The sequence below is a fragment of the Oncorhynchus mykiss genome, chromosome 16 (assembly GCF_057628025.1).
Source record: "Oncorhynchus mykiss isolate SJ-2025 chromosome 16, ASM5762802v1, whole genome shotgun sequence".
Taxonomy (NCBI): Eukaryota; Metazoa; Chordata; class Actinopteri; order Salmoniformes; family Salmonidae; genus Oncorhynchus; species Oncorhynchus mykiss.
The window spans coordinates 70,218,117-70,279,619 of record NC_143037.1 but is presented as its reverse complement, the minus strand read 5'-3'; the positions used below and the strand labels follow the sequence as shown (position 1 = coordinate 70,279,619).

At 44.3% G+C, this 61,503-nt stretch overlaps 2 protein-coding genes and 1 long non-coding RNA gene across 4 annotated transcripts; all 3 read left to right on the top strand.

Moving 5' to 3' along the window:
• Positions 1–1,740: 1,740 nt before the first annotated feature.
• Positions 1,741–5,088, top strand: LOC149976974 (short transient receptor potential channel 4-associated protein-like). The gene is made up of 5 exons (XM_090203828.1): positions 1,741–1,902; positions 2,437–2,565; positions 2,727–2,843; positions 2,948–3,289; positions 4,139–5,088. The coding sequence occupies exons 1-4, from the start codon at positions 1,786–1,788 to the stop codon at positions 3,059–3,061; spliced, it is 477 nt and encodes a 158-aa protein (XP_090059954.1). The 5' UTR covers positions 1,741–1,785; the 3' UTR covers positions 3,062–3,289; positions 4,139–5,088.
• A 1,013-nt stretch (positions 5,089–6,101) lies between these two features.
• Positions 6,102–6,468, top strand: LOC149976973 (uncharacterized). Its single transcript, XR_016487507.1, has 2 exons — positions 6,102–6,197; positions 6,300–6,468. It is a non-coding gene; the product is annotated as an uncharacterized LOC149976973 (long non-coding RNA).
• Positions 6,469–13,520: 7,052 nt separating this feature from the next.
• LOC110492592 (short transient receptor potential channel 4-associated protein) lies at positions 13,521–34,049 on the top strand. Of its 2 annotated transcripts, XM_036947601.2 has the most exons (19): positions 13,521–13,678; positions 14,213–14,341; positions 14,503–14,619; positions 14,724–14,781; positions 14,883–14,938; positions 15,231–15,359; positions 15,605–15,806; positions 17,048–17,236; positions 25,784–25,926; positions 26,303–26,431; positions 26,539–26,597; positions 26,735–26,836; positions 26,943–27,026; positions 27,118–27,208; positions 27,319–27,459; positions 27,603–27,714; positions 29,911–30,023; positions 30,240–30,446; positions 32,367–34,049. In XM_036947601.2, the coding sequence occupies exons 1-19, from the start codon at positions 13,562–13,564 to the stop codon at positions 32,502–32,504; spliced, it is 2,316 nt and encodes a 771-aa protein (XP_036803496.2). In that variant the 5' UTR covers positions 13,521–13,561; the 3' UTR covers positions 32,505–34,049. The 2 variants fall into 2 exon arrangements, with proteins under 2 accessions (XP_036803496.2, XP_036803497.2); XM_036947602.2 differs by lacking the exon at positions 17,048–17,236.
• Positions 34,050–61,503: the final 27,454 nt, after the last annotated feature.

The following is a 61,503-nucleotide window of genomic DNA, read 5'->3' as shown; positions in this document are numbered from 1 at the left end:
TTCTGGTGGTTGAGGATGAAGCCTTCTTTGGTGCTTTAGGATTAGCACCTGGCTCTTTTATCTGTTACAAATCAAATCCAATTTTATTTGTTACATACACATGGTTAGCAGATGTTAATGCGAGTGTAGCGAAATGCTTGTGCTTCTAGTTCTGACAATGCAGTACAAACCAACGAGTGCTTCTACACCTGCATTGCTTGCTGTTTGGGGTTTTAGGCTGGGTTTCTGTACAGCACTATGAGATATCAGCTGATGTACGAATACATTTGATTTGATTTGATTTGAGTAATCTAACCTAACAATTCACAACAACTACCTTATACACACAAGCGTAAAGGGATGAAGAATATGTACATAAAGATATATGAATGAGTGATGGTAACTCTACAACATTGCGTTACCGTTAACGCTCCATTACTGCAGTCATTATTAATAAAGTTAGATGGTTTTGAAGAAATCTAAAAGTCTCTCCTTTGATTAGAATAATTACCACGACAATTGACAGCATTTCTGGTATTGTTACAAAACGGATTTGTCCCAAATGGTTCAGTTGGTAGCGCTTGCAATGCCAGTGTTATAGGTTCGATTCCCTCCGGGACCAGTAGGGGAAAGTTATCAAATGTATGTGCTCAACTGTAAGTCGCTCTGGATAAGAGCACGTATTAAATTACTAACATTTTAAAAAATGTAGCTAGCCTGTTAATGTTGATATGCTCGCTATGTTTACCACTACTATTGATAAAATGGGTTAACATACAAAAACACTTCAGTGTTTGAAATAGCTTTTGTCCAGTTACATTAAATAATATATTCTACCAATCTCCTGCTTACTTTTTACTACAAGTTGGGGATTGAAAAATGTGTGTTCAATAATGTAGCTACGTGTGGTTAATGTTGAAGCATGTCCATGGGGGCTCGCTCACAAGTGGCGCAGGGGTCTAGCACTACATCTCAGTGCTGGAGGCGTCACTACAGACCCTGGTTCGATTCCAGGCTGTATCACAACAAGCCATGATTAGGAGTACCATAGGGAGGCGCACAATTGGCCCAGCGCCATCCAGGTTAGGGTTTGGCCAGGGTAGGCCTTCATAGTAGTGGGCAGAGAGGACAGGATGCGCAAAGCAGTGAAACATTTGTATTGTGTATTGTGAGACTATGTAGCCAGGGATAAAAACGCAAACAAAGCGTTCACTGCCCACCCGCCCTGCTTCGGTGGGTCATTGTCTTTCAAAACATTACATGCGTTCTAAAATAAATCACATGCAGGTCTCGCACTCAATGCCTTTGTTGAGTTTAGGCCACTCACACAGCTCACTAAACTTACCCAGTATCACACTCACTAACCACACATCATAAACTAACCCAAATTATTACTTCACTATAGGTGTACTTATTCATAACAATAACTTTTGCAATAACTAGCTGCTACCACTACTAAACTACCACTGGGCTACAGTCATTTGGCTATTTCACTGCCACTGCATTCACTATTTACTTCCACTGTAACTATTCCACTAACGGCCACTATCCCACTACAACAAATAATACTAGTACTTGTACTACTACATTAGTCTCCATTTTTCAACACTAGACTCTAGCAATTTACAAAGTTTCAACTTCTTCCACCTACCATAAAAATACGCCACCCACAACCTTTTTTATTGAATAATTACGATTTCTTGTTAGACAATTATTGTAGTTGCTATTGCGCACCATTAGGTTGTCTGTGAGAACTCTGCCGTCGACGATCCGTAACTTCCTGTTTAGACAAGCGAAAGAGGAAGTATGGCGACAACAGAGCGACTCGGGCCCTCTCGGACCCGAAGAAATAGTAATAAAAACATACTTACAAGGATCAGACATGGACAAATTAGTGGCGGGGGACTTAGTCGAGGCACAGAGGTAAAATACACATTTATAAATCCTTCCTAAAAGCTGAGATTGTAAGGGTTTGGGACGGAGAAAACCTAGCTAGCTAGGTTGATAGCTAGCTACGTCTACGCGGAACGGAGCGCTGTGCAAACGGCTAGCTAATGTAGTGGAAGTGTATGTAGGTAGTTTTTTTTATTAGCTAGCTAACAAGTTAATATGCTAGCTATTACGTTATCTACTTCACTAAGATGGATGGGTTTCTTGTAGCGGACTAAACTCCACTCCATGGTGAATGAAGAAAAATAAACTTCCTTCCCCATGTCCGCTAGCTTCCTTGCTGATCACTGGAAAAGTTGTCACAGCAACCCCTCCAGGCTACAGCTATCACATTTTAAACATCAACTGCTATAGCCCCTCAAATTAGGGCAATGACGTGTGTTTCTGTGTGTGTGTGTGTATCTTGTCTGTTTAATATACACTCAGAGGGAGATCACTTATTTATGTACTGCATTTCCCTATCCTTGACATTTTCTTGTTCCTATGGTGTTCCCTCCTTGTCCTCAGATGTCTGAGGCCCTACTTCAAGAGAGGGACCATCAGGCCAAGTGGCATGGGATTCCAGTGATGCTGCAGAGACTGTATGACAGCAGTCACCTCAACAGTGACCTCTCCCAGATCCACTCCATTATCAAGGTGCAATAATTACTCTTCCCTGACCTCGTTGGCGTTGTAATGCCCCTCTTTACAGGCGACTGTTTCAGGTTTGTTTTCCTCGTGGTAGCTGTGATGGTGATTGTTGCTGAGCTGACAGATGTTGTTCATGACGTGTTTGTGTTCTCTGTATGGTGTGGTAGGAAGTGGCATCTTTTCTCTCCATGGAGGCAATGTCTTTTGTGACAGAGGAGAGGAGAACAGCACAGGAGTCCACCTCTCCCAACACATACACCTTTGACCTCTTTGGCGGCGTTGACGTGAGTCTCCAACATGTTGGAACAAAGGCATATAGAGCTGACGGTCTTGTCAGTGACCATATTTGCTATGTCAGTCAGGGTTTTAATTTCTCCTTTGTCCTCAGTTACTAGTGGAGATTCTGATGAGACTGAAAATACTGAAGGCTGTAGTTACATCTTGTCAAGCCCTTTTGAGTCCAGCCCACACATTTGAACCTTTTGCACAAGTGGCAGTGTGATAAAAGCTGGGGACACTTGAAGCATCTTCAGTCATTAAATTGTAGTATTCATGTTAAGGCTGAGTTGTAACAGACTGATTGACATCTCCTTCCAGAGGTCCGTGATGGGCTGTGCTGTCTGCTAGGGGAGCCCTGCTTCATCCAGGGGTCCAACAACGTTCCTGTGGTTACTGGGCCACTCCCCATGGCTGTCAGGAAGCCCACCCTCAACTGGAAAGATATGGACAGGTGAGGTAATTTACTGTTGTGGTACAGTAATAGGTTGCCAGTCTCTGTGTATCCATGTCTGTCAATAAATCTTATACTGAACAAAAATATAAATGCAACATGTGACAATTTCAATGATTTTACTGAGTTACAGTTCATATAAGGAAATCAGTCAATTGAAATCAATTCATTAGGCCATAATCTATGGATTTCACATGAGTGGGCAGGAGCACAGCCATTTGGGAGCCAGGCTCAGCCAATCAGAATCAGACAGAAATACTCCTCAGTTGGCTGGTCTCAGACAATCCCGCAGGTGTGGAGGTCCTGGGCTGGCGGCGTGTTTACACATGGTCTGCAGTTGTGAGGCCGGTTGGACATACTGCCAAATTCTCTACAATGATGTTGGAGGCGGCTTATGGTAGAGAAATTAGCATTCAATTATCTGGCAACAGCTCTGGTGGAAATGTCTGCAGTCCGCATGTCAATTGCATGCTCCCTCAATACTTGAGACATCTGTGGCATTGTGCTGTGTGACAAAGCTGCACATTTTAGATTGGCCTTATTGTCCCCAGCACAAAGTGCACCTGTGTAATGATCATGCTGTTTATTCAGCTTCTTGATATGCCACACCTGTCAGGTGGATATATTATCTTGGCAAATGAGAAATGCTCACTAACAGGGATGTAAACAAATTTGTGCACAACATTTTTAAGAAAAAAGCTCTTTGTGCGTATGGAACATTTCAGAGATATTTTATTTCAGCTCATGAAACACGGACCCAACACTTTACATGTTGCGTTTATATTTTTGTTCCGTACATATTCTTTGTCACCATTTCCTCACTAATGGGGTTTCTCTGTCTGTCTGCAGCTCCATGATCTTTGGCAAGGATAAAGGCAAGGACAATGAGGATTCCCTGGTGAGCGAGGGATTAAAGGAGGCCATCAAATCCTACCGCTTCATGACAGAGGACTGCAAAGGCTCCAGCCACAAATGGGACAGCTGAGCATGGATCTGGCATCATAACGACAGAGAGATACTCAGACTAAAACAGACCATAAGATGGAGAGCTTTGCATCAAGCTACCCATTTAAGCTGAGGCAATCCTGAGGACCAGACATTCTGGCCATAAACCCAATGGATCTCATTAAAGGAATGTTGTTAGGGGAACTGGAAATCACAACTCAACCACTGCAGAGAACCGTGGTTCTCAAAGCTATGGTTGTAGAGTGCTCAACATTACATTGCCAGCTGAGGCCCATCTTTGCTTGGATTCATGAACAGAATATATGTTTAGATCCTGGAGGCAGACTTTGCTAGACTTAACAGAAAGTAGTTTGAACGTGAGATATACAGCCTTATGAAAGTGATCCCGTATCATCAATAAACAGACTATATGGTTGGTTTTGTTGAAGTACGCTACCTTGAAAACAATTAAGGAACTGTGAGGTATAAGAGTTAGTCTGTTTGATTTATGTGTTTCCTGTCCTGAACATGAACACCTTTTAGCTGTTGCTTGTTCTCTTCCGCACCACAGTCTTGACTTTGGCACAGGAAATGGTCAAGGTGCAGTGGAAAGCACAATGGTGTGGCAGAGACAAAAAGTTGAGGTTGTGGTAAAGAGCATCTCAAAGTTATGTCAAATATTATGGTATGAAACACTGACATGTTCTTCTGAGGTTTCATCAACTGAAACAATGCACTGTAGTGTGTGTATGTATATAATGTTAATATCGAGTTTCGTGATGTTTTTGGGTGGGTGGAAATTTATTTTTTATTTTGTTTAACTATTCTACATTAAAATGTTGCATTTAGTGAAATATGGGGAAATTATTTTGTTGATATGCTGGTTTTTCACAAATCAGAGAATGAATAACTAAACGCATAAATAACCAAATACATTTCACACATGAAGTGACAAGTATTTGGCGTACCTTTATTTACGACTGTATCTTGTCTTGTATCGCCACCTGCTGGGGAAAATGCGTAGGTCGTTAGGTTGGCGGAGACGTCAGTGACACACACGCGCCAAGCCCATTCAATTTACTTCCCCGTTAACCGTTTGTGTTGTTGTTGTTGCTCTTGTTAAGAATTGAATCAGTGTATTTAGCTGTTATCCAATACCCCGGTTCTTAATGTTTAGGTTGCTGTGCACTATTCGTTTGTGCGTAATTCATGTCTTTACATTTGATCAACAATGCAAAAGGAAAACAGTTTTACAGAGCTGGAGATGCCTTCAGGTGCCTTCAGAAAGTATTCACGCCGCTTGACTTTTACACGCCGCTTGACTTTCCACGTTTGTTGTGTTACAGCCTGAATTTAATATTTATTACATTGAGATTGTGTCACTGGCCTACACACAATACCCCATAATGTCAAAGTGGAATTATGTTTTTAGACATTTTTTACAAATGAATTACATATGACAAACTGAAATGTCTTGAGACAATAAGTACTAAACCTCTTTGTTGTGGAAAGCCTAAATAAGTAAAGGAGTAAATATTTTATTAAGTCAAATAATGCCTTGATCACACCTATAGTATATTTGCGCAAAATGTGTGGAACAAAAAGTTCAACATTCACCTTCTGCTACCATTCCGTTCAAGCCATCTATGCATACAATTCGGTGCATACGTTGGACGATAAAAAGAAACGGAATAGACCTAAGCAGAAGGAATAGACCTAAGCAGAATGTCACGAATCCCGTTTCCTGAGTCTGTTTTTTTGCCTATGTTCTGTCCTGGAGTGTTTTTTCCGGCGTCCTGGAACGCACCCTGTCTCGTTGCCGGGCAATGTAGCCAGTTGGGGTTTCTGATTACCCGCACCTGTATCCCATCAGCTATCTGCACACCTGGTCCTGATCATCATCTCTCCTCTTCATAAGCCCGGACCTGACATCCATTCCCTGCCGGATCGTTAGCCATGAACAGTATGTTGTGCCAGAGTATCAGCCTCAAGTTTGATATAATTTGTTTTGTTGTTTGTTACGTATTGCTTGCCTTGAACTTACCTCCGTTTGTTCTGTCTTCAGTTACTCACCCGGATCATTTACCCCATTCCCGCCTGGTCGTCGGAGGATTCCGCTTCCCCATTGGATCCACCTATTTACTCCCATCAACTCACCACCGCTACCCGCTACGCCACCTGGATATATCTACCCATTCACATTCACTTGTAAATAAATACTCACCTTCTTCCTACTCTCCTTGTCCTGGTCTGCTTCTGGGTTCGATTTTGAAGAAACGTGACACAGAAGGAATAGACCTAAGCAGAAGGAATAGACCTAAGCAGAAGGAATAGACCTAAGCAGAAGGAATGGACCTAAGCAGAAGGAATGGACCTAAGCAGAAGGAATGGACCTAAGCAGAAGGAATGGACCTAAGCAGAAGGAATGGACCTAAGCAGAAGGAATGGACCTAAGCAGAAGGAATGGACCTAAGCAGAAGGAATGGACCTAAGCAGAAGGAATGGACCTAAGCAGAAGGAATGGACCTAAGCATAGGCAAAATCCTAGAGGAAAATCTGGTTCCGTCTGCTTTCCAACAGACACTGGGAGACAAATTCACCTTTCAGCAGGACATTAACCTAAAACATAAATACACAAGTTGCTTACCAAGACTGCATTAAATGTTCTTGAGTGGCTTAGTTACAGTTTTGACTTAAATCAGCTTCTAAATCTATGGCAAAGCTTGAAAATGGCTATCTAGCAATAGCCAACAAACAACTTGACAGAGCATGAAGACTTTTTTTAAAGAATAATGTGCTAATATTGTACAATCCAGGTGTTCAAAGCTCTTAGAGACTTACCCAGAAAGACTCACAGCTGTCATCGCTGCCAAATGTGATTTCTAAAATGTATTGACTAAGGGTGTGAATAATTATGTAAATCAAATATTTCTGTATTTCATTTTCAATAAATTGCAAACATTTCTATACACATAATTCCACTTTGACATGGGGTATTGTTTGTAGGCCAGTGACAAAATCTAAATTTGATACATTTTAAATTCAGGCTGTAACACAAATGTAGAAAAAGTCTAGAGGTGTGAATCCTTTCTGAAGGCCACTGTATATTACTAATCTACCTCTTTGTTTCCTCATATCTTTCAGGACATGAAAGTTGTTAAACCCTTTCCATCTTGCATGGATTTTTCTGTGCCTGATGTTGGACTTAACTTTTCAAGTGCCTCTGTTGGAAAAAAAACGATAATGTGTGGGTGTGTGCACACCAATCAGCGTGCTGAATTTACCATCATGTTGTAAAGAGCCTGGCCACTCTGATGGAACTCAATTCTGCCACTGAGTCATCACTTAACAACTACACGTGGATCACGTAAATCAAGTGCTGTTTGCGTGTGAAAATGTCACAGGATGCATTTGCTCCATTGTCAACATGTTTTGTTGGTGGCCCTGTCTTTGAGGGTATTCACAAACTAAGGAGTATGGCTCATCACAAGCTCCACAAACCCTACTGGTTGCTTGCCCACTTCAACATGCCATCACCACGCTTCCTCCATTCCTGAAACGTTTGGCTTTAAAGTGGCATACCAGTCTGATTTTCACCTCAATTAACACCAGATGTACTTAACAAACGGCACATCTCAATGGGTGGTCCAGGTAAGTCATGACATAGAAAAAGTGTGTGTGTAAATTACTATTATCAGCCAAAGAGATGATTTCAATGGCATTGTCTTCAACTAGCTAACTAATCATTTTAAGATGCTGAAAAGCTGCTGCATACCGTTTTGTTTGAACGATAGTAGGAGAAAAGACCAGCAAATTAAGTTTTACCAACTGCCCAAGGACCAGGTTAGACAAACTTTATGGTTTCAGGCCATTACGCCGCTATGATGATGGAAAGCTGTGGGCTCCAGTTACTTGATACATTAATGTGTGTTCAAATCGCCGGCAAGTGACTTGTTTGTATCTAACTAGCTACGTGTATTGCATAAAGCTTGCTTGTTAGCTTGTAGTAAGGACTAGTGAGCTGTATCCGTCCAAATAACAGCTATTATATTCTCCTGCATTTGTATAAAAAAAACTTTAATTCAATAGAATCAAATAGGAAGAGTATAGTACAGAAATGAACGCGTATCAGAATAAAAACGTCAATAATAAAAAATAAGTAGGTTTTGATATCGCCATAGGCTACTTTATTTGGTAGGGTTGTCTCCCCAGCTAGATCTCCGGAAAGTTGAAAGGACATGTAGGCAAGCCGGCAAGAATATACTTTTCTACATACAGTGCCTTGCGAAAGTATTCAGCCCCCTTGAACTTTGCGACCTTTTGCCACATTTCAGGCTTCAAACATAAAGATATAAAACTGTATTTTTTTGTGAAGAATCAACAACAAGTGGGACACAATCATGAAGTGGAACGACATTTATTGGATATTTCAAACTTTTTTAACAAATCAAAAACTGAAAAATTGGGCGTGCAAAATTATTCAGCCCCTTTACTTTCAGTGCAGCAAACTCTCTCCAGAAGTACAGTGAGGATCTCTGAATGATCCAATGTTGACCTAAATGACTAATGATGATAAATACAATCCACCTGTGTGTAATCAAGTCTCCGTATAAATGCACCTGCACTGTGATAGTCTCAGAGGTCCGTTAAAAGCGCAGAGAGCATCATGAAGAACAAGGAACACACCAGGCAGGTCCGAGATACTGTTGTGAAGAAGTTTAAAGCCGGATTTGGATACAAAAAGATTTCCCAAGCTTTAAACATCCCAAGGAGCACTGTGCAAGCGATAATATTGAAATGGAAGGAGTATCAGACCACTGCAAATCTACCAAGACCTGGCCATCCCTCTAAACTTTCAGCTCATACAAGGAGAAGACTGATCAGAGATGCAGACAAGAGGCCCATGATCACTCTGGATGAACTGCAGAGATCTACAGCTGAGGTGGGAGACTCTGTCCATAGGACAACAATCAGTCGTATATTGCACAAATCTGGCCTTTATGGAAGAGTGGCAAGAAGAAAGCCATTTCTTAAAGATATCCATAAAAAGTGTTGTTTAAAGTTTGCCACAAGCCACCTGGGAGACACACCAAACATGTGGAAGAAGGTGCTCTGGTCAGATGAAACCAAAATTGAACTTTTTGGCAACAATGCAAAACGTTATGTTTGGCGTAAAAGCAACACAGCTCAACACTCTGAACACACCATCCCCACTGTCAAACATGGTGGTGGCAGCATCATGGTTTGGGCCTGCTTTTCTTCAGCAGGGACAGGGAAGATGGTTAGAATTGATGGGAAGATGGATGGAGCCAAATACAGGACCATTCTGGAAGAAAACCTGATGGAGTCTGCAAAAGACCTGAGACTGGGACGGAGATTTGTCTTCCAACAAGACAATGATCCAAAACATAAAGCAAAATCTACAATGGAATGGTTCAAAAATAAACATATCCAGGTGTTAGAATGGCCAAGTCAAAGTCCAGACCTGAATCCAATCGAGAATCTGTGGAAAGAACTGAAAACTGCTGTTCACAAATGCTCTCCATCCAACCTCACTGAGCTCGAGCTGTTTTGCAAGGAGGAATGGGAAAAAATGTCAGTCTCTCGATGTGCAAAACTGATAGAGACATACCCCAAGCGACTTACAGCTGTAATCGCAGCAAAAGGTGGCACTACAAAGTATTAACTTAAGGGGGCTGAATAATTTTGCACACCCAATTTCAGTTTTTGATTTGTTAAAAAAGTTTGAAATAAATAAATATAAATAAATAAATGTCGTTCCACTTCATGATTGTGCCCCACTTGTTGTTGATTCTTCACAAAAAAATACAGTTTTATATCTTTATGTTTTGAAGCCTGAAACGTGGCAAAAGGTCGCAAAGTTCAAGGGGGCCGAATACTTTCGCAAGGCACTGTACCTGGACCTTTCAAGGGCAAGCAAAGACGAAATAGTTACGTGACATATCAAAGTCAAGCGAATTAGTGCTTTTGCGGCACAGTCGATAGCGCGCCGGACCTCGGGCTCGAAGGTCGTGAGTTCGAGACCTGCTCCCTGCTGTTTCATTACAGTATATTCTATCAAATAGGCCTCACATAGCAAATTAGCAGTTAAATTCAACACACACACAAAAAAACACTTCCACTACAAACTGCAGTTGCTACATACATTTTTGGACTTATAAATTCATGATAATCAATCAATAAAATTGTATTCATCACATGCAGCGATTAAATGCTTTACCGGGAAATGCTTACGAGTCCTTTCCCAACAATGCAGAGTAAAAAAGTAAGAGAACTTAGCTAAATAAAAAAAATGAAATATTAACATAATAAAACAGCAATAACAAGGCTAAATACAAGGAGTACCAGTACCGAGGCATGGATTCTACAAGGTGTCCGAAAGCGTTCCACAGGGATGCTGGCCCATGTTGACTCCAATGCTTCACACAGTTGTGTCAAGTTGGCTGGATGTCCTTTGGGTGGTGGACCATTCTTGATACACACTGGAAACTGTTGAGCGTAAAAAACCCAGCAGCGTTGCAGTTTTTGACACAACCCGGTGTGCCTGGCACCTACGACCAAACCCCGTTCAAAAGCACTTAAATATTTTGTCTTGCCCATTCACCCTCTGAATGGCACAAAAAACACAATCCATGTTTCAATTGTCTCAAGGCTTAAAAATCATTCTTAAACCTGTCTCCCCATCATCTACACTGATTGAAGTGGATTTGTCACATGCGCCGAATACAACAAGTGTAGACCTTACCGTGAAATGCTTACATACAAGCCCTTAACCAACAGTGTAGTTTTAAGAAGAGTTTAGTGTTCAAATGGCACGTTGTGTTAGCTAATCCAAGTTTATCATTTTAAAAGGCTAATTGATCATTAGAAAACCGTGTTGCAGTTATGTTAGCACAGTTGAAAACTGTTGTCCTGATTAAAGAAGCAATAAAACTGGCCTTCTTTAGACTAGTTGAGTATCTGGAGCATCAGCATTTGTGGGTTCGATTACAGGCTCAAAATGGCCAGAAACAAATAACTTGTGGAAGACTACCCGTAACGTTTGACCCAAATTAAACATTTTAAAGGCAATGCTACAAAATACTAATTGAGTGTATGTAAACTTCTAACCCAGTGGGAATGTGATGAAAGAAATAAAAGCTGAAATAAATAATTCTCTCTACTGTTATTCTGACATTTCACATTCTTAAAATAAAGTGGTGATCCTAACTGACCTAGGACAGGGAATTTTTACTAGGATTAAATGTCAAGAATTGTGAAAAACTGAGTTTAAATGTATTTGGCTAAATTGAATGTAAACTTCCGACTTCTACTGTACCTCTTCCATTGGTTCTTCCCGTAGACCACTCCCCTGTTCCAAAGCAGTTTCCGGTCCTTGGCTTGGACGGGATGGTTGATGGCTGGAACGTACAGTTGATCCATCCCCGCTTTGAGCCCCGGTGGGCTTGCCGGTGGGCTTTGGTGGGGGAAACTCCACCATATCATCTTTAAAATAACCAGGTGGTTATCGGCTTGTTTGTTGCCTGATTCTGGTGGTTGAGGATGAAGCCTTCTTTGGTGCTTTAGGATTAGCACCTGGCTCTTTTATCTGTTTCAAATCAAATCCAATTTTATTTGTTACATACACATGGTTAGCAGATGTTAATGCGAGTGTAGCGAAATGCTTGTGCTTCTAGTTCTGACAATGCAGTACAAACCAACGAGTGCTTCTACACCTGCATTGCTTGCTGTTTGGGGTTTTAGGCTGGGTTTCTGTACAGCACTTTGAGATATCAGCTGATGTACGAAGGGCTATATAAATACATTTGATTTGATTTGAGTAATCTAACCTAACAATTCACAACAACTACCTTATACACACAAGCGTAAAGGGATGAAGAATATGTACATAAAGATATATGAATGAGTGATGGTAACTCTACAACATAGCGTTACCGTTAACGCTCCATTACTGCAGTCATTATTAATAAAGTTAGATGGTTTTGAAGAAATCTAAAAGTCTCTCCTTTGATTAGAATAATTACCACGACAATTGACAGCATTTCTGGTATTGTTACAAAACGGATTTGTCCCAAATGGTTCAGTTGGTAGCGCTTGCAATGCCAGTGTTATAGGTTCGATTCCCTCCGGGACCAGTAGGGGAAAGTTATCAAATGTATGTGCTCAACTGTAAGTCGCTCTGGATAAGAGCACGTATTAAATTACTAACATTTTTAAAAATGTAGCTAGCCTGTTAATGTTGATATGCTCGCTATGTTTACCACTACTATTGATAAAATGGGTTAACATACAAAAATACTTCAGTGTTTGAAATAGCTTTTGTCCAGTTACATTAAATAATATATTCTACCAATCTTCTGCTTACTTTTTACTACAAGTTGGGGATTGAAAAATGTGTGTTCAATAATGTAGCTACGTGTGGTTAATGTTGAAGCATGTCCATGGGGGCTCGCTCACAAGTGGCGCAGGGGTCTAGCACTGGAGGCGTCACTACAGACCCTGGTTCGATTCCAGGCTGTATCACAACAAGCCATGATTAGGAGTACCATAGGGAGGCGCACAATTGGCCCAGCGCCATCCAGGTTAGGGTTTGGCCAGGGTATGCCTTCATAGTAGTGGGCAGAGAGGACAGGATGCGCAAAGCAGTGAAACATTTGTATTGTGTATTGTGAGACTATGTAGCCAGGGATAAAAACGCAAACAAAGCGTTCACTGCCCACCCGCCCTGCTTCGGTGGGTCATTGTCTTTCAAAACATTACATGCGTTCTAAAATAAATCACATGCAGGTCTCGCACTCAATGCCTTTGTTGAGTTTAGGCGACTCACACAGCTCACTAAACTTACCCAGTATCACACTCACTAACCACACATCATAAACTAACCCAAATTATTACTTCACTATAGGTGTACTTATTCATAACAATAACTTTTGCAATAACTAGCTGCTACCACTACTAAACTACCACTGGGCTACAGTCATTTGGCTATTTCACTGCCACTGCATTCACTATTTACTTCCACTGTAACTATTCCACTAACGGCCACTATCCCACTACAACAAATAATACTAGTACTTGTACTACTACATTAGTCTCCATTTTTCAACACTAGACTCTAGCAATTTACAAAGTTTCAACTTCTTCCACCTACCATAAAAATACGCCACCCACAACCTTTTTTATTGAATAATTACGATTTCTTGTTAGACAATTATTGTAGTTGCTATTGCGCACCATTAGGTTGTCTGTGAGAACTCTGCCGTCGACGATCCGTAACTTCCTGTTTAGACAAGCGAAAGAGGAAGTATGGCGACAACAGAGCGACTCGGGCCCTCTCGGACCCGAAGAAATAGTAATAAAAACATACTTACAAGGATCAGACATGGACAAATTAGTGGCGGGGGACTTAGTCGAGGCACAGAGGTAAAATACACATTTATAAATCCTTCCTAAAAGCTGAGATTGTAAGGGTTTGGGACGGAGAAAACCTAGCTAGCTAGGTTGATAGCTAGCTACGTCTACGCGGAACGGAGCGCTGTGCAAACGGCTAGCTAATGTAGTGGAAGTGTATGTAGGTAGTTTTTTTTATTAGCTAGCTAACAAGTTAATATGCTAGCTATTACGTTATCTACTTCACTAAGATGGATGGGTTTCTTGTAGCGGACTAAACTCCACTCCATGGTGAATGAAGAAAAATAAACTTCCTTCCCCATGTCCGCTAGCTTCCTTGCTGATCACTGGAAAAGTTGTCACAGCAACCCCTCCAGGCTACAGCTATCACATTTTAAACATCAACTGCTATAGCCCCTCAAATTAGGGCAATGACGTGTGTTTCTGTGTGTGTGTGTGTATCTTGTCTGTTTAATATACACTCAGAGGGAGATCACTTATTTATGTACTGCATTTCCCTATCCTTGACATTTTCTTGTTCCTATGGTGTTCCCTCCTTGTCCTCAGATGTCTGAGGCCCTACTTCAAGAGAGGGACCATCAGGCCAAGTGGCATGGGATTCCAGTGATGCTGCAGAGACTGTATGACAGCAGTCACCTCAACAGTGACCTCTCCCAGATCCACTCCATTATCAAGGTGCAATAATTACTCTTCCCTGACCTCGTTGGCGTTGTAATGCCCCTCTTTACAGGCGACTGTTTCAGGTTTGTTTTCCTCGTGGTAGCTGTGATGGTGATTGTTGCTGAGCTGACAGATGTTGTTCATGACGTGTTTGTGTTCTCTGTATGGTGTGGTAGGAAGTGGCATCTTTTCTCTCCATGGAGGCAATGTCTTTTGTGACAGAGGAGAGGAGAACAGTACAGGAGTCCACCTCTCCCAACACATACACCTTTGACCTCTTTGGCGGCGTTGACGTGAGTCTCCAACATGTTGGAACAAAGGCATATAGAGCCGACGGTCTTGTCAGTGACCATATTTGCTATGTCAGTCAGGGTTTTAATTTCTCCTTTGTCCTCAGTTACTAGTGGAGATTCTGATGAGACCCACCCTGACCACGCAGACCAATTTCCCGAAAAGTAAACCATATTACATTCCTTTGTCATAGTTTTGCAAATGTGAGGAACCAATTTTTTTTTTATGCCTTCAATATATATTCTAACATGTGTTCTCATTACAGTGAGTGATGACCTCGTCAAGGATTGTTTAAGTGTTCTGTACAATTGTTGTATATGTGTAAGTATCAATGCCTTAGATAAAGTGTTTGAATTACATGTAAGAAATACAGAAATCCTCTCCGTATGATGCCAAACGCTGCATCATATGAAAGTTACATATCATGAAAACTTGATTGCTGACATGCAAAACATTTTGGGACTATGTCAACAATGGATTAATGAAACAAATACCAAAATATTGTTTTTTGGGTTGAGTTTTCCTTTAACACTGTCTGACGGAGGATGGCGTCCACCCTCTTTCCTTTCTTTTAGTCGGGGAAGGTTAATCATGAGCTTTCCCTCACTTTCAGATGGAAGGAGTCACTAAAAGTCTGGCATCACGAGATGACTTTGTCATGTTTTTGTTTACGCTCATGTCAAACAAGAAGACATTTTTGCAAACTGCCACATTGATTGAGGACATTCTTGGGGTCAGGAAGGTAAGGATGCATACTATCACTATGTCAGTCCTTACATATTTGCAGTTACCACTGGTCATGGCCAAAAGATTCACGAAAACATTAGAGTTGTTCCATGACATTTCAGCAAGCCATGACACCCACCATTTTAGATGAAATGGTTTCTGTAGTTAGAAACAGATAAGAAGCATTCCAGAATAATTATTCCTTTGCCAGTTTGAAGTGGAATGACCCTAATAACTTATACCTTCATCTTTATGCTCCAGGAGATGATCCAGCTGGAGGGCATCCCCAACCTGCCCAGTCTGGTCCAGAGCTTCAACCAGCAGCAGCTGGCCAACTTCTGCCGCATCCTGTCAGTCACCATCACTGAGCCGGACCTGGGCAACGATGACAAGCACACACTGCTGGCTAAAAACGCCCAGCAGAAGACCAACCTCTGCCCTTCCCACTCTGAAGTCAACCAGGGTAAGACAAGTCTCACCATCAGACCAGGGAGAGAGAATAGAAGGTGTTGTCACATATAATGATGCTTCATATGACTAGCATTTAATGAAGAAAATCCTTGCAAATTACCTGTCCCTCCATTGCTCAGCGATTAATGAGATTAAAACATGATGGATTTGTACTCCTCAATGTTTCCTTAGGACTCAGTTAAAGGGGCAATCTGCAGTAGTTACATCCATTTTTGGACTTAATGGTTAATGATCTATACCTATTGATTATTTGAGAATATCACTTATAAATGCCTCATAAGCTTAGTTCAACTGTCGTACCCCATCAGAACCCAAAATATAAGATTGTTTTACTCCGATGTTTGTAAACTAAGTATAATTTTGATATCTTGGATGGTCAGTCCTTGCATCCATAGCTCTGTTTCTGAATTTGAGTGGTGAGTGGTTGCATTTCTCCAGCCCCGTGTTGCATTCCTCCAGCCCCGTGTTGCATTCCTCCAGCCCCGTGTTGCATTTCTCCAGCCCCGTGTTGCGTGTTGCATTTCTCCAGCCCCGTGTTGCATTTCTCCAGCCCCGTGTTGCATTTCTCCAGCCCTGTGTTGCGTGTTGCATTTCTCCAGCCCCGTGTTGCATTTCTCCAGCCCTGTGTTGCGTGTTGCATTTCTCCAGCCCTGTGTTGCATTCCTCCAGACCCGTGTTGCATTTCTCAAGCCCCGTGTTGCGTGTTACATTTCTCCAGCCCTTGTTGCATTTCTCCAGCCCCGTGTTGCATTTCTCCAGCCCCGTGTTGCGTGTTGCATTTCTCCAGCCCCGTGTTGCATTTCTCCAGCCCCGTGTTGCGTGTTGCATTCCTCCAGCCCCGTGTTGCAGCTTTTTAGTGAAACAGCGACACTTTGTTATTGTTTTGACTGCTGATTGCCACTTTAATGGGAAACAGTAAATTGATAATGAAATAATCTGTTCTCTCTCTGTGCGCTGGGGTTAAAGTTCTCAGTCACTTTTTTTGGGGGGGGGGGGGAATTATTATTTTGTCTTAAAGAAACACCGAAGATCACACTTGAACGTACACAACAAGATGAACATATATAGTTTCAAATATCTGCCCTTTGTTTTGACAAACAAATCAGTCCTAAAAACCAAGCTGTGATGCCCTCCGTTGAGTTTGTAAATCGCGATGTGGCACGCGAGCTGAGATGGACTTAAGTTTCAGTCATTCATGGGATCTCTTTTTCATTGAACACCTGTGTGCATCAGTGGCCCTGCTGAACATCCCGGGCTTCATTGAGCGGCTGTGTAAGCTGGCTACCAGGAAGGTGTCTGAGGCCTCGGGGGCATCCAGCCTGCTGCTGGAGCTTCAGGACTGGTACACCTTGCTGGACAACGCCCTGGTGCTGGACACTCTTATGCAGATGGCCACAGAGGACGCCGAGCAGAGCAGCACAGGTCAGGCCAGTAGATAATACATGCACTCTCCCTCACACACATGCCCACACGCCACGCTTCGGTCATCTGAGATATATTACTGACGGTCAGTAATACGGTTCAGAATGTGACCCACTTTACAGTCACGTGTGATGTCATAATCTTCAGGGATGTGAACTCGCCACTTCTGGCCGTTTTGATTTCAAAGTGAATGTGTAGATCTGTAAAAAAATAAAAAATAATAAAAATCTGACAAAGTGCAGAGTGAATCACCCATTGGGCTATAAAAGAAATGAGCAAGCAGATCTTCTCCCTGTGTGATCACTAAATAATGGTGTCATAAACTCTTCTTTCTGCTACCGCACGGCAAGCATTATCGGAGGCCCACGTCTAGGACCAAAAGGCTACTCAACAGCTTCTACTCCCAAGCCATAAGACTGCTGAACAATTAATCAAATGGCCACCAGACTATTACATTTGTTTTTTACACTGCTGCTACTCTCTGTTTATTATCTATCCATAGTTACTTCACCCCTAGCTACATGTACAAATTACCTCAACTAACCTGTACCCCCACACATTGACTCGGTACCGGCACCCCTGAATATAGCCTCGTTATTGCTATTTTATTGTATTTATTTTAATTTTTTTACTGTAGTTTATTTAGTAAAAAAATGTCTTAACTCTATTTATTGAACTACATTGTTGGTTAGGGGCTTGTAAGTAAAGATTTCATGGTAAGGTCTACTACACCTGTTGTATTCAGCAGTAAGGTCTACTACACCTGTTGTATTCAGCAGTAAGGTCTACTACACCTGTTGTATTCAGCAGTAAGGTCTACTACACCTGTTGTATTCAGCAGTAAGGTCTACTACACCTGTTGTATTCAGCAGTAAGGTCTACTACACCTGTTGTATTCAGCAGTAAGGTCTACTACACCTGTTGTATTCAGCAGTACACTGTAAGGTCTACTACACCTGTTGTATTCAGCAGTAAGGTCTACTACACCTGTTGTATTCAGCAGTAAGGTCTACTACACCTGTTGTATTCAGCAGTAAGGTCTACTACACCTGTTGTATTCAGCAGTAAGGTCTACTACACCTGTTGTATTCAGCAGTAAGGTCTACTACACCTGTTGTATTCAGCAGTACACTGTAAGGTCTACTACACCTGTTATATTCAGCAGTAGGTCTACTACACCTGTTATATTCAGCAGTAAGGTCTACTACACCTGTTGTATTCAGCAGTACACTGTAAGGTCTACTACACCTGTTATATTCAGCAGTACACTGTAAGGTCTACTACACCTGTTGTATTCAGCAGTAGGTCTACTACACCTGTTGTATTCAGCAGTAAGGTCTACTACACCTGTTGTATTCAGCAGTACACTGTAAGGTCTACTACACCTGTTGTATTCAGCAGTAAGGTCTACAACACCTGTTATATTCAGCAGTAAGGTCTACTACACCTGTTGTATTCAGCAGTAAGGTCTACTACACCTGTTATATTCAGCAGTAAGGTCTACTACACCTGTTATATTCAGCAGTAAGGTCTACTACACCTGTTGTATTCAGCAGTAAGGTCTACTACACCTGTTGTATTCAGCAGTAAGGTCTACAACACCTGTTATATTCAGCAGTAAGGTCTACTACACCTGTTGTATTCAGCAGTAAGGTCTACTACACCTGTTGTATTCAGCAGTAAGGTCTACAACACCTGTTATATTCAGCAGTACACTGTAAGGTCTACTACACCTGTTGTATTCAGCAGTACACTGTAAGGTCTACTACACCTGTTGTATTCAGCAGTAAGGTCTACTACACCTGTTGTATTCAGCAGTACACTGTAAGGTCTACTACACCTGTTGTATTCAGCAGTACACTGTAAGGTCTACAACACCTGTTGTATTCAGCAGTACACTGTAAGGTCTACTACACCTGTTGTATTCAGCAGTACACTGTAAGGTCTACTACACCTGTTGTATTCAGCAGTAAGGTCTACAACACCTGTTATATTCAGCAGTAAGGTCTACTACACCTGTTGTATTCAGCAGTAAGGTCTACTACACCTGTTGTATTCAGCAGTAAGGTCTACAACACCTGTTATATTCAGCAGTAAGGTCTACTACACCTGTTGTATTCAGCAGTACACTGTAAGGTCTACTACACCTGTTGTATTCAGCAGTAAGGTCTACAACACCTGTTATATTCAGCAGTAAGGTCTACTACACCTGTTGTATTCAGCAGTACACTGTAAGGTCTACTACACCTGTTGTATTCAGCAGTACACTAAGGTCTACTACACCTGTTGTATTCAGCAGTACACTAAGGTCTACTACACCTGTTGTATTCAGCAGTACACTGTAAGGTCTACTACACCTGTTATATTCAGCAGTAAGGTCTACTACACCTGTTATATTCAGCAGTAAGGTCTACTACACCTGTTGTATTCAGCAGTACACTGTAAGGTCTACTACACCTGTTGTATTCAGCAGTACACTAAGGTCTACTACACCTGTTGTATTCAGCAGTACACTGTAAGGTCTACTACACCTGTTATATTCAGCAGTAAGGTCTACTACACCTGTTATATTCAGCAGTAAGGTCTACTACACCTGTTGTATTCAGCAGTACACTAAGGTCTACTACACCTGTTGTATTCAGCAGTACACTGTAAGGTCTACTACACCTGTTGTATTCAGCAGTACACTGTAAGGTATACTACACCTGTTGTATTCAGCAGTACACTGTAAGGTCTACTACACCTGTTGTATTCAGCAGTAAGGTCTACAACACCTGTTATATTCAGCAGTAAGGTCTACTACACCTGTTGTATTCAGCAGTACACTGTAAGGTCTACTACACCTGTTGTATTCAGCAGTAAGGTCTACAACACCTGTTATATTCAGCAGTAAGGTCTACTACACCTGTTGTATTCAGCAGTACACTGTAAGGTCTACTACACCTGTTGTATTCAGCAGTACACTAAGGTCTACTACACCTGTTGTATTCAGCAGTACACTAAGGTCTACTACACCTGTTGTATTCAGCAGTACACTGTAAGGTCTACTACACCTGTTATATTCAGCAGTAAGGTCTACTACACCTGTTATATTCAGCAGTAAGGTCTACTACACCTGTTGTATTCAGCAGTACACTGTAAGGTCTACTACACCTGTTGTATTCAGCAGTACACTAAGGTCTACTACACCTGTTGTATTCAGCAGTACACTGTAAGGTCTACTACACCTGTTATATTCAGCAGTAAGGTCTACTACACCTGTTGTATTCAGCAGTACACTAAGGTCTACTACACCTGTTGTATTCAGCAGTACACTGTAAGGTCTACTACACCTGTTATATTCAGCAGTACACTGTAAGGTCTACAACACCTGTTGTATTCAGCAGTACACTGTAAGGTCTACTACACCTGTTGTATTCAGCAGTACACTGTAAGGTCTATTACACCTGTTGTATTCAGCAGTACACTGTAAGGTCTACTACACCTGTTGTATTCAGCAGTACACTGTAAGGTCTACTACACCTGTTATATTCAGCAGTACACTGTAAGGTCTACTACACCTGTTATATTCAGCAGTACACTGTAAGGTCTACTACACCTGTTGTATTCAGCAGTACACTGTAAGGACTACTACACCTGTTGTATTCAGCAGTAAGGTCTACTACACCTGTTGTATTCAGCAGTACACTGTAAGGTCTACTACACCTGTTGTATTCAGCAGTAAGGTCTACTACACCTGTTGTATTCAGCAGTACACTGTAAGGTCTACTACACCTGTTGTATTCAGCAGTACACTGTAAGGTCTACTACACCTGTTATATTCAGCAGTACACTGTAAGGTCTACTACACCTGTTATATTCAGCAGTACACTGTAAGGTCTACTACACCTGTTGTATTCAGCAGTACACTGTAAGGTCTACTACACCTGTTGTATTCAGCAGTACACTGTAAGGTCTACTACACCTGTTATATTCAGCAGTACACTGTAAGGTCTACTACACCTGTTATATTCAGCAGTACACTGTAAGGTCTACTACACCTGTTGTATTCAGCAGTACACTGTAAGGTCTACTACACCTGTTATATTCAGCAGTACACTGTAAGGTCTACTACACCTGTTGTATTCAGCAGTACACTAAGGTCTACTACACCTGTTGTATTCAGCAGTACACTGTAAGGTCTACTACACCTGTTATATTCAGCAGTACACTGTAAGGTCTACTACACCTGTTGTATTCAGCAGTAAGGTCTACAACACCTGTTGTATTCAGCAGTACACTGTAAGGTCTACAACACCTGTTGTATTCAGCACTAAGGTCTCCTACACCTGTTATATTCAGCAGTACACTGTAAGGTCTACTACACCTGTTGTATTCAGCAGTACACTGTAAGGTCTACTACACCTGTTGTATTCAGCAGTACACTGTAAGGTCTACTACACCTGTTATATTCAGCAGTACACTGTAAGGTCTACTACACCTGTTGTATTCAGCAGTAAGGTCTACAACACCTGTTGTATTCAGCAGTACACTGTAAGGTCTACAACACCTGTTGTATTCAGCAGTACACTGTAAGGTCTACTACACCTGTTATATTCAGCAGTACACTGTAAGGTCTACTACACCTGTTGTATTCAGCAGTACACTGTAAGGTCTACTACACCTGTTATATTCAGCAGTACACTGTAAGGTCTACTACACCTGTTGTATTCAGCAGTACACTGTAAGGTCTACTACACCTGTTGTATTCAGCAGTAAGGTCTACAACACCTGTTGTATTCAGCAGTACACTGTAAGGTCTACAACACCTGTTGTATTCAGCAGTACACTGTAAGGTCTACAACACCTGTTGTATTCAGCAGTACACTGTAAGGTCTACTACACCTGTTATATTCAGCAGTACACTGTAAGGTCTACTACACCTGTTGTATTCAGCAGTACACTGTAAGGTCTACTACACCTGTTGTATTCAGCAGTACACTGTAAGGACTACTACACCTGTTGTATTCAGCAGTACACTGTAAGGTCTACTACACCTAGGTATTCAGCAGTACACTGTAAGGTCTACTACACCTGTTGTATTCAGCAGTACACTGTAAGGTCTACTACACCTGTTATATTCAGCAGTACACTGTAAGGTCTACTACACCTGTTATATTCAGCAGTACACTGTAAGGTCTACTACACCTGTTGTATTCAGCAGTACACTGTAAGGTATACTACACCTGTTGTATTCAGCAGTACACTGTAAGGTCTACTACACCTGTTGTATTCAGCAGTACACTGTAAGGTCTACTACACCTGTTATATTCAGCAGTACACTGTAAGGTCTACTACACCTGTTGTATTCAGCAGTACACTGTAAGGTCTACTACACCTGTTATATTCAGCAGTACACTGTAAGGTCTACTACACCTGTTGTATTCAGCAGTACACTGTAAGGTCTACTACACCTGTTGTATTCGGCAGTACACTGTAAGGTCTACTACACCTGTTGTATTCAGCAGTACACTGTAAGGTCTACTACACCTGTTATATTCAGCAGTACACTGTAAGGTCTACTACACCTGTTGTATTCAGCAGTACACCGTAATGTCTAGTACACCTGTTGTATTCAGCAGTATACTGTAAGGTCTACTACACCTGTTGTATTCAGCAGTACACTGTAAGGTCTACTACACCTGTTGTATTCAGCAGTACACCGTAAGGTCTACTACACCTGTTGTATTCAGCAGTACACTAAGGTCTACTACACCTGTTATATTCAGCAGTACACTGTAAGGTCTACTACACCTGTTGTATTCAGCAGTACACTGTAAGGTCTACTACACCTGTTGTATTCAGCAGTACACTGTAAGGTCTACTACACCTGTTGTATTCAGCAGTACACTGTAAGGTCTACTACACCTGTTGTATTCAGCAGTACACTGTAAGGTCTACTACACCTGTTATATTCAGCATTTCACTGTAAGGTCTACTTACTACACCTGTTGTATTCAGCAGTACACTGTAAGGTCTACTACACCTGTTGTATTCAGCAGTACACTGTAAGGTCTACTACACCTGTTGTATTCAGCAGTACACTGTAAGGTCTACTACACCTGTTGTATTCAGCAGTACACTGTAAGGTCTACTACACCTGTTGTATTCAGCAGTACACTGTAAGGTCTACTACACCTGTTATATTCAGCATTTCACTGTAAGGTCTACTTACTACACCTGTTGTATTCAGCAGTACACTGTAAGGTCTACTACACCTGTTATATTCAGCAGTACACTGTAAGGTCTACTACACCTGTTGTATTCAGCAGTACACCGTAAGGTCTACTACACCTGTTGTATTCAGCAGTACACTAAGGTCTACTACACCTGTTATATTCAGCAGTACACTGTAAGGTCTACTACACCTAGGTATTCAGCGCATGTGACAAATAACATTTGATTTGATATGTTTCTCATATCGAAATTAATGACTGAGCACAAATCAAATCAAAATCAAATTGTATTAGTCACATGCACCTAATACAACAGGTGTAGACCTTACAGTGAAATGCTTACATAGGAGCCCCTAACCAAACACGCAGTTTCCAAAAATACAGATAAGAATAAGAGATAAATGTAACAGAATGCATCCCTACGCGTTATACAAATAGCTCATCAGAGTTCAGAGTGATGTCAGCTATGTCATATCAGAATGAGTTTTGGGTTTGAGCAGCCAGCCACATCCCCTAACCAGGCATTATCCTACTCAGCTGTGGACAGACAGCATCATCCCCTAACCAGCCATTATCCTACTCAGCTGTGGACAGACAGCATCATCCCCTAACCAGCCATTATCCTACTCAGCTGTGGACAGACAGCATCATCCCCTAACCAGGCATTATCCTACTCAGCTGTGGACAGACAGCATCATCCCCTAACCAGCCATTATCCTACTCAGCTGTGGACAGACAGCATCATCCCCTAACCAGCCATTATCCTACTCAGCTGTAGACAGACAGTATCATCCCCTAACTAGCCATTATCCTACTCAGCTGTGGACAGACAGCATCATCCCCTAACCAGCCATTATCCTACTCAGCTGTGGACAGACAGCATCATCCCCTAACCAGCCATTATCCTACTCAGCTGTGGACAGACAGCATCATCCCCTAACCAGCCATTATCCTACTCAGCTGTGGACAGACAGCATCATCCCCTAACCAGCCATTATCCTACTCAGCTGTGGACAGACAGCATCATCCCCTAACCAGCCATTATCCTACTCAGCTGTGGACAGACAGCATCATCCCCTAACCAGCCATTATCCTACTCAGCTGTGGACAGACAGCATCATCCCCTAACCAGCCATTATCCTACTCAGCTGTAGACAGACAGTATCATCCCCTAACTAGCCATTATCCTACTCAGCTGTGGACAGACAGCATCATCCCCTAACCAGCCATTATCCTACTCAGCTGTGGACAGACAGCATCATCCCCTAACCAGCCATTATCCTACTCAGCTGTGGACAGACAGCATCATCCCCTAACCAGCCATTATCCTACTCAGCTGTGGACAGACAGCATCATCCCCTAACCAGCCATTATCCTACTCAGCTGTGGACAGACAGCATCATCCCCTAACCAGCCATTATCCTACTCAGCTGTGGACAGACAGCATCATCCCCTAACCAGGCATTATCCTACTCGGCTGTGGACAGACAGCATCATCCCCTAACCAGGCATTATCCTACTCAGCTGTGGACAGACAGCATCATCCCCTAACCAGCCATTATCCTACTCAGCTGTGGACAGACAGCATCATCCCCTAAACAGCCATTATCCTACTCAGCTGTGGACAGACGGCATCATCCCCTAACCAGCCATTATCCTACTCCGCTGTGGACAGACGGCATCATCCCCTAAACAGCCATTATCCTACTCAGCTGTGGACAGACGGAATCATCCCCTAACCAGCCATTATCCTACTCATCTGTTCTTTCTGCTCATCTCCCATCAGTTTTAAAATGTTATGTAGCCATGATGGTGGTCTGGGTTTTCTGTTACATTTGTTTAATTATTGGAGCGGCTCACAGCGCGAGCGTAGTGAATACATATATATTTTAATAGCTTCTGTAAGAACAAGCAGGGCAGTCTGACTAGGCTGAGTGCCATAGAGGAAAACGGAGCACAGTCAGTCATTCTCGTGCCTTTACATCACTGAAAACCAAACCTCCGGAACGACCTTCTCTCCTTTTCTACCTCGAATTGTCGCTCATTTTATATTTCTAAACTACTCGAGGGCTACTCAAACAACCTTGTTTGGTCATGTTACCTGGATAGCTAACGAATAACAAGCTACATTGGCTTAGGACTGCATCATTTATTAGTAGTATCGCGATACTACTCTATCGTGTTATTTGGCCTGGTGTGTCACATTGTTAGTCAAAATATCGGAAAATAGGCATCTTACAACTTTTCTTGGATTTAACTGAATTTGTTTTGTCACCTTTTTTGGGCCCCTCGCCAGTTATCATCCCTGAATCTTAATGTGTTTCTTTCTCAGAGTCGCCAGACGAGAGCTCTCTGGTCACCAGTCCTCTCAGGCACAGTCTGCCCCAGTCCATGAAGATCGTCCATGAGATCATGTACAAGGTGGAGGTTCTCTATGTGCTCTGTGTGCTCCTCATAGGCCGCCAGAGGAACCAGGTGAGACAGCTGGACTTGCTTCAATCTGTAACTGAGATTGTAAAGTTTTTCCACTGGGCTTCTGCCTCTGCATTCCTTGCCTTTTGTGGTTTTAGGTTGGTTGTCTGCTAAGTATTTTGTGACATCTGCTAATGTAAAGTTAGGCAGTAAGTCCTGGGGGGGGTGGTGTATGGCCAATATACCACAGCTAAGGGCTGTTCTTCTGCAGGATGCAACGCAGAGTGCCTGGATACAGCATTTAGCCGTGGTATATTGGCCATATACCACAAACCCCTGGGGTGCTTTATTGCTATTATGAACTGGTTACTAATGGAATTAGACCAATAAAAAATAACCTGTCTGGTCATACCTGTGGTATATGGTGCCTTGTAAACAGGTTCACAGAATGCTTGCAGAGTTCAAACTGATTCCAGGTCTCAACAACCTGTTTGACAAGCTGATCTGGAGAAAGCAGACGTCCACCCACGTCCTCCACGGCCAGAACCAGAACTGTGACTGCAGCCCGGTAAGATGACCTCTCTGCTCTGGGAATGAGCTCAATGGCACTGTAACACTTAAGCACCTCTATTGCAGCCCTCACTGGTTCATCCTCTCTCGATCTCACTCACACAGGAGATCTCCTTTAAAATCCATTTTCTACGACTACTCCAGAGCTTCAGCGACCATCATGAGTGAGTTCAGTACAGACAGTATGATTTAAACTGTATTTCTGTGGAATTAGACATATGGTCTGGTACTGAGTTTGGTACACTCATGTTCAGTGACTCTGTCATTTGGATCATGTCTGTTCTTTCCTCCTCCCTCTCAGGAACAAGTATCTCCTCTTGAACGCTCAGGAGCTGAATGAGCTCAGTGCCATCTCTCTGAAGGCCAACATCCCTGAGGTGGAGGCTCTCGTCAACACGGACAGGTTGGGCTGTTAGTTAGGCAGGGGTACAGGGATGGACGACATTTTGTGTTTCTGAATTTGACAAATCCTCCATTGCGTTGGATATTTTCTCTCTATATGTATATAGAAATCTAATCTGTGATGGTAAAAAGGGCCTCCTGACACGGCTACTTTCAGTCATGAAGAAAGAACCGGCCGAATCCTCATTCAGGTGAGTGTGTGTTGACTCCAGGAGTTAATTAGGGAAACGTCATCAGGTATAGAAAGAGGAAGACGAGGGTTAAACCCCTGTCTGTCTGTAGGTTCTGGCAGGCGAGGGCGGTGGAGAGCTTCCTGAGAGGATCCACCTCCTACGCTGACCAGGTGTTCTTGCTCAAGAGAGGCCTGTTGGAGGTACGGAGGCTGTTGCCAAGCCAGCGAAGCCACACACACCTATGATACAACCGCCTTCAAGTCTTCATTTAAAACCTCCTATTAAATCCCTCTCCTCTCTGTCCTTCCAGCACATCCTGTTCTGCATCATAGACAGCGGCTGTAAGTCCAGGGATGTGCTGCAGAGTTACTTTGACCTGCTGGGGGAACTCATGAAGTTCAACATCGACTCCTTCAAGAGGTTCAACAAATACGTCAACACAGAGGAGAAGGTAGGACACTGCCCAGGGGAGAGGCACTTCAAAAGAATGAGGATCAGACCGATGGAAAGGGAGTGCAGTCCACTTTCTAGCTTAACCCTAGAGATCACTTCCTTTTAATACATGTTTGGTTTCATTTCTGCTTCCTGTGTTAGTTCCAGACGTTCATGACCCAGATCAACAGCTCTCTGGTGGACTCCAACATGCTGGTGCGTTGTATCATCCTGTCTCTGGACCGCTTCGAGAGCCAGACTGACGATGTGAGAGGTAGGTCCATAGAAAATAGTCTTAGGCCAAGCGGTGAACACGTTTGTGGCTGTGGAAACGTGTTAATCCTCAAGAGTCGACTGATTCACCGGTGCATCAATCTAAGTGGTGGTCTCTGTTTTGCTCTACGGCCCCCCACCAGTGTCTGGATTCATCTGAAGTCTGTACCATCAATGTGCCAACTTCTGTTTGTAGCGTCCGAACCGTTTGGGTTACAAACTAACTCACAAACACTATGGTGTTCTCCGTTTTGCTCTGTGATCCGAGACTAGTCTGAAGGTAACCAGTACCAGTTTAAAAACATTGATGGAAGTATGAAGGTCGTTTTGTGGCAACCTATTTAAAAAAAAAAAGGAGTTAAATATGTGTAAAATAATTATATATACACACACACCGTAGGGATGGTGCCAGGTTTCCTCCAGATGTGACGGTTGTCATTCAGACCAAATAGTTCAGTCTTGGTTTCATCAGACCAGAGAATCTTAGGTGACTTTTGGCAAACTCCAAGCGGGCTGTCATGTGCCATTTCACGGAGGAGTGGCTTCCCTCTGGCCACTTACCATAAAGGCCTGATTGGTAGAGTGCTCCAAAGATGGTTGTTCTTCTGGAAGGTTCTCCCATTTCCACACCTCACTGACCAAGGCCCTTCTCCCCCGATTGCTCAGTTTGGCCGGGCAACCAGCTCTAGGAAGAGTCTTGGTGGTTCCAAACTTCTTCCATTGTGTTCTTGGGGACCTTCAATGCTGCAGAAATATGTTGCTACCCTTCCCCAGATCTGGGCCTCAACACAATCCTGTCTCAGAGCTCTACGGACAATTCCTTCCACCTCATGCCTTGGTTTTTGCTCTGACTTGTACTGTCAACTGTGGGACCTTATATAGACAGGTGTGTGTCTTTCCAAATCATGTCCAATCAATTGAATTGACCACAGGTGGACTCCAATCAAGTTGTAGAAACATCTCAAGGATGATCAATGGAAACAGGATGCACCTGAGCTCCATTTCGAGTCTCATATCAAAGGGTCTGAATACTTCTGTAAATAATGTATTTCTTTTTTAGTTTTTTAGGGTATAAATATTTTTTTATCCATTTTAGAATAACGCTGTAACATAAGAAAATGTGGAATATGTTATATATATATTTTCCACGTTGTTACGTTACTGCCTTATTCTAAAATGGATTAAAAATATATCCTCAGCAATCTACACACAATACCCCATAATGACAAAGGGAAAGCAGGTTTAGAAATGAACATAAAAATGCTCAGGATATATATCCTGGATATAGGACAGACACGTCAAAACCTTGTTACTTAATGATTTTATTTTTGGACTTCTTTGTTGTTGTTGCCATCTTATGAATGTGTTATTCAATGCGTTTCTAAAGGCCAAAATGTATATTTTATTAAATAATTCTAAATCCAATAGCTAAATGATCCATAGAATGACCACCTTAAAACAATTCCATGTGTCAGCTTTAGAACCCCCACAACAGCATTGACTTTTAAGAATTAACCAGGCAGTCATTGTAAATATGAATCTGTTCTTTATTTGACCAGCCTGGTAAAATAAAGGTAAAATGAAAGTAAGCCCACTTGAAGCCTCAGGAGGCTTTGAAGTAGTGAAATATTCCCACTGGGCACAGACATCAGTTCAACGTCCAGTTATGATTTACATTTGGTTGAGTTGTCAACTAATGTGAGTTCAACAAAACATGACACCATGTCATTGGGTTTAGGTTCAAAGATGGTTAAAAATAAGACCAGTTTCCCCATGTTGATTCAATGTCATATACATTTTTTTTAGGTTGAAGTGACGTGGAAACAACATTGATTCAACCAGTGGGTTATGTCTACTCTTGGTGTTTGTAGAAATCCACCTCTGACTCCTCCATGTCTCTGTCTGTCTGTCTCTCTGTCCGTCTGTCTCGCTGTCTGTCTGTCTCGCTGTCTGTCTCGCTGTCTGTCTGTCTCGTTGTCTGTCTCGCTGTCTGTCTGTCTCGTTGTCTGTCTCGCTGTCTGTCTGTCTCATTGTCTGTCTCGCTGTCTGTCTGTCTCGCTGTCTGTCTGTCTCGCTGTCTGTCTCGCTGTCTGTCTCTGTCTCTCTCTGTTTGTGTGTCTCTGTCTCTCTGTCTGTCTCGCTGTCTGTCTCGCTGTCTGTCTCGCTGTCTCTCTCTTTGTCTGTGTCTGCCCTGTAGTTGTGGAGGTGCTGTCAGAGTGCAGTCTGTTGTCCTACATGGTCCGCGTGGAGAACAGACTAACCATCCTCTTCAGGCTCGTCAACATCATCAACGTGCAGACGCTCACACAGGCAAGAAACCCCCCTATCCCATTGTCTGTTGTCGGGTGTACTGTAATGCTAATGACTGTCATGGCATTGCATCCTCCTCCTAGCGATCGTAGACTTTACATTCCTCTATTTCTTGTTTCTCATATTGAGACATACACTTGTCTGGATCATCTACATGTTAACGGACTGTGATCCTTTCCCTTCTGTTTGATGGTGGCTGGACCCTACCAATGTTAGGAGAATGTGAGCTGTCTGAACACCAGCCTGGTGGTATTGATGCTGGCCAGGAGACAGAGTAAGCTGTCCCTCTACCTCAACGCCCTGAGAGAGAAGGAGTACACAGAGAAATACCCCGGCTGCCTGCTCAACAACTTCCACAACCTGCTGTGCTTTTGGCAGCGCCACTACCTCAACAAGGACAAGGACAGCACCTGTCTGGAGAACGTGAGTGTCCTCCCCAATGCGCTCACACACACACACACACACACCGACCGTTGTTCCTTGAATGCTGCCTACTCTATGGTGGTAATTCTGTATTACGTTACCTGTAAACTAAACCATGTTCTGTTCTATTGTGGTTGACTGACTTACTGTTGTATTTCTCTCTTTGGGTTAAATGAGGAAACACATTTCTGTTGAATGCATTCAGTTGTGCAACTGACTAGATATCCCCTTTCCCTGTCTCTATCATTCTCTCTCTCCTATCACTCTCTCTCTCTCGTACCATTCTCTCCCCTCGTACCATTGTCTCTCTCTTTCCTACCATTCTCTCTCTCTCTCCCACCGTACCATTCTCTCTCCCCTCGTACCATTCTCTCCCCTCGTACCATTCTCTCCCCTCGTACCATTCTCTCCCCTCGTACCATTCTCTCCCCTCGTACCATTCTCTCCCCTCGTACCATTCTCTCCCACCGTACCATTCTCTCTCCCCTCGTACCATTCTCTCCCCTCGTACCATTCTCTCCCCTCGTACCATTCTCTCCCATCGTACCATTCTCTCTCCCCTCGTACCATTCTCTCCCCTCGTACCATTCTCTCCCACCGTACCATTCTCTCTCCCCTCGTACCATTCTCTCCCCTCGTACCATTCTCTCCCATCGTACCATTCTCTCTCCCCTCGTACCATTCTCTCCCCTCGTACCATTCTCTCCCCTCGTACCATTCTCTCCCCTCGTACCATTCTCTCCCCTCGTACCATTCTCTCTCCCCTCGTACCATTCTCTCCCCTCGTACCATTCTCTCCCCTCGTACCATTCTCTCCCCTCGTACCATTCTCTCTCTCTCCCCCGTACCATTCTCTCTCTCTCCCCTCGTACCATTCTCTCTCTCTTTCCTACCATTCTCTCCCCTCGTACCATTGTCTCTCTCTCTCCCCTCGTACCATTGTCTCTCTCTCTCTCTTTCCTACCATTCTCTCCCCTCGTACCATTGTCTCTCTCTCTCCCCTCATACCATTCTCTCTCTCTCTCTCTTTCCTACCATTCTCTCTCCCCTCGTACCATTCTCTCCCCTCGTGCCATTCTCTCCCCTCGTACCATTCTCTCCCCTCGTACCTTTCTCTCCCATCGTACCATTCTCTCTCCCCTCGTACCATTCTCTCCCCTCGTACCATTCTCTCTCCCCGTACCATTCTCTCTCTCTCCCCCCGTACCATTCTCTCTCTCTCCCCTCGTACCATTCTCTCTCTCTTTCCTACCATTCTCTCCCCTCGTACCATTGTCTCTCTCTCGCCCCTCGTACCATTGTCTCTCTCTCTCTCTTTCCTACCATTCTCTCCCCTCGTACCATTGTCTCTCTCTCGCACCATTGTCTCTCTCTTTCCTACCATTCTCTCCCCTCGTACCATTGTCTCTCTCTCTCCCCTCGTACCATTGTCTCTCTCTCTCCCCTCGTACCATTATCTCTCTCTCTCCCCTCGTACCATTATCTCTCTCTCTCCCCTCGTACCATTGTCTCTCTCTTTCCTACCATTCTCTCCCCTCGTACCATTGTCTCTCTCTCTCCCCTCGTACCATTGTCTCTCTTTCCTACCATTCTCTCCCCTCATACCATTGTCTCTCTCTCCTCTCTCGTACCATTGTCTCTCTCTCTCGCCTCGTACCATTCTCTCTCTTTCCTACCATTCTCTCCCCTCGTACCATTGTCTCTCTCTCTCCCCTCGTACCATTGTCTCTCTCTCTCCCCTCGTACCATTGTCTCTCTCTCTCCCCTCGTACCATTGTCTCTCTCTCCCCTCGTACCATTCTCTCTCTCTCTTTCCTACCATTCTCTCCCCTCGTACCATTCTCTCTCTCTCCCCTCGTACCATTGACTCTCTCTCTCTCTTTCCTACCATTCTCTCTCTCTCTCTCCAATCTGCAACAGAGTTCCTGTATCCTCTTCACCTATTGGAAGGAGACCGTGTCGGTTCTGTTGGACTCAGACCGGACTTCACTATGTGCCATAGCCAGCTACATCGACGAGGCCTACATGGATCTGGGAAGAGACTTTCTGGAAGTTTAGTCCCTGGGAAGCCGTCTCTGGAAAAGGGAAAAGATGGGTGGATGGAAAGAAGAGAGAGAAAAAAGGAGAGGCAATGTCTCAATCACCTGAAGACTGAACAGATCTGAGCGCTCACTTCTTCACATAGCTGTTATTCAGGGATCCATCGGTGTACAGAATGACTGTGTGCACAGTTTTGGGCATGTGTATGTATTTTTGCATTTGTGTGTGTGTGTGGATATGCTTTAGTGGGTGTGTGAGTATTGGCTGTAGGAGTGGATGCGTATGCTTGTGTCGTGTGTGTTTAGCAGTGGTGGCTGGGGAGAGGAGTTATAGGAGGACGAGCGCATTGTAGTGTCTGGAATGGAATAAATGGGTTGGGTTAAACGTGGTTTCTGTATGTTTGGGTTTGATACTGGTCCATTTATTCCATTCCAGACATTACAATGAGCCTGTCCTCCTGTAGCTCCTCCCACCAGCCTCATCTGGTGCATAGCTGTGTTGGGGTGTGTCACATGCTGGAGTTTCCATTCTGTTTTATCTGTGGGGGAAAACAGTCAGCCGATCAGCAGCCTTTCACTAACGGAAGGGAGATTTCTCGTACCCGGTTGTCACTAGTTACCACAGCCACAAAGTCATAACCCCCTGCCTATTTCTCTAATTTCTATTCTTAAAATGGAATTTCAAACCTAACTTTAACCACACTGCTAACCTTATGTCTAATCTTAAATTAGGACTAAAATGCTAATTTTTGTTTATATTAATTATTACGTTATAGCCCATGTAGTCTTTGTGGCTGTGGTAACTAGTGGAAACCTTCCTACCCTCTGGCAAAAAAACGACGGTCCAACTTCATATTGAGTGGTACCAAAACCCTGCATTTACATGGTAATTACACTGGTGGATATAGTGGGTACACATACACGGTTAGTACTTACAACTGGTATACCTGTTTTGGTGCTAGTGTAATAGTCAAACACGAAGGAGAGGTTTTAACACAATCCATTTTGAATTTGTTTGCAGATATAAAGCATGTTAAATCCATTTTGTTGTGCAGTCAACAGTCAAGTACACCAACAGGGAAAAGAACATTACTCTATCTAACGGTATCTCATTACCATGTCAAAATGTTTTAGCGACATTTAATACAAGTGGGACCAAAACATTGATATTTAAGGGACAAGCAATTGTTTTATTTTGGTGGTCTAAAAAGGGACTCTATATTTAAAGAACTGATCCATGTAAATTATAAAGTATTTAGGCGAAGGACAAGGTCGATACAAGGCTCTGGAACATGGGACTCGCCAGAAGCATGAATGTCTTCTGTCCGACAACACAGAGGAAACCTGACTGGCCATCCTAAAATACTGTTAGGAAAGATGCTTAACTTATGGCACGAGGATACGAGACTCCCTGTTTCAGAATGTGTATCTGTATGTGACACTGGGCTGATGTCTGAGCTCTTCTCAGAAAGTGAGTGAGAGTATGTGTGTGTTCATCTAATACACAGGTAAGTTATCTGTAACTTCACTTTGTAAAGCGAATGAGATAAATAATAGAATACCACTTTGGATTCGTCTTTTTATTTAAGTGCTTTAATTCACTACAACACATGGATGTAAAGTACAATCTATTGTTGACAATGGACAGTCCTGTCAAAGGCTATTTAAGTATTTCATCTTTTAACATGGCGTTGGTTTGTGTTAGTCTTATCACAAATCATTGCTATTTGAACACACATGTCAAATATTTAACACCCATTGCAGTCATCTGAAAGCACAAGAGTTTAATCAAGGAGTACTAGCAGGCCTCCACTTCATTCTGCAAGCAGACTTAAGTCAGGCCTGAGACTAGACCACTCAAGAACACTCCACACGTCTTGGAAAGCCATTTCAGAAGACGGATGGGTTCTCCTGTTACATTTTACATGGGCTTTGCTAGTTTCATATTTCTTTTGATCCTAACAAACTCCCCAGTCCCTACCGATGACAAGCATACCCATAACGTGATGCTGCAGCCCACAATATTTGTAAATAGACAGTTTCACTCTGTTGTATTGAACTGTCGTTTTTATTTTAGGCCAAAAAGTTCATTTATTTGCAGGTTTTAACAGCCTTGTTGCAAACAATGTATTTTTTTTAACACAGGCTTCTTTCTTTACACTTTGTCATACAGGCCAGTAATATGAAGTGAATGCAATGTTGTTGATCCTTTTTGTATGTTCAAGTATTGTGGTGTCAGCATCCTGTTATGGGTATGCTTGTCATCGGCAGGGACTGGGGAATTAGGATGAAAATAAATATGAAAGGAGCAAAGCCCACCTCAGTCTTAACCTAACCCTGGGATAGGTTTTATATTTCTGTGGGACAATTACACACATGTTTATGCAAAAGACATACCAGCATGGCTTTCCAAGAGGTGTTGATTGGTTTAGTCTCAGTCCTGACTTAAATTTGCTTAAAACAAGATTTAAATATCGCTGTCTATCAATGAACCCGAACCAAATTTACTGAGCCTGAGCAATTTTGACAAAAATGCTGGATATACGGTGGATTCGGAAGATATTCAGACCACTTGACTTGTTCTACATTTCGTTAAGTTACAGCTGTATTCTAAAATTGACAAGAAAACTAATTTTCCTTATCAATCTACACACAATACCCCCATAATGACAAAGCGAAAACAGGTTTTAATACAATTTAGCAAATTTATAACAAAAAAAGATACCATATTTACATAAGTATTCAGACCCTTTGCTATGAGACTCGAAATTGAGCTTAGGTGCATCATGTTTCCATTGATCATCCTTGAGATGTTTCTACAACTTGATTGGAGTCCACCTGTGGTAAATTTAATTGATTGGACAGGCACACACCTGTCTATAATAAATGTCCCTCAGTTGACAGAACATGTCAGAGTAAAAACCAAGCCATGAGGTTGAAGGAGTTGTCTGTAGAGCGCTGAGACAGGATTGTGTTGAGGCATAGATCTGGGGAAGGGCACCAAAACATGTATGCAGCATTGAAGGTCCTCAAGAACACAGTGGCCTCCATCATTCATAAATGGATGAAGTTAGGAACCACCAAGACTCTTCCTAGAGCTGGCCGCCCAGGAAATCTGAGCAATCGGGAGAAGGGCCTTGGTAAGGAACCAAGAACCTGATGGTCAATCTGACAGAGCTCCATAGTTCCTGTGTGGAGATGGGTGACCCTTCCAGAAGGACAACCATCTCTGCAGCACTCCACCAATCAGGCCTTTATGATAGAGTGGCCAGACAGAAGCCACTCCTCAGTAAAAGGCACATGACAGCCCACTTGGAGTTTGAGAAAAAGGCACCTAAAGACTCTGAGACCATGAGAAACAAAATTATCTGGTCTGATGAAACCAAGATTGAACTCTTTGGCCTGAATGGCAAGTGTCACATCTGGAGGAAACCTGGCACCATCCCTATGGTGAAGCATGGTGGTGGCAGCATCATGCTGTTGGGATGTTTTTCAGTGGCAGGAAAACCTGCTCCAGAGCGCTCAGGACCTTAGACTAGGTTGAAGGTTCACCTTACAACAGGACAACGACCCTAAGCACACAGCCAAGATGATGCAGGAGTGGCTGCCGGATAACTCTGAATGTCCTTGAGTGGCCAAGCCAGAGCCAGGACTTGAACCTGATCGAACATATCTGGAGAGACCTGAAAATAGCCATGCAGCGACGCTCCCCATCCAACCTGACATAGCTTGAGAGGGCCTGCAGAGAAGAATGGGAGAAACTCCCCAAATACAGGTGTGCCAAGCTTGTAGCGTCAAACCCCAGAAAACGTGAAGCTGTAATCGCTGCCAAAGGTGCTTCAACAAAGTACTGAGTAAAGGGTCTAGATACTTATGTAAATGTGACATATCAGTTTTATATTTTTAATAAATTAGCAAAACATTCTAAAAACCTGTTTTTGCTTTGTCGTAATGGGGTATTGTGTGTAGATTGATGGGGGGGGAACAATTTAATACATTTTGGAATAGGGCTGTAACTTAACAAAATGTTGAAAAAGTCAAGGGGTTTTGAATACTTTCCGAAAGCACTGTATACGGGTGACCACTTAGGTTAACTAAGTGTGACCTCTGACCTTGTTCTCCTACAGCTATTTGTTCAGTGTTCTGGCTGAAGGAGATCTTGGTACCATAGCCTCAGGTTCCACTAGCCTACAATTATACTCTGCTACACAGAGCGAGAAGCAGAGAAAGGTGAGTTTGGTTAGCTTCTCGAGGTCAGTTAACTTTCTGACAAATTAATAACTTAAAGTTATGCTGTGCCGTGTGACCCTTCATTTTAATGATTGACAGACGCTATGTGTTTAACTAAGGAGCTAGTTAGGCTACTGTATGTGGTGAAGTGTGTTTTTCATGTCCCTTTACTAACATTGTCCACTTGCTGCTCCAGCTTGACCTTGGCCTTGCTCAGCATATTGACCTTATCCTCCCCGACCAGCAGGTTAGTCAGGGCCTGCTGGTAGGCCTCCTGCAGGGCCGCCTTCTCTTTGGTCAGACACAAGATGGACTCGGGCTGCCGGTGGGCCTCCTGCAGGGCCGTCTTCTCCTTGGTCAGGCTCAGCATGGACTCGCCCAGAACACCTATCTCCTCCATCCGGTTCTACACCTGAGGACAGAAAGGGGGAACAAACGATGTGGTATAAATATGAAAGTTCGCAGTCATTGGACTCTGGAGCAGCGGAAACGCTTTCTCTGGAGTGATGAATCACGTTCACCATCTGACAGTCTGATGGACGAATCTGGGTTTCACAGATGCCAGGAGAACACTACCTGCCCGACTGTATAGTGTCAACTGTAAAGTTTGGCGGAGGAGGAATAATGGTCTGGGGCTGTTTTTCGTGGTTCGGGCTAGGCCCTTTAGTTCCAGTGAAGGGAAATCATAACGCTACAGAATACAATGACGTTGTAGACAATTCCGTGCTTCCAACTTTATGGCAACAGTTTGGGGAAGGCCCTTTCCTGTTTCAGCATGACAATGCCCCTATGCACAAAGCGAGATCCATACAGAAATGATTTGTTGAGATCGGTGTGGAAGAACTTGACTGGCCTGCACAGAGCCCTGACCTCAACCCCATCAAACACTTTTGGGATGAATTGGAACACCGACTGTGAGCCAGGCCTAAAGGCCCAACATCAGGGCCTGATCTCACTAATTCTCTTGTGGCTGAATGAAGCAAGTTCCCGCAGCAATGTTCCAACACCCAGAAGAACGGAGGCTGTTATAGCAGCAAAGGGGGGGGGACACTCTATTAATGCCCATGATTTTGTAATGAGATGTTCAACGAGCACGTGTCCACATACCTTTGGCCATGTAGTGTATCTGATATATACAGCACATTAAATTGACTGATCAGAGGTTTACACGACAGGAATGCTGAAAAGTATATCTGCGGGCATTGAGCCACCCCTTTGCTTGGGTACCAGTATGTTTAGCTAACATTCCAGTGCTAACACTCCAGTGCTAGCCCCCCTACACTGGCTTCCTGTTAAGGCAAGGGCTGATTTCAAGGTTTTACTGGTAACCTACAAAGCATTACATGGGCTTGCTCCTACCTATCTTTCCGTACTACACGTATGCTACGGTCACAAGACGCAGGCCTCCTAATTGTCCCTAGAGTTTCTAAGCAAACAGCTGTAGGCAGGGCTTTCTCCTATAGAGCTCAATTTTTATGGAATGGTCTGCCTACCCATGTGAGAGATGCAGAGATCTCAACCTTTAAGTCTTTACTGAAGACTCATCTCTTCAGTGGGTTATATGGTTGAGTGTAGTCTGGCCCAGGAGTGTGAAGGTGAACGGAAAGGCTCTGGAGCAACGAACCGCCCTTGCTGTCTCTGCCTGGCCGTTTCCCCTCTCTCCACTGGGATTCTCTGCCTCTAACCCTATTACAGGGGCTGAGTCACTGGCTTACTGGTGCTCTTCCATGCCGTCCCTAGGAGGGGTGCGTCACTTGAGTGGGTTGAGTCGCTGATGTGGTCTTCCTGTCTGGGTAGGCGCTCCCCTTGGGTTGTGCCGTGGCGGAGATCTTTGTAGGCTATACTCGGCCTTGTCTCAGGATGGTAAGTTGGTGGTTGAAGATATCCCTCTAGTGGTGTGGGGCTGTGCTTTGGCAAAGTGGTTGGGGTTATATCCTTCCTGTTTGGCCCTGTCCTGTGGTATCATCGGATGAGGCCACAGTGTCTCCTGACCACTCCTGTCTCAGCCTCCAGTATTTATGCTGTAGTAGTTTTTGTCGGGGGACTAGGGTCAGTCTGTTATATCTGGAGTATTTCTCCTGTCTTGTCCTGTGGGAATTTAAGTATGCTCTCTCTAATTTTCTTTCTTTCTTTCTTTTTCGACCTAGGACCATGCCTCAGGACTACCTGGCCTGATGACTCCTTGCTGTCCTCAGTCCACCTGGCCGTGCTACCTGTCCCAGACCTGCTGTTTTCAACTTCCTAGATACAGCAGGAGCGGTAGAGATACTCAATGATTGGCTATGAAAAGCCAACTGACATTTACTCCTGAGGTGCTGACTTGTTGCACCCTTGACAACTACTGTGATTATTATTATTTGACCATGCTGGTCATTTATGAACATTTGAACATCTTGGCCATGTTCTGTTATAATATCCACCCGGCACAGCCAGAAGAGGACTGGCCACCCCTCATAGCCTGGTTCCTCTCTAGGTTTCTTCCTAGGTTTTGGCCTTTTTAGGGAGTTTTTCCTAGCCACCGTGCTTCTACACCTGCATTGCTTGCTGTTTGGTGTTTTAAGCAGGGTTTCTGTACAGAGCTTTGATATATCAGCTGATGTAAGAAGGGCTATATAAATTAAAATTTTAAAATTTGATTCCACTCCATGTGATTGGCCAAAAATGTTTAGCATTGCAAGGAGGGGCAAGGAGTAGAACAGTAGTTAAAGAGACCCAGACTAATCCCTCCCTGCTCACCTTGTTCTCTGTGGCATGTCTCTCCTTCTCCACCTTGGCCATGATGATCTCCAGATCTGTCTTTCTTCAGCTCTGCACACACGTCCTCCAGCTTGTGGTTCTTGGCGTTCAGGCTGGTGTTCAGGCTGGCGTTCATCTCCTCATCCTCAAGTCTTTCCTTCAGCTCTATGACCTTGGCCTTGATCAGCAGGTCACAACCTGCATCCATCAGGTTGTCCTGCTCCTGGGGGTCAGGGGTCACACAGAGAGAGACTTCCTGTTTAGTACATCTTCTTAGCATCTCTTATCTTGATTTATGGCCTAATCGTTTCTGGTCTATTCTGATTAGGTCTACATTTATCTTGTCTGATCATATCACATGTTCACTTTATCTTATCTCATTGATCCTTATCTTGCCGGTATCCTGTTGTACGGTGTAATATCTTGATGTTATCTGTAAACACGCACTGCCTGCAGCTGTAGTGCCAGGTCATTCTTCTCCTGGATCAGGGCCACCTCTCTCTTTCATGCAGCCCCTTGTGCTTTGCCTCAGACTTGTCAACCACGTCCTTCAACTTGGCAAACTCCTCCTTGAGTGTGGCCAGCTCCTTCTCTGCCGTGGTGCTCCTCAGGAGAGGCCTGAGCTTGAAGAAAAGCAGGGCCAGCTTCTCTGCCGTGGTGCTCCTCAGGAGAGGCCTGAGCTTGAAGAAAAGCAGGGCCAGCTTCTCTGCCGTGGTGCTCCTCAGGAGAGGCCTGAGCTTGAAGAAAAGCAGGGCCAGCTCCTCTGCCGTGGTGCTCCTCAGGAGAGGCCTGAGCTTGAAGAAAAGCAGGGCCAGCTCCTCTGCCGTGGTGCTCCTCAGGAGAGGCCTGAGCTTGAAGAAAAGCAGGGCCAGCTTCTCTGCCGTGGTGCTCCTCAGGAGAGGCCTGAGCTTGAAGAAAAGCAGGGCCAGCTTCTCTGCCGTGGTGCTCCTCAGGAGAGGCCTGAGCTTGAAGAAAAGCAGGGCCAGCTCCTCTGCCGTGGTGCTCCTCAGGAGAGGCCTGAGCTTGAAGAAAAGCAGGGCCAGCTCCTCTGCCGTGGTGCTCCTCAGGAGAGGCCTGAGCTTGAAGAAAAGCAGGGCCAGCTTCTCTGCCGTGGTGCTCCTCAGGAGAGGCCTGAGCTTGAAGAAAAGCAGGGCCAGCTCCTCTGCCGTGGTGCTCATCAGGAGAGGCCTGAGCTTGAAGAAAAGCAGGGCCAGCTCCTCTGCCGTGGTGCTCATCAGGAGAGGCCTGAGCTTGAAGAAAAGCAGGGCCAGCTCCTCTGCCGTGGTGCTCCTCAGGAGAGGCCTGAGCTTGAAGAAAAGCAGGGCCAGCTTCTCTGCCGTGGTGCTCCTCAGGAGAGGCCTGAGCTTGAAGAAAAGCAGGGCCAGCTTCTCTGCCGTGGTGCTCCTCAGGAGAGGCCTGAGCTTGAAGAAAAGCAGGGCCAGCTCCTCTGCCGTGGTGCTCCTCAGGAGAGGCCTGAGCTTGAAGAAAAGCAGGGCCAGCTTCTCTGCCGTGGTGCTCCTCAGGAGAGGCCTGAGCTTGAAGAAAAGCAGGGCCAGCTTCTCTGCCGTGGTGCTCCTCAGGAGAGGCCTGAGCTTGAAGAAAAGCAGGGCCAGCTTCTCTGCCGTGGTGCTCCTCAGGAGAGGCCTGAGCTTGAAGAAAAGCAGGGCCAGCTTCTCTGCCGTGGTGCTCCTCAGGAGAGGCCTGAGCTTGAAGAAAAGCAGGGCCAGCTCCTCTGCCGTGGTGCTCCTCAGGAGAGGCCTGAGCTTGAAGAAAAGCAGGGCCAGCTTCTCTGCCGTGGTGCTCCTCAGGAGAGGCCTGAGCTTGAAGAAAAGCAGGGCCAGCTTCTCTGTCGTGGTGCTCCTCAGGAGAGGCCTGAGCTTGAAGAAAAGCAGGGCCAGCTTCTCTGCCGTGGTGCTCCTCAGGAGAGGCCTGAGCTTGAAGAAAAGCAGGGCCAGCTTCTCTGCCGTGGTGCTCCTCAGGAGAGGCCTGAGCTTGAAGAAAAGCAGGGCCAGCTTCTCTGCCGTGGTGCTCCTCAGGAGAGGCCTGAGCTTGAAGAAAAGCAGGGCCAGCTCCTCTGCCGTGGTGCTCCTCAGGAGAGGCCTGAGCTTGAAGAAAAGCAGGGCCAGCTTCTCTGCCGTGGTGCTCCTCAGGAGAGGCCTGAGCTTGAAGAAAAGCAGGGCCAGCTTCTCTGCCGTGGTGCTCCTCAGGAGAGGCCTGAGCTTGAAGAAAAGCAGGGCCAGCTTCTCTGCCTTGGTGCTCATCAGGAGAGGCCTGAGCTTGAAGAAAAGCAGGGCCAGCTTCTCTGCCGTGGTGCTCCTCAGGAGAGGCCTGAGCTTGAAGAAAAGCAGGGCCAGCTTCTCTGCCGTGGTGCTCCTCAGGAGAGGCCTGAGCTTGAAGAAAAGCAGGGCCAGCTTCTCTGCCGTGGTGCTCCTCAGGAGAGGCATGAGCTTGAAGAAAAGCAGGGCCAGCTTCTCTGCGGTGGTGCTCCTCAGGAGAGGCCTGAGCTTGAAGAAAAGCAGGGCCAGCTCCTCTGCCGTGGTGCTCCTCAGGAGAGGCCTGAGCTTGAAGAAAAGCAGGGCCAGCTTCTCTGCCGTGGTGCTCCTCAGGAGAGGCCTGAGCTTGAAGAAAAGCAGGGCCAGCTCCTCTGCCGTGGTGCTCCTCAGGAGAGGCCTGAGCTTGAAGAAAAGCAGGGCCAGCTCCTCTGCCGTGGTGCTCCTCAGGAGAGGCCTGAGCTTGAAGAAACGCAGGGCCAGCTCCTCTGCCGTGGTGCTCCTCAGGAGAGGCCTGAGCTTGAAGAAAAGCAGGGCCAGTTCTTCACCACTGTAAACGCCAAGAAGTTTTACTGGATTTGTCTCTATTCATGGGTGAGAAGAGGAGAATGGTTTTTGTGCACTAAGGTCTGCGTTTTAAAAGGAATGATATTTGGGACTGATGTTCATGTTTTTGCCTTAATGAACCATTTATTTTATGTAACCATACCGAACATAATATATAATAAATGGAGTGACTTGGATTTCCATACAGAATAATACTAAATGCTCTGAAATCAGGTTGGGTGTCCTCCTGGGCAGAGCTATTGGGGGACATTTTTTTGTATTTAACTAGGCAAGGTAGTTAAGAACAAATTCTTATTTACAATGATGGCCTACTGGGGAACAGTAGGTTATCTGCCTTGTTCAGGTGTAGAACGACAGATTTTAATCTTGTCAGCTCTGGGATTCGATCCAGCAACCTTTCCGTTACTGTCCCAACGCTCTAACCACTAGGCTACCTGCTGCTCCATGAGAGGCTGTCTGAGCTCCTCGCCATGCGGCAGGGCCAACTCATGAGTCTGGAGAGACGCAAGATGTTGGAGGAGAAATAAAGATCACACGTGAAGCGGTTTCACTGGGACGGCTCTGTATGAGTTTTCAGGCCCAACCCAAAACGTTTTTAGCAGTGTTTTCTATGCAAAATGTGTGTGTGTGTGTGTGTGTTGTTAGTGTGTGTATTTGCCCCCAAGTATGTCGGTATGTACATGGCATGCGTGAAGTATGAGTGTGTCAGCACTTGCTTGCTTTACATTGTGTGTGTGTGTGTGTGTGTGTGTGTGTGTGTGTGTGGTCCTGGTTGAAATAGCCTGTTATAACCTCCGGGCGCTAACTGGCGCTTAGAAAAACAGGAGGGGTTGACACATGGCCCTTAAAGAGCAGCACCTGTCATGTCCTCCAGCCCCATATTAATAACAACCCATTTTCCCTGGCCCCCTTTGTCCATGGAGCCTGGAGTTCAGAGCCTCCACATAGCTGGAATAACTGGCCAGGTAATAAGGGATTAAGTCCTCTGGTTTCACAGAGGGCTGGAGTTTCACGTAATAAAATAACCTCTACCTGACCCACAGTGTGTCTCCTGCCTTGCCTTGCCAGTGATTCACTATTGATATACTTCCCCCGGCCAGCATGCTTGCTGTCTCCCAGTACCCACTATTGTAAAGCAAATGAGACAATGGCCTGCGCCCGCCAAGCCATATTTGGTAAGCAGGGCACACACACCGATCTAATTTAGAACAAAAAGGGGTGGGAGGGATCTAGACCACGCCCACCCGTTGACTGACCAGTTCATTGGACACATGACAGGGACATGTAAGGGTGGAAAGCCATAGGACGAAGCATTCTAGCTACCTTTTATCTAGTCTACTGCTCTACAGCACATTTCCAAAAAGCTCTACTAATACACACATTAGAATTTGTAACATATTGTACGTTTTGTGATAGTCGTAACATATTGTACGTTTTTCAAATTCGTTACACCTAATATGAATTGTAATTCGTAACATATCATACGAAATGGGTGATGGACACAAACGAATACATACCATACGAAATGTAACATATGGATTGGCCTGGATCTACATACAGAATAATACGAAATGTTCTGAGACGCATACTGACAAGTAAGTCTGTCCCAAACATAACGTCAACCGATGAGGAGTGGCCATATGCTTTAAGCTTCAGCCCCAACACCAGACACAACTGGAGATGAGATCTCAAAACACAAGAATCCAGCTTCAAACTCACTCAGGTGCATCAGTACCAGTCATACAGTACCCACCTTGGTGATTCATTCCAAACTTGTACTGGGTGTGGTCAATGTGTCCAGTGATCTCAGCAGCTTCTCCACAACCTTCCTGCTGTCCACAAAGGATTCCTCAGGGATAGCCATGGGGTTCAGGACCTGCACAGGATAACACACACACCAGGGAACACGTCATTGACTCTTCACATTATTGCCATTTTGATAATAAGATGGTACACGCGTTTGTGTCTCTGTGATTTTTAAAGTTTTACATGTATACTGTATGTGTTACAGAGGTACTATGCCCGTCGTAGTTTGAACTCTGCATAGAGGATCCGGTTGGGGAAGCCCTTCCTGCAGATACGGAATTCCCTCCAGTACTCCGTTACACCGCAACTGCTGAAGGACCTGGAATGGGTCCATGCCTCCTGGGACAAAGATGACTGAAAGAGTCAATCTTACCTCATCCTTGTCCTCAGTCAGAGGCATGAAAGAGTGGAGGTAGCACAGACTTAAAGTGATGTTCATGAGCTGAGTTACCGAAACATCACTGTAAGTCTTAACTACTTCCCTCTCAACTCAAGGCAGGTCATCAGAGCACCTCTAAATACTCACCTTCTGATCTCTACGAAACCACACAACTCCGATACCTAGAGACACTGGTAATGCCAGCCTGTCTCTACCTCACTCTTACACACCCTGTGAAGCTGTGACACGGTCTGGAAGGAGGCCCCTTTCTTCCTCTTCTCTTGTGAAGCTGTGACACGGTCTGGAAGGAGGCCCCTCTCTTCCTCTTCTCTTGTGAAGCTGTGACACGGTCTGGAAGGAGGCCCCTCTCTTCCTCTTCTCTTGTGAAGCTGTGACACGGTCCTCTCTCCGAACCTTCTTGAACTTCGTGTTGCCAAAGTGCATGATGGACCCCACTATTTTATAGCAACTGTACTTCTCCTCAGGAGTGAAGCCCAGACTGTCCATTGCATACGGAGGAGGGGTCAGGCAGAGAGAGAGGTCAGAGGTCAGAGAGTAAGGAGAGTAAACATAGTAAACAGAGTGGAGCAAAGATCATTAGTAGAAAAAGGCAGTCATCTGTGGCCAACAGTTCCTCCTCGTCAATTACGTTCTCCACTGTTGTCACACCCTGGGAGCAAAAGTGGTAGTGGAGGGGATTGGTGGACATCAATAACATGTATGGAAGATCAACAAGAAGCACTGTCAAAAGCTTAGAAACTTGGAGAACTCTGAACAGATGAAACTCTAACCCAAAAGCATGGATTGATTCTCATGATGTATTGAGAAAACATATGGCCCAAATGTATTTATATTTTTAGGCATTTACTTACTTATTACATACGTACTCTTTTTAAACGTTGTATAAGCACTGTGAACATATTTAATCTAAATGAGGATTAAATCATTCCAACATGACATTGTTGTAGACTTACTGCACAGCATGTCAATGTAGGCGTTGTCAACGATTGTGCGCCTCTTGCCTTTGTTGAGAGAGAGAGAGAGCGCTTGGTTGTGAAACAAAATGTCGCCCACATAGAGGGAGAGTCTCTCTGGTTCAGAACAACCTGTTTATCCTCCTTAGAGCACCTCTATGGCATTATGTACAGAACTGTGACTCACATAGATCATCCACGTACTGTAGCGCCTGGTGAGGTTGAAGAGCACAGACGCTTCATTGAGGGTGGTCAGTGTGACCATGTCCTAAATCATGTCTATACTTCAGAGGGTTCATCTGCTGTTTGTCATCCTCCTTCACAACCAAAGTATTAGGGAGAGTTGGGTAAATCTGTAGTCAATTCATACAGTTAGCGGATAATCTATCACTTCATTCTAGGGACTCCTGCGCCACAGCATTTTCAACTTTTGCTAATAATATTTCACATAGATTCTATTAGATCTGCAAATATTTTTAATAAAAAAAAATATATTGTCACAAATGTGACAACAGTGCACTTCAGAACAAAGTAAAATTATTTTGAATTAGATATGGACTGAATTACCTACACCTACTCATTCATTCAAGGGTTTTTCTTTATTTTTTACTATTTTCTACATTGTAGAATACTAGTAAAGACATCAAAACTATGAAATAACACATATGGAATCATGTAGTAACCAAAAAAGTGTTAAACAAATCTAAATATATTTGAGATTCTTCAAAGCAGCCAGATTTTGCCTTGATGGCAGCTTTGCACACTCTTGGCATTATCTCAACCAGCTTCACCTGGAATGCTTTTTCCAATAGTCTTGAAGGAGGTCCCACATATGCTGAGCACTTGTTGGCTGCTTTTCCTTCACTCTGTGGTCCAACTCAACCCAAACTATCTACATTGGGTTGAGGTTGGGTGATTGTGGAGGCCTGGTCATCTGATGCAGCCCTCCATCACTCTCCTTCTTGGTGAAATAGCCCTTACACAGCCTGGAGGTGTGTTGGATCATTGTCCTGTTGAAAAACAAATGATAATCCCACTAAGCACATACCAGATGGTATGCCATGCCAGCCATGCTGGTTAAGTGTGCCTTGAATTCGAAATATATCACCGACAGTGTCACCAACAAAGCACCATCACACCTCCACCTCCATGCTTCATGGTGGGAACTACACATCCTTTCACCTACTCTTCATCTCACATAGACATGGCGGTTAGAACCAAAAATCTCAAATTTGGAGTCATCAGACCAAAGGCCAGATTTCCACCAGTCTATTGTCCATTGCTTGTGTTTCTTGGCCCAAGCAAGTCTCTTCTTCTTATTGCAGCAATTCGCCCATGAAGGCCTGATTCACGCAGACTCCTCTGAACAGTTGATGTTGAGATGTGTCTGTTACTTGAACTCTGTGAAGCTTTTATTTGGGCTGCAATTTCTGAGGCTGATAACTCTAATGAACCTATCCTCTGCAGCAGAGGTAACTCTGGGTCTTCCTTTCCTGTGGCGGTCCTCATGAGAGCCAGTTTCATCATAGCGCTTGATGGTTTTTACTCTAAAAATTCTTGAAATGTTCCAGATTGACTGACTTTCATGTCTCAAAGTAATGATGGACTGATGTTTCTCTTTGCTTATTTGAGCTGTTCTTGCCATAATATGGACTTGGTCTTTTACCAAATAGGGTTATTTTCTGTATACCACCCCTACCTTGTCACAACATAACAGATTGGCTCAAACACATTAAGAAGGGAAGACATTCCACAAATTAACTTTTAACAAGGCACACCTGTTAATTGAAATGCATTCCAAGTGACTGCCTCCTGAAGCTGGTTGAGAGAATGCGAAGAGTGTGCAAATCTGTCATCAAGAAAAAGGGTGGCTACTTTGAGGAATCTCAAATATAAAATATATTTGGATTTGTTTAACACTTTTTTGGTTACTACATGATTCCATATGTGTCATTTCATAGTGTTGTCTTCACTATTATTCTGCAATGTAGAAAATAGTAAAAAATAAAGAAATGAACATCATTATGTTGTATTCAACTGCAACGAATAGCCTACCAACACTTACATCTTTGGTCTCCACAGTGGCTTTTGTCACCATCCAGTTGTTTAACCTTCACCTCAATGTAAGCCTCTTTCTCACCCGGGATCAGCACTTGTATTGTACCTGAGTGAATGGGCATTTAGAAGACAACAACTGAGTGGCAAAAAAACATTGCGAAATTGTCAATATTCTCATTGTCAGCTTCCATACACTCCACAGAAAGTGTTGTATGGAATTTGAAAAATAAAATTGTTGCATTTCTGGTCTTGAATCTGACAGTGCCATCAAATGCATAATTGTCCTTGGTGAGGCTGGTGAGACAAAACGAAGTTGCCTCCCGAACTCTTTAATTGAATTCAAGTTGAACACGCTGACAACTCCGGATGAAGAACAAGCGACAGCGCACCTACAATGGATAAGCGCAGTAACGGAAACACATCGTTGGAGACATGCTCAAAACTACCGGAGGTCCATTTGAACTGTAAAATGTGACTACGCCTATTCTTATATAATTATGGTTAGCTGATGTCATAAATTCATGTTCGATTATTTACATTATTCATCACTCACTAATATTTGTAAACATGGTACATGTGGTGTGCTGATTCAACAAGTTACTCCAACGCATGCAATGTGTAAAGAGTTGCGTTAATTTGTTATAATGGCGTAATTACGCATCAATTGTAGAGTAAATGGAACGCGCATGCATCCGGTGTACTAACCTTTGAGCGCACTGTAAAAGTTTGACCGGTGTGCGACAGTGTCCCTTTTATTGTCCTCCTCAAGGTCAGGGTTAGGGGAGCTACGTCAGACAGCCCCATGTGTTCCCTTCCTCAACAGCCTATTGGCTCGGACCTTGTGCATGGAGTCACAAAAGGCAATCTGAATATTTTTCTTTCCCCAAACAAATATATATATATACATTTTTTTTAAACAGCAGTGTTTTACAGAATATTACATCTGACTTTTTTTTCTGTTTTAAATGTCATTGTGTGCACAGGCCAGAGTACAGCTTCCCCAAACAGACCAGAATACATCTCCTGTTCCCAATATCCCACATTCCGGGAGGAGAGACGCTCAGTCTGCAGTTAAAGTGGTAGGGTGCTGCTGCTGTGAAGTCAAAACAAAAACTACTGTAGAAATAAAATGGAGGTCAACCATTAAATACATGTTGATGGATTATTCCATCATAATAGATGATAAAGTCAAATTAACCCTCCGTTCCCACCAATTGTAAGATTTGATTCCCATGGTGATGGTTTTATAATAAGTTACCTATCACATACTACCATTATCAACATTCTTTCTGTTGTGTATCATTTTTTACTTTTATTTTGTCTCAGTCATTTTTTAACTACAGGGTGAATGTCTAGTAATACTAAACTGGTCAAGAATTCCAGGAAGTGGATTTTGTATTTCTGCTCTTAGATTACAGTTGTCAAGATGCAGCACATACTGTACCTAATTTGCTTAACTACAGTGCTGATACAGGGAACAGGCCATGGGGGGACCTAGTACATTCACTTTCACACAGCAGCAACATGAAACATCTCCTATACTTCTAATGAATCGTTTCCTTGTGCCAATGAAAATGCAACCTACAGTAAGTGTATCTGGTCTGTTTTTGATTTATGATCAGAAGATTTATGAAGAGAACCCCTATTGGCTATTATCCTCTGGCTTTGCCCTGATGTTGATGCAATTTCAGAGTTTAAGTTTGACTTGTTTGCTGATGTTTTACAGCAAGCAAGCCTCTTCCAACCTCAACAGACTCCTATCAGTCATCAGCTACAGCAATGCATAGACCCAGATATGCAGAGAGGGCAGACTCTGGCTAAAGCCGTCTTCCATTCTTGGTCCTAATCTCCCACTGTGCTGCTACTACCCCCACACAACATCCCCAGCCCACAGAGGCAGCAATAACGTGAGCTAATCAGTCTTTTCGCGACTCGGCTGGTAGAGATACCAATGCCTTTAGTCTCAAGGCTCCAGGGGCCAGCCTATGCTACGATTAGGCAGTGCCAACCCAGCCTCTTTCCCTCTCTGATATGGGCACCCACAGCTGTCCTTCTATTTTGGAGCATGCTGTGACAGCGGCACCAGCATGCTGTGACAACCCCACCCCACCCCCACCGACGCCCAGTCCAGAACAATAGACACGCTCAAATAAACATTACAAACTTAGAAACCACTCAGACTACAGAATACCAGAGCTATCCCTCAGTCAATCCTTTTGCTGCCACACAGTATGTCCAGGCAGGACCAATCGGCAAGGCCTGGGGTCAACACCAGCTACAACAAACAGAAGGAAATGTACCTCTTGAAACATGGATAAAACAATGGTTACATTTTATTAGTTTGTATTTCTCTAAACTATCCACGTGGTCCTTGCTTCATATACAATATAAATGGAAAGCTGAAACAAGTGTCTGAATTTTTTTATTTTGTATTTTTTTATCACAGGTAAAAATCAAATCAACATGTATTTGTCACATGTTTTGTAAACAGTTGTAGACTAACAGTGAAATGTTTACTTGGGGGCCCTTCTTAACAATGCAGAGAGAAAGAAAATAGAGAAAACATAGAAAAGTAAAACACGTAATAATAAATACACAATGTGTCATGATAACTTGGCTTTATACACATGGTACCAGTACTGAGTTGATATGCAGGGGTACCAGTACTGAGTTGATATGCAGGGGTACCAGTACTGAGTTGATATGCAGGGGTACCAGGTCATTGAGGTAGATATGTACATATAACTAGGAATCAAGTGACAGATAATAAACAGTGGCAACAACAGCAACAGAAAAGGTCAATGCAGGTTGTCCGGGTAGCTATTTGGTTAATTATTTAACTACCTATTTATCAGTCTCATGGCTTGGGCCTAGAAGCTGTTCAGGTTCCTGTTGGTTCCAGACTTGGTGCATCAGTGTTACTTGCCGTGCAGTAGCAGAGAGAACTACCTTTGACTTGGGTGGCTAGAGTCTTTGACAATTTTAAGGGTCTTTCTCTGACACCGCCTGGTATAGAGGTCCTGGATAGCAGGGAACTCAGCTCCAGTGATGTACTGGGCTGTTCGCACTACCCTCTGAGGTTGGATGCCAAGCAGTTGCCATACCAAGCGGTAATGCAGACAGTCAAGATGCTCTCAATGGTGCAGTTGTATAACTTTTTGAGGATCTGAGGGCCTCCTGAAGGGGAAGAGGTGCTGCCGTGCCCTCTTCACAACTGTGTGGGTGTGTGTGGATCATGTTAATTCCTTAGTGATGTAAGCACAGATGAACTTGAAGCTCTCGACCCGCTCCACTACAGCCCTGTCGAAGTGGATGGGGATGTGCTTGCCTCTCCATTTCCTGTAGTCCACGATCAGCTCCTTTGCCTTGCTGACATTGAGGGAGAGGTTGTTGTCCTGACAGGGAGTACAGGAGGTGACTAAGCACACACCCCTGAGGGTAAATGGTTTGGTCTGGAGAGAGGTGAGTGGCATAGACTTCTCTTGCACAATTTGTTGAAGACTTTTTGAGGCTATTGGATAATATTTTGTGTTTATCACGAGAAGCCTTCACGTTGACTTGAATTATGAATAGAAAACGTACCCCAGAACTGTCAGGAAAACAGCTTGTGGATGACTCTGTGAAGACCTTCGTCAGGCTAGTAGCATGTGGTCATTTCCATGTAAAAGGACCCATGAGCACCAACATGTGAAGGACCCATGAGCACCAACATGTAAAAGGACCCATGAGCACCAACATGTTAAAGGACCCATGAGCACCAACATGTAAAGGACCCATGAGCACCAACATGTAAAGGACCCATGAGCACCAACATGTTAAAGGATCCATGAGCACCAACATGTTAAAGGATCCATGAGCAGCAACATGTAAAGGACCCATGAGCACCAACATGTTAAAGGACCCATGAGCAACAACATGTTAAAGGACCCATGAGCACCAACATGTTAAAGGATCCATGAGCACCAACATGTTAAAGGATCCATGAGCACCAACATGTTAAAGGACCCATGAGCACCAACATGTTAAAGGACCCATGAGCACCAACATGTTAAAGGACCCATGAGCACCAACATGTTAAAGGACCCATGAGGACCAACATGTTAAAGGATCCATGAGCACCAACATGTTAAAGGACCCATGAGCACCAACATGTAAAGGACCCATGAGCACCAACATGTTAAAGGACCCATGAGCACCAACATGTTAAAGGACCCATGAGCACCAACATGTTAAAGGACCCATGAGCACCAACATGTTAAAGGACCCATGAGCACCAACATGTTAAAGGACCCATGAGCACCAACATATTAAAGGATCCATGAGCACCAACATGTTAAAGGACCCATGAGGACCAACATGTTAAAGGACCCATGAGCACCAACATGTTAAAGGATCCATGAGCACCAACATGTAAAGGACCCATGAGCACCAACATGTTAAAGGACCCATGAGCACCAACATGTTAAAGGACCCATGAGCACCAACATGTAAAGGACCCATGAGCACCAACATGTTAAAGGACCCATGAGCACCAACATGTTAAAGGACCCATGAGCACCAACATGTTAAAGGACCCATGAGCACCAACATGTTAAAGGACCCATGAGCACCAACATGTTAAAGGACCCATGAGCACCAACATGTTAAAGGACCCATGAGGACCAACATGTTAAAGGATCCATGAGCACCAACATGTTAAAGGACCCATGAGCACCAACATGTAAAGGACCCATGAGCACCAACATGTTAAAGGACCCATGAGCACCAACATGTTAAAGGACCCATGAGCACCAACATGTTAAAGGACCCATGAGCACCAACATGTTAAAGGACCCATGAGCACCAACATATTAAAGGATCCATGAGCACCAACATGTTAAAGGACCCATGAGGACCAACATGTTAAAGGACCCATGAGCACCAACATGTTAAAGGATCCATGAGCACCAACATGTAAAGGACCCATGAGCACCAACATGTTAAAGGACCCATGAGCACCAACATGTTAAAGGACCCATGAGCACCAACATGTAAAGGACCCATGAGCACCAACATGTTAAAGGACCCATGAGCACCAACATGTTAAAGGACCCATGAGCACCAACATGTAAAGGACCCATGAGCACCAACATGTTAAAGGACCCATGAGCACCAACATGTTAAAGGACCCATGAGCACCAACATGTTAAAGGACCCATGAGCACCAACATGTTAAAGGACCCATGAGCACCAACATGTTAAAGGACCCATGAGGACCAACATGTTAAAGGATCCATGAGCACCAACATGTTAAAGGACCCATGAGCACCAACATGTAAAGGACCCATGAGCACCAACATGTTAAAGGACCCATGAGCACCAACATGTTAAAGGACCCATGAGGACCAACATGTTAAAGGACCCATGAGCACCAACATGTTAAAGGACCCATGAGCACCAACATGTAAAGGACCCATGAGCACCAACATGTTAAAGGACCCATGAGCACCAACATGTTAAAGGACCCATGAGCACCAACATGTTAAAGGACCCATGAGCACCAACATGTTAAAGGACCCATGAGGACCAACATGTTAAAGGATCCATGAGCACCAACATGTTAAAGGACCCATGAGCACCAACATGTTAAAGGACCCATGAGCACCAACATGTTAAAGGACCCATGAGCACCAACATGTTAAAGGACCCATGAGCACCAACATGTTAAAGGACCCATGAGCACCAACATGTAAAGGACCCATGAGCACCAACATGTTAAAGGATCCATGAGCACCAACATGTTAAAGGACCCATGAGCACCAACATGTTAAAGGACCCATGAGCACCAACATGTTAAAGGACCCATGAGCACCAACATGTTAAAGGACCCATGAGCACCAACATGTGAAGTTAACAGGAGCACCAACATGTTAAAGGACCCATGAGCACCAACATGTTAAAGGACCCATGAGCACCAACATGTAAAGGACCCATGAGCACCAACATGTAAAGGACCCATGAGCACCAACATGTAAAGGACCCATGAGCACCAACATGTTAAAGGACCCATGAGCACCAACATGTTAAAGGACCCATGAGCACCAACATGTAAAGGACCCATGAGCACCAACATGTTAACGGACCCATGAGCACCAACATGTTAAAGGACCCATGAGCACCAACATGTTAAAGGACCCATGAGCACCAACATGTAAAGGACCCAAGAGCACCAACATGTTAACGGACCCATGAGCACCAACATGTTAAAGGACCCATGAGCACCAACATGTAAAGGACCCATGAGGACCAACATGAAAAGGACCCATGAGCACCAACATGTTAAAGAACCCATGAGCACCAACATGTTAAAGGACCCATGAGCACCAACATGTTAAAGGACCCATGAGCACCAACATGTAAAGGACCCATGAGCACCAACATGTAAAGGACCCATGAGCACCAACATGTTAAAGGACCCATGAGCACCAACATGTTAAAGGACCCATGAGCACCAACATGTTAACGGACCCATGAGCACCAACATGTTAAAGGACCCATGAGCACCAACATGTTAACGGACCCATGAGCACCAACATGTTAAAGGACCCATGAGCACCAACATGTTAAAGGACCCATGAGCACCAACATGAGCACCAACATGTTAAAGGACCCATGAGCACCAACATGTGAAGTTAACAGGAGCACCAACATGTTAAAAGACCCATGAGCACCAACATGTTAAAGGACCCATGAGCACCAACATGTTAACGGACCCATGAGCACCAACATGTTAAAGGACCCATGAGCACCAACATGTTAACGGACCCATGAGCACCAACATGTTAAAGGACCCATGAGCACCAACATGTTAAAGGACCCATGAGCACCAACAGGAGCACCAACATGTTAAAGGACCCATGAGCACCAACATGTGAATTTAACAGGAGCACCAACATGTTAAAAGACCCATGAGCACCAACATGTGAAGGACCCATGAGCACCAACATGTTAAAGGACCCATGAGCACCAACATGTTAAAGGACCCATGAGCACCAACATGTTAAAGGACCCATGAGCACCAACATGTGAAGTTAACAGGAGCACCAACATGTTAAAGGACCCATGAGCACCAACATGTTAAAGGACCCATGAGCACCAACATGTAAAGGACCCATAAGCACCAACATGTTAACGGACCCATGAGCACCAACATGTTAAAGGACCCATGAGCATCAACATGTAAAGGACCCATGAGCACCAACATGTAAAGGACCCATGAGCACCAACATGTTAAAGGACCCATGAGCACCAACATGTTAAAGGACCCATGAGCACCAACATGTAAAGGACCCATGAGCACCAACATGTTAAAGGACCCATGAGCAACAACATGTTAAAGGACCCATGAGCACCAACATGTTAAAGGATCCATGAGCACCAACATGTTAAAGGATCCATGAGCACCAACATGTTAAAGGACCCATGAGCACCAACATGTTAAAGGACCCATGAGCACCAACATGTTAAAGGACCCATGAGCACCAACATGTTAAAGGACCCATGAGGACCAACATGTTAAAGGATCCATGAGCACCAACATGTTAAAGGACCCATGAGCACCAACATGTAAAGGACCCATGAGCACCAACATGTAAAGGACCCATGAGCACCAACATGTTAAAGGACCCATGAGCAACAACATGTTAAAGGACCCATGAGCACCAACATGTTAAAGGATCCATGAGCACCAACATGTTAAAGGATCCATGAGCACCAACATGTTAAAGGACCCATGAGCACCAACATGTTAAAGGACCCATGAGCACCAACATGTTAAAGGACCCATGAGCACCAACATGTTAAAGGACCCATGAGGACCAACATGTTAAAGGATCCATGAGCACCAACATGTTAAAGGACCCATGAGCACCAACATGTAAAGGACCCATGAGCACCAACATGTTAAAGGACCCATGAGCACCAACATGTTAAAGGACCCATGAGCACCAACATGTTAAAGGACCCATGAGCACCAACATGTTAAAGGACCCATGAGCACCAACATGTTAAAGGACCCATGAGCACCAACATATTAAAGGATCCATGAGCACCAACATGTTAAAGGACCCATGAGCACCAACATGTTAAAGGATCCATGAGCACCAACATGTAAAGGACCCATGAGCACCAACATGTTAAAGGACCCATGAGCACCAACATGTTAAAGGACCCATGAGCACCAACATGTAAAGGACCCATGAGCACCAACATGTTAAAGGACCCATGAGCACCAACATGTTAAAGGACCCATGAGCACCAACATGTAAAGGACCCATGAGCACCAACATGTTAAAGGACCCATGAGCACCAACATGTAAAGGACCCATGAGCACCAACATGTTAAAGGACCCATGAGCACCAACATGTTAAAGGACCCATGAGCACCAACATGTAAAGGACCCATGAGCACCAACATGTTAAAGGACCCATGAGCACCAACATGTTAAAGGACCCATGAGCACCAACATGTTAAAGGACCCATGAGCACCAACATGTTAAAGGACCCATGAGCACCAACATGTTAAAGGACCCATGAGGACCAACATGTTAAAGGATCCATGAGCACCAACATGTTAAAGGACCCATGAGCACCAACATGTAAAGGACCCATGAGCACCAACATGTTAAAGGACCCATGAGCACCAACATGTTAAAGGACCCATGAGGACCAACATGTTAAAGGACCCATGAGCACCAACATGTTAAAGGACCCATGAGCACCAACATGTAAAGGACCCATGAGCACCAACATGTTAAAGGACCCATGAGCACCAACATGTTAAAGGACCCATGAGCACCAACATGTTAAAGGACCCATGAGCACCAACATGTTAAAGGACCCATGAGCACCAACATGTTAAAGGACCCATGAGGACCAACATGTTAAAGGATCCATGAGCACCAACATGTTAAAGGACCCATGAGCACCAACATGTTAAAGGACCCATGAGCACCAACATGTTAAAGGACCCATGAGCACCAACATGTTAAAGGACCCATGAGCACCAACATGTTAAAGGACCCATGAGCACCAACATGTAAAGGACCCATGAGCACCAACATGTTAAAGGATCCATGAGCACCAACATGTTAAAGGACCCATGAGCACCAACATGTTAAAGGACCCATGAGCACCAACATGTTAAAGGACCCATGAGCACCAACATGTTAAAGGACCCATGAGCACCAACATGTGAAGTTAACAGGAGCACCAACATGTTAAAGGACCCATGAGCACCAACATGTTAAAGGACCCATGAGCACCAACATGTAAAGGACCCATGAGCACCAACATGTAAAGGACCCATGAGCACCAACATGTAAAGGACCCATGAGCACCAACATGTTAAAGGACCCATGAGCACCAACATGTTAAAGGACCCATGAGCACCAACATGTTAAAGGACCCATGAGCACCAACATGTTAAAGGACCCATGAGCACCAACATGTTCAAGGACCCATGAGCACCAACATGTTAAAGGACCCATGAGCACCAACATGTTAAAGGACCCATGAGCACCAACATGTTAAAGGACCCATGAGCACCAACATGTTAAAGGACCCATGAGCACCAACATGTTAAAGGACCCATGAGCACCAACATGTTAAAGGATCCATGAGCACCAACATGTTAAAGGACCCATGAGCACCAACATGTTAAAGGACCCATGAGCACCAACATGTGAAGTTAACAGGAGCACCAACATGTTAAAGGACCCATGAGCACCAACATGTTAAAGGACCCATGAGCACCAACATGTTAAAGGACCCATGAGCACCAACATGTAAAGGACCCATGAGCACCAACATGTTAACGGACCCATGAGCACCAACATGTTAAAGGACCCATGAGCACCAACATGTTAAAGGACCCATGAGCACCAACATGTAAAGGACCCAAGAGCACCAACATGTTAACGGACCCATGAGCACCAACATGTTAAAGGACCCATGAGCACCAACATGTAAAGGACCCATGAGGACCAACATGTAAAGGACCCATGAGCACCAACATGTTAAAGAACCCATGAGCACCAACATGTTAAAGGACCCATGAGCACCAACATGTTAAAGGACCCATGAGCACCAACATGTAAAGGACCCATGAGCACCAACATGTAAAGGACCCATGAGCACCAACATGTTAAAGGACCCATGAGCACCAACATGTGAAGTTAACAGGAGAACCAACATGTTAAAGGACCCATGAGCACCAACATGTTAAAGGACCCATGAGCACCAACATGTTAAAGGACCCATGAGCACCAACATGTAAAGGACCCATGAGCACCAACATGTTAACGGACCCATGAGCACCAACATGTTAAAGGACCCATGAGCACCAACATGTTAAAGGACCATTGAGCACCAACATGTAAAGGACCCATGAGCACCAACATGTTAACGGACCCATGAGCACCAACATGTCAAAGGACCCATGAGCACCAACATGTAAAGGACCCATGAGCACCAACATGTTAAAGGACCCATGAGCACCAACATTTTAAAGGACCCATGAGCACCAACATGTTAAAGGACCCATGAGCACCAACATGTTAAAGGACCCATGAGCACCAACATGTTAAAGGACCCATGAGCACCAACATGTTAAAGGACCCATGAGCACCAACATGTTAAAGGACCCATGAGCACCAACATGTTAAAGGACCCATGAGCACCAACATGTTAAAGGACCCATGAGCACCAACATGTTAAAGGATCCATGAGCACCAACATGTTAAAGGACCCATGAGCACCAACATGTTAAAGGATCCATGAGCACCAACATGTTAAAGGACCCATGAGCACCAACATGTAAAGGACCCATGAGCACCAACATGTTAAAGGACCCATGAGCACCAACATGTTAAAGGATCCATGAGCACCAACATGTTAAAGGACCCATGAGCACCAACATGTAAAGGACCCATGAGCACCAACATGTTAAAGGACCCATGAGCACCAACATGTTAAAGGACCCATGAGCACCAACATGTGAAGTTAACAGGAGCACCAACATGTAAAGGACCCATGAGCACCAACATGTTAAAGGACCCATGAGCACCAACATGTAAAGGACCCATGAGCACCAACATGTTAACGGACCCATGAGCACCAACATGTTAAAGGACCCATGAGCACCAACATGTTAAAGGACCCATGAGCACCAACATGTTAAAGGACCCATGAACACCAACATGTAAAGGACCCATGAGCACCAACATGTTAAAGGACCCATGAGCACCAACATGTTAAAGGACCCATGAGCACCAACATGTAAAGGACCCATGAGCACCAACATGTTAAAGGACCCATGAGCACCAACATGTAAAGGACCCATGAGCACCAACATGTTAAAGGACCCATGAGCACCAACATGTTAAAGGACCCATGAGCACCAACATGTTAAAGGACCCATGACCACCAACATGTTAAAGGACCCATGAGCACCAACATTTAAAGGACCCATGAGCACCAACATGTTAAAGGACCCATGAGCACCAACATGTTAAAGGACCCATGAGCACCAACATGTTAAAGGACCCATGAGCACCAACATGTAAATAACCCATGAGCACCAACATGTTAAAGGACCCATGAGCACCAACATGTTAAAGGACCCATGAGCACCAACATGTTAAAGGACCCATGAGCACCAACATGTAAAGGACCCATGAGCACCAACATGTTAAAGGACCCATGAGCACCAACATGTTAAAGGACCCATGAGCACCAACATGTTAAAGGACCCATGAGCACCAACATGTTAAAGGACCCATGAGCACCAACATGTAAAGGACCCATGAGCACCAACATGTTAAAGGACCCATGTGCACCAACATGTTAAAGGACCCATGAGCACCAACATGTTAAAGGACCCATGAGCACCAACATGTAAAGGACCCATGAGCACCAACATGTTAAAGGACCCATGAGCACCAACATGTAAAGGACCCATGAGCACCAACATGTTAAAGGATCCATGAGCACCAACATGTTAAAGGACCCATGAGCACCAACATGTAAAGGACCCATGAGCACCAACATGTAAAGGACCCATGAGCACCAACATGTTAAAGGACCCATGAGCACCAACATGTTAAAGGACCCATGAGCACCAACATGTAAAGGACCCATGAGCACCAACATGTTAAAGGACCCATGAGCACCAACATGTTAAAGGACCCATGAGCACCAACATGTTAAAGGACCCATGAGCACCAACATGTTAAAGGACCCATGAGGACCAACATGTAAAGGACCCATGAGCACTAACATGTTAAAGGACCCATGAGCACCAACATGTTAAAGGATCCATGAGCACCAACATGTTAAAGGACCCATGAGCACCAACATGTTAAAGGACCCATGAGCACCAACATGTTAAAGGACCCATGAGCACCAACATGTAAAGGACCCATGAGCACCAACATGTAAAGGACCCATGAGCACCAACATGTTAAAGGACCCATGAGCACCAACATGTTAAAGGACCCATGAGCACCAGCATGTTAAAGGACCCATGAGCACCAACATGTTAAAGGACCCATGAGCACCAACATGTTAAAGGACCCATGAGCACCAACATGTTAAAGGACCCATGAGCACCAACATGTGAAGTTAACAGGAGCACCAACATGTTAAAGGACCCATGAGGACCAACATGTAAAGGACCCATGAGCACCAACATGTTAAAGGACCCATGAGCACCAACATGTAAAGGACCCATGAGCACCAACATGTTAAAGGACCCATGAGGACCAACATGTAAAGGACCCATGAGCACCAACATGTTAAAGGACCCATGAGCACCAACATGTTAAAGGACCCATGAGCACCAACATGTTAAAGGACCCATGAGCACCAACATGTGAAGGACCCATGAGCACCAACATGTGAAGTTAACAGGAGCACCAACATGTTAAAGGACCCATGAGGACCAACATGTAAAGGACCCATGAGCACCAATATGTTAAAGGACCCATGAGCACCAACATGTAAAGGACCCATGAGCACCAACATGTTAAAGGACCCATGAGGACCAACATGTAAAGGACCCATGAGCACCAACATGTTAAAGGACCCATGAGCACCAACATGTTAAAGGACCCATGAGCACCAACATGTTAAAGGACCCATGAGCACCAACATGTGAAGGACCCATGAGCACCAACATGTTAAAGGACCCATGAGCACCAACATGTTAAAGGACCCATGAGCACCAACATGTTAAAGGACCCATGAACACCAACATGTAAAGGACCCATGAGCACCAACATGTTAAAGGACCCATGAGCACCAACATGTTAAAGGACCCATGAGCACCAACATGTTAAAGGACCCATGAGCACCAACATGTGAAGGACCCATGAGGACCAACATGTAAAGGACCCATGAGCACCAACATGTTAAAGGACCCATGAGCACCAACATGTTAAAGGACCCATGAGCACCAACATGTAAAGGACCCATGAGCACCAACATGTAAAGGACCCATGAGCACCAACATGTTAAAGGACCCATGAGCACCAACATGTTAAAGGACCCATGAGCACCAACATGTTAAAGGATCCATGAGCACCAACATGTTAAAGGACCCATGAGCACCAACATGTTAAAGGACCCATGAGCACCAACATGTAAAGGACCCATGAGCACCAACATGTTAAAGGACCCATGAGGACCAACATGTTAAAGGACCCATGAGCACCAACATGTTAAAGGATCCATGAGCACCAACATGTAAAGGACCCATGAGCACCAACATGTTAAAGGACCCATGAGCACCAACATGTTAAAGGACCCATGAGCACCAACATGTAAAGGACCCATGAGGACCAACATGTAAAGGACCCATGAGCACCAACATGTAAAGGACCCATGAGCACCAACATGTAAAGGACCCATGAGCACCAACATGTTAAAGGACCCATGAGGACCAACATGTTAAAGGACCC

Coding starts and splice junctions, on each gene's coding strand:
- LOC149976974 (XM_090203828.1), top strand. CDS start 1,786: ATGGCGACAACAGAGCGACTCGGGCCCTCTCGGACCCGAAGAAATAGT. Junction 2,566..2,726: donor AGATCCACTCCATTATCAAG/GTGCAATAATTA, acceptor ATGGTGTGGTAG/GAAGTGGCATCTTTTCTCTC. Junction 2,844..2,947: donor ACCTCTTTGGCGGCGTTGAC/GTGAGTCTCCAA, acceptor CTTTGTCCTCAG/TTACTAGTGGAGATTCTGAT.
- LOC110492592 (XM_036947601.2), top strand. CDS start 13,562: ATGGCGACAACAGAGCGACTCGGGCCCTCTCGGACCCGAAGAAATAGT. Junction 26,837..26,942: donor GCTCTCGTCAACACGGACAG/GTTGGGCTGTTA, acceptor ATATGTATATAG/AAATCTAATCTGTGATGGTA. Junction 27,209..27,318: donor TCAAGAGAGGCCTGTTGGAG/GTACGGAGGCTG, acceptor CTGTCCTTCCAG/CACATCCTGTTCTGCATCAT.